Source organism: Cebidichthys violaceus, unplaced genomic scaffold (assembly GCF_023349555.1).
Source record: "Cebidichthys violaceus isolate CVI_PGR_0920_01 unplaced genomic scaffold, fCebVio1.0.p SCAF_210, whole genome shotgun sequence".
Taxonomy (NCBI): Eukaryota; Metazoa; Chordata; class Actinopteri; order Perciformes; family Stichaeidae; genus Cebidichthys; species Cebidichthys violaceus.
This window is the reverse complement of record NW_027176385.1, coordinates 23,731-91,878: the sequence shown is the minus strand read 5'-3', so window position 1 is coordinate 91,878 and position 68,148 is coordinate 23,731. Positions and strand designations below refer to the sequence as shown.

The following is a 68,148-nucleotide window of genomic DNA, read 5'->3' as shown; positions in this document are numbered from 1 at the left end:
GCGCCGGTTAAATTTAGTCTTACTGCGGGCAAGACACCATCACACACATCACCCAACACGCTTGCTTTTTCTTTCGAAACGTCAGGACGTGGCTTACATTCTTATCTTTGAAAGGATGCTCTGCTACTGTACAGCGCACACAGTTATTTGGAGTATCTGCTGCACCGTTCGGGTTTCTGTTGACTTGTCTGCAGCTGAGTGTGTGTGTGTGTGTGTGTGTGTGTGTGTGTGTGTGTGTGTGTGTGTGTGTGTGTGTGTGTGTGTACTGTGCGTCTGCAGTAAGCGGTGTTATGACTGCGCTGTCGGCCAGTTTACCAGCAATTGTTTTGGGGACACACTGTCGGGAACGCTATGCAGTATTATTCTGCTGTGCTAATTCCTCTCTCAGCCATGTCTGCCCTTGATGTCCCGAAATACACAAAGAATAAATGCACACACACACACACACACACACACACACACACACACACACACACACACACACACACACACACACGGATACATGGAACCCCAAAGGACATAAAGCACATTCTGTGATTTCTGGGGCTGTTCTCCCGTGTCCATGTTCATTTATAGCTGCTCTTCATTGTGGAGGCGTTTGATTGTCTCCCGACAGACATTCAGGGTGACTGAACATCCACTAAAAGCAGCTATTCTGCCAGATGAAGCTGCTTGCTGTACATAGCTGGCTGTGACTCTGAAAGGATCGAGTGACTGTTTCAGGTCATGGCATGGCCCCCGGTCACTGCTGTTCTCTAATCCCTTCCCTCCCCTGGCTCTCAACCCTTTGTCTTCTCCGGTGGCCATTCATAGCATCTCAGCTGTGCCGGACACCGCGCCGTCCAATATGAACTGTGTTTGTGCCTCTTTCTTTGCATTTCCCAAAGAAACAGTTACAATCTCTTGCTGGTAGCAGGAACGGGAGCATCGGTTTCACTAAAAATCAACATTAATCATTACAATGCATGCCTGTTTATATATTAAAGGGGTCACTGGTACTGACAGACCCACACTCACAGACTTCAGCTGACCCTCAACTCGCTGTTTAGCGTCTTTCAGCGTGTTGTTTTGAATTTACAGCCTGCAAATGCTCTGTTCCGGTTCAGAGTCACTGCTCGTAGTTTACAGATGCTGCAGGCAAAATCTCACTACCTGCCCAGCACCAAAGGTCAGGAGGGCAACGCTAGTGGCCAGCTGGTGAACAGAGGGGAGTAGTTAGCAGGTTAGGAGACAGATATAGACAGACATGAGTCAACTCCAAATCAATGCTAATGTTGCTCTGAGAAAACAAAGACCATATATTCAGTTAATGCAGGTTTAAAGACTGTTAAATATCAGTGTATTTGAAAGCAGTTAGCGGTTTAGTATTCACTTTCCTAAAACTAACACCTAGTGCTCTGTTTGATGTCGAATTCTGTTTCTTTGTCCTTCAAAGATGAAACGTTTGGTGGTGAAGTTGCGCAGCAAGGGAACAGTGTACAAGAAGCAACGTCAGGAAATTGCTGAGCTGAAAGCCGAATATGGAGTCCTGCAACGAACGGAGGAGATCCTCAGGCAGAGACACGAGACCGTCCAACAGAAGCTGGTAACTCTGAGACTAACTCCTGTGTTTAACGTTCACCTTAACGTAGCGCGAAGGAAGGAACGGGATCCACTCGTTACCTTTTTATGTTAAGTCTCGTACAAGCTGTAAGCAAAACTCCATTAAATTCACATATAACCACTGATGAGTAGGTAGGTAGATGAACAGGTGAGGTTCTTTTATTAAATCATTGGCAGTTGACATTCGAATGCCACATTGACCATCATTTCTTATCCAATGAGCAGCTTCAGTCAATTTCAATTAGTTGCACCAGAGCACTTGGGCCGTGGTCATTAAAGGCAGCGTGAGTAATCGTCTCCCTGCTCGCATGCTGCCATGTTCCAAACATGCCGCTTTCACTCCATCACCTCATTCACGCAGTTTGCGCTGACGGAGAAGAGGTTCCTGGAAAAGGCTTCACGCCTCCCCTCCCCTCGCGTCACCTGACTCGCTGACAGACGGTCTGACGCAGGCCGAGCTGCTATTCCTGACGGCTGCATCTGCCGCTCCTCCTTTTGTCTGCACCCCACCAAAGCAATTCAAGTGTTCCTTGTGATCTAGCTGCCGATGTGTCTGCCCCTCTCTCTTCACGTGTGAGCTCTAGTTCTTCATGCATTTAATGGCATCTTTTTTCATTTGTTTATCAGCCATAGAGGGAGTCAAATGATGGATGTGATGAGTGGGTTGCTCTGTTACTGCAACTGAGATATGCTGTCACAAAAATCTTTTTCCATTTTCAAAGAGTTTTCAACAAAGGTGTATCTTGTGGTTTGTTTAAAATCATTTTAAAGCAAGGAATGCACTCACATTGTGAAGTTGTTGGTGGCACACTTGCTGATGGTTGCTGTAGACATTTGTCGTGACTCGTGATGGATTCGTAACGAGTCCGTGTGACCGTTTGACTTCACTGCTCGGTTTGCTCGTACGCTTGTGTCTCTGTTGTGTTTTTCAAGCAAACTGTGGAGGCTGAGAAGGGCATCTCTGGCTACAGCACCACTCAGGAGGAGCTGGAGAGGGTGTCGGCCATCAAGAGCGAGCTGGACGAGAAGAAGGGCCGCACACTGGATGACATGTCTGAAATGGTAACTGCACAAAGGAGCAATCCATCCTAAGTATGTAAAAATGTTTTTCCTAAAAACCTCCCGGTGCGACGTCTCCTCTTGAGGACAAATCATGTTTGTGATTCCTAGAACTCTGTGAAAATGCTTTTAAAGCATTTGGAGCCTCATCTTGGTGTTTTTTTGGAGCTACAGAGACGTTACAAACCAGATTATTTCATAAACTGAACGTGCATGATTGTAACAACAGGATCACGGATCATTTCACAACAGCGAATGACATTTTTTGAATTTATACAATTTGCTGTTTTGTATTTAAGTCTGTTTTCTCCCAATTCTCCCTCGTAAAAGAGAGATAAAATCTCACTAGGATTATCCTGGATAAAGATAGGTTGAATAATCATAAAATAACATATTTTAATAGTCCCGCCCTATTGACAAAATAAGGACAATTAGTTATAAAATGTGTGTATATTTACACACATTTTAGTGGTCGATAAGCACAAATATTGTGCAGTTCCATTCATAAAGGCCACAGACGATAATCTGAGTCGCAGCACAAACAGGTAAACGCATGATCCCAGCATGGCTCACAGCGTCTACCTCATTCATTACCCTGTCGTTCTTTTGAGTCAAGGCCCAGAGGGAAGCAGTTGCAGCTGATTAGGCCAACCTCCAAGCCGTAGTGACTTTGTCGATCCGCTTGGCAGCTCGTACTTTTGCACACGTTCATAATGATGGAGTCAAACATCCCTGGCTCCAACCTGAAAGCAGTCCTTTTGCGATGGCGCTGCCGTGAAGCTGGAACCTATAACGTTTTAATGACCGTCACTGAATATTGTCATATAACCTTTATTGTGGCACTTTTTTTACAATCGGTGTTGATGAGATTTGCCGGGTTGCACCTGTCTGGTGATAACGCTGCCTGACTTAATCGTCTCAGCCGCTCATTAGTCACAGTCGCATTACCTGCTGTTCAGCATTAAACACCTCTCAGTCTGCTCAGTTTGTATTGTAATACTGATCTTGTTGTGCTCATTGTTTTAATGCGGTGTGTGCTATCGGCTTTGCTTTCACAGGTGAAGAAGTTGAACTCTATGATAGTGGAGAAGAAGTCGGCTCTAGCGCCCATTATAACAGAGCTGAGGTCACTGAGGCAGCGGTGTCAGGTGAGCGTCGCCCGCATCACAACACCTCTACGTCAAAGAATCCCCACAGCCTATCAGTTAGTCCACAGAGTCTGTGAGTCCGTATTCTGAAACAAAACGAGATGCAAGTCATTCATAATCCACCATAAATCATACAGTGAAAAATACAGATCACAAAGCAAGGCCTGTGAAAATAATCCGTTTACGGAGGGATCTTCACTGCGTCTACAGGCCAGTTAGGGTTAACTGTGTCTGTGTGTTATCGTGGACGGGGTCCATTAAGAATAATTTACATAGTCCATAAATACATTGCACAATGGGAAAGCCCCCCCACATCGCTGAGCTAAAGCGGTGGATTACTTTTTCCTACACGTGTTCCCAGAATCCCTCTTCCATCTTACGGGAGAATGAAGAGGAAAACATAAATAGACTTTTGTAAGAGCCTGCTGCAAGTTAACCTGCTCCAATGCCAGCTGTGATGGTTTGTTTACGTGAAACATATTGAGAGCGTGACGAGAGGGCTGACAATTGTGCATTCTATGCATTTGTCTCACTTCTTCAAACTGTATGTTAAAGCTTTTGTCTCTCACATTGTGTGTGTGTGTGTGTGTGTGTGTGTGTGTGTGTGAGCGTCTGGATTCCTCTCTCAACAGGAACTAACCCAGGAATACGAGGACAAGAAGGCGCAGTATGAAAGCTGTACTGTTGGTTTGGAGAGCAACAGGTCTAAATTGGAGCAGGTAGGGTTCTTATCCCACACTAGATGGGGTATAGCTAACAATATATGAATACATGTGTATCCAGTGTGTTCTTGTTTTTAATCCACAGGAGGTGAAAGCATTGATGGGGGAGACGGCACAGGAGGAGAATCAATATCATTATATCAACTCCATGTCAGAGGCAAGTATTGTTTTACAGATTGTTGCCTAAAGCCACATGGGTGGGTGTCTAACACGGCAGTAACTTGCTGCCCACACGGGTGCTGGGTAAAAAAAAAAAAAAAAGGTTCTCATCTCGGCCCTCCACAGATCACTGAGATGCAAATACAGCGGGCGGCTGAAGAGATGAAGGCCTACGTGTCCTCTGATCCACAAGAGAGGAAGAAGGCCATCAGGTGAGCCAGGCCAGCCAGCTGCTCGCAGGATGAATACACTCCTCACCTCCGACAGCTCTCATTACAACACCGTCGGTTCAGCTGCTGTCACTTTACTCCGTCACACTCCTCACCGCACCCTGTGATATCAAGATAAGCCGACGCACCGCACCTTCTTTTTGCAATGACGGGTGAAAGCAACGCGCTCGCCTTTTGAATGACGTCCGTCTGCTTCTTTCGCAGGGAAGTGTACATGAAGAACATTTCAGAGCAGGAGTTACTTGGCAAGGTGAGAAAAGAACTGTAGACGCTGTTATTCTGTCAAGAGCAGACGAGGAAACTCACTGTACGCTTACAGTGCTGCTGTGAAGTAGATGGAGTGTGTGTGTGTAAACAGTGAGCAGGCTCACATTGTACAGAAAAGTCTATTTTTACCAGTCTGTCTTTTTTTTTCTCTCTGTGGATTCCAGAAGCTACGTGAGAAGCAGAAGATGGTGAGGGAGAGCCACAGCGATAACATGGAGCAGATGAAGATGTGGCGTGACCTGGAGCAGCTGATGGAGTGCAAGAGGCAGTGCTTCATACGGGCTCAGAGCCAGGCTTCTATTGGTCAGGTGATCCAGGAGGGAGGAGAGGATCGGCTGGTGCTGTGAGGACCCGTCCAGGCGGGAGTCAACTGCAGGTCACCTACAGTACATCGACGACACGGTTCACCTTAACATCCTGTCGGACACGACGGCACAAGGTTTGTTGGGTTCTTCGCGCGGTTCATCTGGTCCGGTCGAGTGTCACGTTATCTCGCGTCGTTTGAGAGCGGACAGCTTCAGAACACGTGTAGCGGGAGGCGTCGCACGACTCCCGTTTTCACTTTCTTTGGCCCCTGAAGACTCCATTCCGCCGTATCTTTTGAGAACACCCTTTCAATCACAGTGTCCGGAGATAGCAGCGTACAAAGTGGTGCACTCGGGTCGTGTCCGCCGTCAACTATATTTGGCATCGACCACCGTGACCTTGGAGGCGGTGTCTTGCCAATTTTGGGATTCACGAGGGACGTCCGTCGCTTTGGACCGTGCAGATGAAATAATCCTATTATTCTGCTTTTTATATCATAACAGACACCATTGTTCTATAATAGATGTTTATTTCAAGATAACTTTCTATATTTAAGACATGTTAGTTTGGTTGTTTATGTATTTCTATTAAATGTATATTTATATCACTTTTGACTCATTCATTATAATAAAACAAATGCAAAATTCCTGATTATGATAAAGATGTATTCACATAGTTCAGTTTAAACAGAATTAGTAATAGAGTGATTACCTGATACTAATAGATCATTTACTTGATTAAGAGCATTATATTGTGTTGCCTTTATACCAGGTTGTATATACGACAAACCAGATGGAGTCTACGAGAAGGAAGCCATTAAATTGTCAACATGATAATCTTCATTACTGATTAACTCATAAATCAATTTTAACTCATGAGGGACGGGATGAATTGTAGTTCCTGTACAGAAGTTTGATTACTTTTTAAGTAAAGAAAATAAACTTCAAAGTCCACACAGACTACGGTTCGAGGGCCTCGTATTGTCCCCGACAAATATCTACATGTATCCACACACACACACACACACACGCACACACACATGCGCGCACACACACACACACACACACACACACACACACACACACACACACACACAGAGAAACTTCATCTGCTGTTGACAGCCTGTGTCAGGGGCTCTTGTGCCAAGCGGATCAAGTGTGCATTGTCAAAGGCAGCTTGATGTCCAACTGGGCAGTGCCACGCTATTATTTTTCCAGCACCTTGTGCTTCTCGGGGTCCTATGCTGCTATTAAGACGTGTTAACGGATGATTCACGCCGGTGAATATATGCGCCCTACATAACAACGGGGGTCTGAAAGTTGACAGAGTTCCCTCGCCCCTATTGGGCAACTCTGCTTCCTTTTTTGACCGTTGGTACGCCGGTGTGGTCGACTCGTCAGGCTGGCTTTATTGATCGTACCTGGTAAAGAAGACTTTCTTGAGTTGTCTGGAGGCACTGGTTTGTCTCAAAATGTCCCATCGTTTCTGTCCTCAGGTACTGTAAATCCTTTGTCTGCGACAGGCCTGAGACATTGATCTGTCGCCAGTTTTTCTGTTCTCTATTCTGAGCATGAACTCATTCCTGCTACAGGCGAACACGGGCCCCTAGTCAAGTGTAAATGAGGTCGTAATACAATAAGACACGGGGCCCCTGTAATGGGAAGCCTGTAGTCTGGGAGAATGTGTAGCGCAGACTGTGAATCCAACGGGTTACACTTAACTGTGTGTGTGTGTGTGTGTGTGTGTGTGTGTGTGTGTGTGTGTGTGTGTGTGTGTGTGTGTGTGTGTGTGTGTGTGTGTGTGTGTGTGTGTGTGTGTGTGTGTGTGTGCGGTACCATCATCTATGATATTGAGAGAAAAACGACACAAGTGAGTTAAAGGTAGAAACAGGAGCAGTACATGTTAATGAACATGGCACATTATGTCATTTAGTCGTTAATTCAACGCGCTATAATGCAGCTTACATGTAAACTTAACATATTATAGTGACATTCTATTTATTAGTTCGGTTCATAATTCTGTTCTCACCTCTTTAAGGGTGATTGTGACGGACTATTATAATAATAATAATAATAATAATAATAATAATAATAATAATGTTACGCTGTGAAACCGTGATACTTTCAAAGGTTCTCATACTTCTCATTCCATTGAAACCCTGAATAACCAACATGCCAAAAGTGAGTTTATGTGGAAACAACAACACGTGTTGCTTCTCGTGCAACTTGAACGCTACCCTACATGACACATTAAAATGATTTATTATTAACTAAAAGTAACGATTATGTAATAATAATGCGTGTCTTTACATTTAAAAAAACTATATATATAATACATTACATTAATAACGTCACTTAAGTCACAACACTAACTCTTATGCAAATGAAGCCGATCGCTTCCTGGTCTACATAACGAGGGAGACCGCAGGGTTTGAATGGGGCACCATGTGGGACACACGGACGTATGTGATCCAGCCCAGTTCGTCTTCCTGCGTTTCTTATTCTGTCTCCCTGGTTTTGAGCGCAGCTGACGCCGTTCGTCCAATGATATGAGTCCACATGCAGCGCAGCGAAGAGGGGCAGCAGTGAGGCGCTTTGATAAAAAGACAGACTGTCAGCACCGCGCGGAGCCACAAGAGAGCTGCGCCACGCTGAGACACGGTAACACCGGAGGACCTGGACCGGGTGAATGCAGTCCTCAACGCGACGCACACCGCCGCTGACGCTTGCGCACCATTTTCGGAGATAAAAGAGGACGCGGAGAGTGATCTTCACCCGCACAGAGGAAGCAGGACTTTGGCTCACCACAACATTTTTTTTTTTTTTCCGCGTGAAGAAAATCTTAACTGCGTAAAAGAGGGGGACGCGTTAGACCGCGGCGAATAGCTAACGATAGCTATCCCGAGAGTGACTGCACGCCTCGGCTGATTCATTAGGAAGTGTTGACAGATTTCAAAGAGGAAACGTGAAGGCTGTGGGGTTTCTTTTTTGCGTGAGTGTGCGTGCGTAAAGCTGTGTGGGAAGGAGCCGTCTGTCCGCCATGGAGAACGCTCACACGAAGAGTGTGGAAGAAGTTTATAGTTATTTCTGCGTCAACGAGAGCACAGGACTTTCCCTGGACGAGGTGAAGCGGCTGAAGGAGAAATGGGGCCTAAACGGTACGACACACTTCCACTGTAGTGAATGAGACTCATGTTTAAACTAAAGGTGAAAAAAGCAAAATGTCTTGTCATTGTTACATGGCCAGCGTGAGCACGGTATGCAGGATATGGGGTAAAAGTCAGCAGCACCACCATGCTGGTGTTACCACCGGCTCCACGAAGCGATCGGGCTGACGTCATCACCTGTGACCTCGAGGGTTTCCCGTCTCCGGCGAACGAGCAGATTAATCACGTGTTATCGGACACATTGTAACAGTGTGTGGGTCGGTTCCGTGTAACGCACTGTAATCACGACTGTCACTGTGACATTGTGGACCGTGGCTGTGGAGTGTGGAGACTTTGTTGACCACAGTGACCTCTTTTTTTGTTGCTGGCCTCAGGATCAGTGTAGTAACGTTATCCGCCAAGTTAATCTCTTCTGTTCCAGCCTTAAACAGCTGTTTTTATATTAATATCACCCCGGGAGGTCATGGAGGGTATACCCCCCCCCCCCCCCCATTTAAATCACTTTGACCTTTACATTGAGTGGACTTTTCCTATTGTTTGTCTTCCCATTGTGTAATAAAGGTGAAGGGAGTGGACTATACCACTGTTGGAGAATATAGAATATAGGAATCCTGCTTATTCGTTTTAATGAATTAACACATTGTTTAACAGTCACTACTTTATTATATGGGTTTGATACAAAATCTGCCATCTTGTAACAATAATAATAATAATAATAATAATAATAATAATAATAATACATTGTATTTGTATAGCGCTTTAAAAGGTACTCAAAGACACTTTACATGGTAAAAATAGAAATGATAGAAGTAACTACAGTAAGAACAGAATATATGACACAACAGTAAGGAACATGAAAAAGATCCATAACGGACTCACTAAACTCATCCAGATTTAAATGGATGAGTTTAAGGTGCCTGTAGAGGATGTGTGATGACTAAATCAACAACATGTTGAGTGAAACTGGAACCACTGTTTGAGCTCAGAGCCAGACGTCTGAGATTCAGCTCTTCTAGTCAGCTCACCTCTGGTCTCCTTGTGGAACAAGTTCCATCACCAAACAGGAACTGCATTTCTGCAAATGTCAATTCTTTTTATTTACAAAATAAGTATTCATTCACAACTCACTGTCTTTTTCTTTTCTTTCTGGTCTGTTTGCTGTGCGGCGCCTGGATTGACTGTCATCTCTACACACACACACACACACACACACACACACACACACACACACAGAGCTACCAGCGGAGGAAGGTAAGCACTGCTGTCACCGGTTCTGGTTCTGTCGTTTTGGAACACGATTCTGTGATGGATTGTTCTCTGAACTCTCTTCTCCACAGGGAAGTCTTTGTGGGAGCTCGTCCTTGAACAGTTTGAAGATCTACTTGTTCGTATTCTTCTGCTGGCCGCATGTATATCTTTTGTAAGTATTTCACCACATTTTCTAGCACGGTTCGATGAAATGCTCTTTTGTTGTTTTCTGATTCCCACTATTGCTCCCGTCTGTTACTCTACAACCTGTTGAGAGAGAATCTAAAAAGGAGGAGTCAACGCTTCCTACAGATATTGCTCCCTCGCCACCTCAAGTGTGTTTATGTGAAGTCAAAATTGTAGACGGGGTTTATTATTAAGCCCTGCGCGTTGACTGGCAGGGGTGGGGGGGTGATTTACGCCGTGCATGGTGCCGAAGTGTGAACGTCTTCGGCTTGTTTAACCCGGCTGGGGTTACACTCGCACATTAGGAAGCTAAACAGCTGAGAAGGCTGCAGCGACCCATCTGAGGAATGGTGACAACAGCAGCAGCGGCATTGAGTTGCCATCACCATGTGCCGAGTAAGACATTTGAGTCGTCAAGCATGACGGCTGTGTAATGACTTACCCCGGCCTCCCTCGGGCCTCTGACTCTGACTGCTGCACAGATACATGTTTAATAGTGGCCCTTATGAGATGGCATCATCAGCACGCGTCAAAGCGCCTTCTGAAGCTAAACCAAACGTACATTTACATGTAGCAGTAGTAGTAGTAGTACTTTTTATTGTTGTGAAGACGAGGATTCATGTACATCCAATATTTATTTTTGCGAAGTTAGTTTCACCAAATTTAAGTTGAAAAAACACAAAAAACAACCCTCAAATAAGCATGTTGTTATTTTGTTCTGTGAAGGATTAAAATGCACAATTCATTTCTGCAATATTACACTTTTCCCCTCCTTTGACTCTCCAGCACAGTAGATTAACGGCACGGCATGCCGAGTCCGGTCAGGTGATACAGAGGTGTCAGTGGCTGCTGTCTGACGGGGGAACAGAGCACCACTCAAGACCAAATTTGGGCCCTCGCCCCTCAGTGGGAGGGCTCTTATCAGACTCACACACCACCCTCAACATCAAATGAACCCTAGCCGTACTTTGATGAGTATCCAGTTTGAACGCTAATTCAAATCAGAACCGTTTGGTTTCTGTATAAGCTTTTCGTCAAACTTAATTCACGTTGGTGTTGAGGGCGCTACGCGTGGTTTTTACCCACGATCGTTAACGTATATTGTTTGCATATGTAATACGGTTGAAACAAGAAGTCGATTAGTTTGATCGACAAATAAAAACAAACTATTTTGATGTTTAATCTTCATCAAGCAGAGATATGAATCGGTCTCTTGCCGAGTCTGAGAAGTGAGGTCAGTGTAGAAGCTCCTTAATGCATTCTCTCTAATGTCCAGCAGGGGGCGACTCCTCTGGTTGTATAGAAGTCTAGTCTAAAATGACTCTACTTCTCTCTTGATTTATTCCCTCAGTAAACATTGTAAACATGAGTTTATGGTCTCAATCTCTAGTTTACAGTCTTCTTCACTACAGCATGACGTTCATTCAGAGTAAAGTGGGTGATGAAGCAGGGTAGGCTTTAGGGCGGGGCTACACAGTGATTGACAGCTCACTACCCCGGCGATGTCCGGTCTGTGTCGTCGTCTCACAACTTGTGTTCTTTCACGGCGTGTTTTCACTAATTGGTCATCTTGTTCGTTGTTTTGCAGATTTCTTTTCATAAACTCATGAGTACATCTGTGTTAAACACCAGTTTAACTTTGGGGCTTCTGTGTGATCTGAGTAGAGCTCTATTGAGCGGCGCGCTTCTGTATTAAAGTGCGATTAAGAGTTACACTTGTCATTTTGAGTTATGCCATTTAATGTCTTTGGCATCTGCCACAGCCAGATACTTAGGTCTCACGGAGGTCGACTGCTTCATTACATTATGTTACATTAACTACTTCAGACTCACGGAGTCTCAGGAACAACAAGCTAAATGAGACTCCAGGTCAGAACATCTGGCAGTAAGAGGCTCTGATGTATTGGGATCGATGTGTTGTTATAGTTGCTACAGCTGTCTTGCACTGCTAGCAGACTAAAGTTCAGAACATTTAGGTTCCTCTCAGTTCATGAAGCTTTATGTAAAGAATGTTTGGGATGGTCCTCAGCTAATAACAATCTCTGTCTTTGATGTCAAGCTTCTGGCCACTAACAAATAGCTAAACCCTATTATTATTATTATTATTATTATTATTATTATTATTATTATTGTTATTGTTATTATTGGAATGAAACACTGAAGTCCAGTCCAGTTCATTTAAAGGATCACTCTGTGACGTATTCATCCACAGAGAGGAGATTCTTCAGGATTTCTTCTGCTCTGTTCCCTTCCTCTAATCGTTGTTATAGAATTCCTGTTGTGTGAAATGACATTTTATTTCATGAATATTGACGTGTTTCTCAAACTGTGTTCAGGTCCTGGCCTGGTTCGAGGAGGGAGAGGAAACCATCACAGCCTTCGTGGAGCCTTTTGTCATTTTGCTCATTCTCATAGCCAACGCCATCGTCGGTGTGTGGCAGGTGAGACGCTTCAACGCTGTGTTTGTATCGCTCTGCAGCTCCTCTGTCTCTGGGGAATAGGTCTGGAGATTAGTGAATTGAATGTTCTACTTTCATTGTCCAAATCTAATGCATGTTGTTGAAGGGAATCACATTTCATTCTGCAGCGGAATGATGACTTTAATCTACAATAGTTGTTCATGTTTCCAGCTTTTGAAACCTAGCTTCATTGATTTCATGATGATCCAGCATTTAAACACATGCAGTTCATTTCAATGCCCGTTTGTAAATGAATGCACAAGTTAACGTTAGTATGGTGTTGAAAGCTTGTAAATGGAACCGTACAGGGTGCTGTGGAAAAAACACAATCCCATTGGAGGTTGTATCAACATGTAAAGAGAACTACTGATGTTAGGTACTCCACTGTAATCCAATGTAATCCAGTACCACAGCCTGCTAAAGTATCCTACCTTCATCCAGCTGATCCTTCATCCAATGTAACACTATCTGAACCGCAGCACCTGCACCTCTCTGATGCACTTTCAACAGAAAGACTTTTGTATTTGGATTGCATAAGATTTAATTCTTGGCATATGATTATAGAATGTTCACGACACTTAATTAAACTTCAGATCAATTTATTTAAACAATGTGAACAACCTAGATGTCTCCAACCAAAACCTGATGAAAATACACATCCAGCATATAAAACCCAGAGCCTCCTTAAAGGGAACTGTAGTCCAGCAGAGCCAACGACATGTACGTCTGAGCTAAGAGGAACACCGACTCTCCTTTCCTCCCCGACAGGAACGTAATGCCGAGGATGCCATAGAGGCGCTGAAGGAGTACGAGCCTGAGATGGGGAAAGTGTACCGGCAGGACAGGAAGACCGTGCAGAGGATCAAGGCCAGAGACATCGTGCCCGGGGACATCGTGGAGATCGCCGGTAGGCTGATTTTAAAAAGCGCGCGGCGTTGTTGCTGCGATCGTTGTCGTGTACGGTTGTATGCGTCGCTCAGACTAGAGCATCAGATATCCAGCCAGGAGGCAACGCCACATGAACCTTGAAAGTCAATTTAACGCCTCTGCAGCTTCCATCAATATACTGTTTCCCCGTGAAAGACTTCTCTTCTTCCACATGTTGCTTTTTTAAAGATTAAAGAAGAGATGTGTGTTTTGAATGTGATGCTGCTGTCCGGCTCTGCCTTCGGGTGAAGCCTACAGATCGAATCAGTCCACGTATGGACATGGATCACATTTAGCACAAGCTTGAGTTGAACCCCCCCCCTCCTCTCCCATCCCCATCCCCATGTGCCACTGCAGAGGTGACTCACCCTGCAAGAGTGATGTATTTTGAGATGCTCTTATTAACCCATTGTCTCAAAGGGCTGAGCATGTATGCTATCAAGGCCCACTTTTCTCACACACACACACGCACACACACACACACGCACACACACACACACTTTGCGCTCGCTCTCGTAACGCCGTCCTATGCATCCTCACAGCTCGTCCCGACTCATGCAGCATGCAGTGATTCATGCTGCTGAGTTCCAGTCAGCGTATTTCAGCAGCAGAAATCCTCAGGATGTAAAGCTTTGAGTGCTGTTTCCCCCCGCGGCACACACACACACACACACACACACACACACACACACACACACACACACACACACACACACACACACACACACACAGTATACATACTGTATATACAGTTCTGCAGAGGGATGATCAGACGGATGTGCTGTGGAATGCTGATGTCCTTAAAGCGCCAGTCTTATCTTGATACTCTGTTTAACCCGTAGCTTTTTCTGAGCATAGCGGCAGGTTGTATTTTTAGCCGTCATAGGCCGTTTAGATTTTGGAATGCTGTATTTATAGAGGCAGTGACAGTCGTGAAGATGACAGGTGTCTGGTCCCACCCTGTGCGCGCCCCACCCGTCCGGCTCTGGGGAGCATTGCTACAGCGAGTGACGCGGTACAGTGTTCGGCGGGACTCCTGGGTAACCTTGGAAAGGACAAATGGAGAAGGACTGCGCTGGGAGTTAAAATGTATAATTCATCCGGTGTCATACGGCGCGCGCTGCGTATAATTTGGTTTAGGTTGACGGTGCTAATTATGCCATTTTTGATTATGTGAAGCAGAGTGTAGAAAGCTTAATTATTTGGCTTCGGTTTAAAAGAGAACTCTGAGTCAGACGGCTCCCTCTTGCATAGAAGAGACCTGGTTATTTGAACACTCGATGAGGGAAGCTGGAGGCTTTGTTGTCAGCAGCTTGGGGCTTTCTCAAAAAAATGCAGCCCAGCAGGCGGCAAGACCGGATGTTTTATCCTGCAGTCAGAAGAAGCTCATCAGCTTAGCGTACTTCCCAAATCCTCCAGCTATCTTTTTACAAAGGTTCCTGTCAGGCTCCCTTTTCTTTTATATTTTCCTGCATAATATCTCGCTGAAGCGCCAAAGTGACCCCTGCCATGCGGAGGAGGAGCGCGATGACGCAGATGCCGGCTGCGTGTCTTCTGGGCTGAGGTAGAGGACACGGAGACGAGCCCTCTGCGAGAAGAACGGGACGCCGGCTGCAGCCAATCGGTGCGGGCGCTCTGTTGTCGGGGCGCTGCTGTGGGTTTTAAACGCTGCCTCATCGCTCGTCAGTCACACGCCGACTGAAACGAGTTTACCGCAGACGTTTGAGGAAGGCTTGACTGATTGTCATCAGCAATGTTAGGGTGTGTGTGTGTGTGTGTGTGTGTGTGTGTGTGTGTGTGTGTGTGTGTGTGTGTGTGTGTGTGTGTGTGTGTGTGTGTGTGTGTGTGTGTGTGTGATGCATTTCTTAGACTTTTCTCTTGGCTAGATTAATTGCCGGTTGTCCCTGTCCAGTCTGCTGTCCTGTTTAGTCCTCTGACATCAATGTTCGCCGTGGTACATACATGGAAAACTAGTGCCAACAGCTCAAATGTGATGCAGGATCGCCATGCCCCACTTCACTAGCGTTAGCTGATGGTAACGCGTGGAGCTCACTTGCTCCTTCCTGTGGATTTCAGCCCTCTTTATAACCCGGCACACACTGTCTGTTGCCAGTTTGCAGTTTGGTGTTGAGGGCTTGCGAATTTTGGCTGTTGGCCTTTTCCTCTGAGCAGCAGAACTCAGCTGGTTTGTTCTCTGCTGCCTGTGAAGTTGTGGTGCCTGGTAGAGACGGGGGCTCATGTGGGCAGCAGTATGGGGGGGGGGGCTTTCATCTCCTCCTATTGTGCTTGAGAGAGAGATGACCTTATAGGGAAGCGCTTCGCAGATAGCCGTCCCACCCCCACCGTGCTCGATGCACAGCGACCCTGCCCGTCAGCACCCCTCGCCCCGCGCACGGATTCCAGACACCATGGATAGTGATGTGACATTTAACGTGGTCTGGCAAGCGTCCATTGTCACAGAGGGACGCTTTTGGCAAACGTTCCCGACTTGTCAGCGAGACTGAAAAGAAAGCGGTCTCATCTTGCCGACCAGGAGGGCTGGCTTTCTGTATTCGTGGTGAAGTCCTGCAGAAGGGCTCAGAGGTTTTCGCCAGGCGCACAGCTTAGTGAAGTATTCATGTGAGGCTCTGTGTAAACTATGCCTGTGAACACATTGATCAAAACGCTCGGTGTTATCGGTACATGAATCTGAAAGTATCACCTTTTTTGCGCCAGTAATTCTCCGTTATTAAAGCTGGCTTCTAGTCTTTTTAACAGATTGTATTAACCGTAAGTCACACCGTACTGACTGCTGGGACTCCATGCTATGCTGTGTGGTTAAAGATGGGATAGTGAGAGGTCAGACTTTAACCCCCGGTGAGGCTTTAATGAGGGGCGACCGCTGAACGTGTTGACTTTAAGACATGAGGAGAATCCACCCTTTTGACCTGCTGTTAGCAGAGAAAACAGTCTATACTTAACCTGATCCTGGTTTCACATGAACATGTCAGCGTCTGACAGAGCTGCCAGGACAAGCTGTGTTGAGCTGCATTCAGTCTGCTCATAGATGCTCTGCTCTCTCAATACCTTGTGAAATGTATTAGTGGAGCGGTTGATCTTGACATGGATTTCATTTTGTCCCGGCTAACGGGAAGGGAGCACTAAAATGTTCCCAGCGCTGGGATAAGTTCCGTCACTATGGCAACAGAAACGGTTGCCCCGCTGCCGCTTAAGATTCATAACGAACGAGCAAAGTGAAGCAGAGAGAGTGAAGAGGAGACGCTGAGGTCAGAGGTGAGGATCAACTCCCGAGTCACCTGACGACGTTTGCGTCTCCTACCGGCCACTGCTAGCTCAGCATCACTTACTCTGCTGTTTGCTGATGAAATAGCTATTTTTCTGTAGTGTCCACCTTTACATGCTCACCATAATGCACTGCAGTACAGTGTAGCACCCATGTAAACCATGCAACAACCTTCCTGTGCTGAGTCATGGTCACACAGTCTCTCTAGTGCACCTGGCTGCCAAAGGTGAGAAAGGAACATCTCCGTTGAGCAGATAAAGAGTGAAACGTTATTATTACATACATTATTATGTTTTTTGATAACGCATCCATCTGGATGAAGTATTTGCATAATTGTGCACATGTAAATGTGGCTGGTGAGTTAATCGGTGAGAGCTGTGATGGAAAGTCGCCGGACGCTTTCACCTGTTGACGGTTCTGAAATGGCCCACTCAGCCAGACAGCAGGTCGGCCTTTTGTTCGGCTGCCATCGGCACATGCGGCCTCCCGGCTGACCCCGAGGACGGTTTGCCTGCAGAACCACGTGTCGTCCGCCAACACACGGCGCAGGCAGGTGCCAGTCACAGCGAAGCACTTCGGTTCAGCCGCTGCCCCGCCCCGCTGTCGAAAGGTCTGTTCTTCAAACGGCACCTGGAGGAGTCCCGCCGGGTGCGATGTGTCACCGGCAAAGTCTCAGCTTTTGTCACTCTGGAAGTTGTGGACTCTGGGACCCGTTGGCAAGCACAAAGGTGAAAATGCGGTCATGCCTGAGGAGCGACTTGGACTGCTACCAAGTAGGATGTTGAGACTAGATGACGGATGATATACACACACACTCCATCAGAGCAGGTCTGCAGTTTAACACGGTGCTTCACAGCGGCACCGCCTCAAACTCAGGCGCTGGTTTCTTTCAAGGATGATTGTCATCATGCTGCATATTTCATATTTCATGGGAACTACCGGCTGCAGTCGGTATATTTTCAAAACGATGACTTTGCACAGGAAGTGTTGCACAACCATGTGATTGTAAGGCTGTTCTGCTTCTATGGAAAAGTTTGTTGGTAATCTCTTTAATCTCTTCCAGGAAGATGGGCTGCATCAAGGTGATTGGTGTTTACCGTCAGGGAGTTAGCTGCAGTCTCAGTCCGTAGGGTGAACTCACCGCTAGCCGGCGGCGCAGCGTCTATCTACCAGCCCGGTAGCGTGACCTTTTTACTCAGAAGTGAGGCTTCCATTGCGTCCGTTGTTCCAGGTTCAGGTGGTTTAAAGATGCATTTCAGTGCTTCTCAGAAAAGCTGTCGATGTCCGCTGACGGGTCGGAGAGTTCCTGGCTCCGCTTTCGGGACATCTAATCAGTTGACCATCGTCCAGCTTCAGCTGCCATTATATGGGCACATTTAAACCTGATCAGCACATCGGGGAACATATTGAAATGCTTTTTCCATTTTTGGCCGCGTGCATTGTTGTCCCGTTGCTATGTTCCCCCTCCCTGCCCTAAAGGTCATGAGAGGTTTTGGATTACAATACGCGTCTCCCTCAGATGGTAATCTGGATTTTGGTGCATTTAGCGAAATCTCTTTACTGTGCAACGGTTTGGGTTTTCACTTTAGCTTTGTCTTATTCTATTTCTATTGTCTTGGCTCTACTTGACTGGCGTCCTCTGTGAGTGTGTGAGTGTGAGCGGGTTTACGTCTCGCTCGCCCGTAGAGATGTATTACGAGTGGGTCGAACATCTTGGCCGATCGGGTTTGCCTGCAACCCGCCGATGAATTGACCGAGTCTCTTCGTCTTGATTTGGTCCTCTTTTAATGTGCGCGTGCAGAATCATCTTCATGGGAACTGAAGCATGAACTGAACAGGACCGTAGATATTTGGCAGGCTGCTGTGGGCTCCTGGTTTCTCACTCTAATGAGACATGGAGTTTTTTGTAACAATCTGACATAATTAGCATTTTGAACTAAGTGGGGCCTATATGCAGACTACGCCCACAGAACTGTGCCATAGCCTGAGCCATTTCCCTAGTTTCCATTGCCTTTATGTACCATTAGGAAGCTGAACTGGGTCACCGCAATTCCAATGTTCCCAAATTGGCCTTTTCCTTTGAGACGGGCCTTTTATGGCTCGCAGGTCCTTCATTTCCTCCTCTTTCTTCGGCTCTCCGTCTCTTCCCCTGCAGCGATGGCAACACTGCTCCGCTGCTTGGTGGCACAGCAACCTGCCGGTAATGAGCATCAGTTTAGTTTACGCTAACGCTGAGCTACTGCCTGCAGGAAACCGACAACAGCTCATCTGTTGAATCTTCGTTCAGCGTACACACACACACACACACACACACACACACACACACACACACACACACACACACATATTAGACCAGGAGTGTATGGGTTTAGTGGAGTGCTATTCATGCAACAATGAGCCATCATATATGATGCCATTACAATTTGATATGAGCCTTAAGAAACTAAATCATGTTTCTGTCTGCGTATGCTCCTCATGCTTTAGTGTGTTTTTGTGCGTTCTCTCTGCTCCTGGATGTTTCTGGTTGTAGTTGGAGACAAGGTTCCTGCTGACATCCGCATCTGTTCAATCAAATCAACGACTCTGAGGGTGGACCAGTCCATTCTGACCGGTAAGACATGTTTGCTGATAACATTCTCCTGATAACATTAAATCTAAATCTGCTTCAAATGTTATTGATTTCATTACATATTGTATATCATCTTCTATCTTTAAAATTTTTGCCCTGTATGTGTTCTTATGTTAGTTTATTGCTAACTAATAATTGTAGCACCGCATCAAGCCTGTTATCCTGCATTTCACTGCACACATTTAAACCTTCATAAATAGAAAGTTACATTTTCATCCAAAGACTTAACTATTACCAGCCAGCCCCTCAAGTCATCTATCAGTTGAATTTGTTTTCACATGTGGCCACATCTTATTTCCTGCTTTTGATAATAGAGTTCAGTCAGCTGTTTCATTGGAGGCTACAGTAGGCTTTCATGTTGTACTTATGTTTTAGCTTTTATAATTATGTTTTAGCTCTCCGCTGACACGCAAAGGTCATCCGAGATAAATGGATCAATGCTCCACCTTCTTTTGAAGAGCGTGAATGAAACCATTGAGCCGGCTGCAGAATGAGTCCAGAGATGCATCATGACTCGTTTGCTTCTGAACTGAAACACTGATGAGCGCGTAAACGATCAGGGAGGCGACGTGAATGAGCTCTCTGTCTAGATGATTTGCAGAGACAAACTGATCCTTCTGTTGTGTTTGTAGGTGAATCCGTCTCCGTCATCAAACACACCGACCCTGTGCCGGACCCTCGCGCTGTCAATCAGGACAAGAAGAACATGCTCTTCTCTGTAAGCGCAACTCTTCGTTATCACGCTTCCTGTTGATCTGCTTCCACTTTGTGTTTGTTTGGTTTCTGTTAAGAGAAACTTGCGTCGAGATGTTGAGTTGATATCTGATGTAGTCGAGCCGACGCGTGGTCCTTGTTGTCATTTCAGGGTACTAACATTGCAGCTGGGAAGGCCGTGGGAGTGGTCGTGGCCTCTGGCATCAACACGGAGATCGGTAAGATCCGCGACGAGATGGCGGCCACCGAGCAGGAGAAGACGCCGCTGCAGCAGAAGCTGGACGAGTTCGGCGAGCAGCTGTCTAAGGTCATCTCCCTCATCTGCATCGCCGTGTGGATCATCAACATCGGCCACTTCAACGACCCCGTCCACGGGGGCTCCTGGATCCGCGGGGCCGTCTACTACTTCAAGATCGCCGTGGCGCTGGCCGTGGCCGCCATCCCCGAGGGTCTCCCTGCCGTCATCACCACCTGCCTGGCCCTGGGCACCCGCCGCATGGCCAAGAAGAACGCCATCGTCCGCAGCCTGCCGTCCGTGGAGACCCTGGGCTGCACCTCTGTCATCTGCTCCGACAAGACGGGAACCCTGACCACCAACCAGATGTCCGTCTGCAGAGTGCGTCTCACACACACACACACACACACACACACACACACACACACACTGCTGGGTAGTTTATTCAGTTCGGTGCTTCGTCGTCTTTGTTGGTTGCCTGGTGTTTGATTGAGGTGACGGCAGTTAGAGGAGCGGCATGAGTCACTTTCAACACGTTTGTCAGCTAGCATGCTAATAGGGAGCGTGACGTGTTCCTGTGATCAGGTATCCGGGATCTTGTACAAGAAGACGACACACCGTCAGCCGCTCCTCTGATCTACACTGAGCCGTTGGATGACTTGCAGCTCTCCTGTTGCATAACTGACCTTGCATCACCAAGCTGCCTGTAGTTCCTTTCTCTTTCTCTTTCTGTGAGTGTGTGAGTGTGTGTGTGTGAGTGTGTGAGTGGCACCCCAGCACTACTTGGCCCCACATTAAGACACGTTGTGATTTATTGAAGTGTGATCCTCTTTCGTTGCCTGGTCAGTGATTCCGCAGCGCTTTGGCACAGCCTGAATGAGACTTTGCCGTTAATTTACAGTTTTTTTTAATCAAACCGTTGTTTATGCCTCTGTATTGTTTGGGCCACATGTTGTACCAGCCATGATTAATAGCCTTGTGATTGTGCAATTACTGCAGCTTTCAGTGTTCTAGTGATCAGGGTTCGTACGGTCTTGGAAAACCTGGAAAAGTAATTAAAAATGGCAATTTTCAGGCCTGAAGAAGTTTTGTAAAATAAACATTCAGTATGCATTCAAATGGGACACATTACTTCATCATAACATTGGACCTTGACCCTCCTGCTTATGTGTCTGGATTGTGGGTCAGAATAGTGTTGTGTTCTGCAAATCTGGCATGCTGCATTTCACACACTGTGTATTGGAACGCTAACCATTTGTCAAATCATCAGCGACAAACGGCAGCAGACGTTTGAGGAAGGCTTGACTGATTGTCATCGGCAATGTTAGGGTGTGTGTGTGTGTGTGTGTGTGTGTGTGTGTGTGTGTGTGTGTGTGTGTGTGTGTGTGTGTGTGTGTGTGTGTGTGTGTGTGACAGCGTCTTGCACTGCGGCTTCTTCCTTCTGAGCTCAGCGTCTCGTCTTTACTCGCTCTCTGGCGATCTCTTCTGTTTACTTCATGGAGAGATAGAAAGCACCCTTTTCTCCCGTTAGGCAGCGGGCCGCCTCGCCCGGCCCTCACACCACACAAACACACTCTGTAACACCGCAGGCCGATCTAATGTCTAAAAAAGAGATCTCGCTCCTTGGGTCCGCCTGACAGTTCTGTGGTTTCTGCTGCCCCCTGCTGCGTCAGTGGAGGAACTGAAACCGCTGGCTAAATGAAATGGAGTCTGTTTGAAAAACTCACATTTTGCTTTCATCCCACCTGCTCTCTTGTCCTCCAGATGTTCATTATCAACAAAGCCGATGGTGACAGCTGTGCTCTGTCAGAGTTCACCATCACAGGTTCTACCTACGCACCAGAGGGAGAAGTGTGAGTACTTCACAGCTGACTCCTAACTAACACACCTGAGGGGAAAGCTGAAATATCTCATTGATTGACTTTAGTCATAGGTTAAAGATGGGTTTTTAAAAATATAGAACGTTGTTGTTATATGAACTGTAATGCACAGGTTAACACTTCTGACTTCACCCTCAGGTACCAGGATGGTAAACAAGTGAAATCCTCCCAGTATGACGCCCTGGTGGAACTGGCTACCATCTGTGCCCTGTGCAACGACTCCTCCCTGGACTTCAACGAGGTCTGAACACACAACCTACATCTACACATATAATAATAATAATAATAACAACAACAACAACATATACTTCTACATACATTCATACACCGCTCTATGTGCGAACTTAAAATCGATCCACCGGTGTTGAAGGTAAACGTGTTAACGTGGATGCTTGTGATGCGTCAGGTGAAGGGTGTGTACGAGAAGGTCGGGGAAGCCACGGAGACCGCGCTCACCTGTTTGGTGGAGAAGATGAACGTTTTCGACACCGAAGTCAACAACCTGTCCAAGATCGACCGAGCCAACGCCTGCAACTCTGTGAGTGACGCCGGCCCGCTCGCCTGCACACGCTGCAGGTTTCCACCGCTGCCGCTCCGCAGCTTTTTGCTCACTCTCTGTGTCCTGTTTAACCGAGCAGGTGATCAAGCAGCTGATGAAGAAGGACGTCACCCTGGAGTTCTCCAGAGACAGGAAGTCCATGTCCGTCTACTGCACCCCCAACAAGTCTCGCTCTTCCATGGGCAAGATGTTTATCAAGGTACACTGAAAGAAAGGAGGACCTTTGGATGGTTTCTCTTTTGATGTCTTCTACCGTGTTGTGAATATTGTATTCCTCTGCTCTACCAACAGGGGGCCCCGGAGGGCGTTATTGATAGGTGCACTCACGTCAGAGTTGGTAACAACAAAGTTCCCCTCACCAAAAGCATCAAGGAAAAGATCCTGTCTGTGATCCGTGATTACGGGACAGGACGGGACACCCTTAGGTGCCTGGCTCTGGCCACACGAGACACCCCGCCCAAGATGGAGGACATGATTCTGTCAGACTCCACCAAATTCGTGTCGTACGAGGTCAGTTGCTTTTATCTAGCTTCTTGTACGGTTGTTTGGATGTTTTCCTGAGAAGCAAACATTCACTCTCATCTCTCCGCGTCCAGTGCGACCTGACCTTCGTCGGCTGCGTCGGCATGCTGGACCCTCCCAGGCAGGAGGTGGCCGCCTCCATCAAGCTGTGCCGCCAGGCCGGCATCCGCGTCATCATGATCACGGGAGACAACAAGGGCACAGCCGTGGCCATCTGCCGCCGCATCGGCATCCTGAGCGAGGAGGATGATGTTGACCGCATGGCCTTCACCGGGCGAGAGTTTGACGAGCTGTCGCTCCACGATCAGCGCGAGGCCGTGACTCACGGCCGCTGCTTCGCCCGCGTCGAGCCGTCCCACAAGTCCAAGATCATCGAGTTCCTGCAAGGATTCGACGAGATCACCGCTATGGTATGAATCCTGCAATGTTTCCTGCTGATCATTAGTGTTTCACAAGTGTTTTGTTTCTTTAACTTGGTTGTGAAGTTGGTCTTAATTCCATCTCTGGAAAAGACGGAAACGTGGTCCGATCCGTCTTGGTTGTGATTTTTTTTTTATTTGCTTGTGTTGCTAATTACTCCTCCGAATTGTTCCTCCGCAGACGGGCGATGGAGTGAACGATGCCCCGGCCTTGAAGAAGGCAGAGATCGGCATCGCCATGGGCTCTGGCACTGCCGTGGCCAAGTCAGCCTCTGAGATGGTCCTCGCCGATGACAACTTTTCCTCCATCGTGGCCGCCGTTGAAGAAGGAAGAGCCATTTACAACAACATGAAGCAGTTCATCAGATACCTGATCTCATCCAACGTTGGGGAGGTGGTCTGGTGAGTCCCCCGTCAGCAGCTTGTATTTCCGTTCAGCGTGTCGGTAGAGTTTGCTGACTGGAGTCATTTCTCCTGACAGCATCTTCCTCACCGCGGCGCTGGGCTTCCCTGAGGCTCTGATCCCGGTCCAGCTGCTCTGGGTCAACCTGGTGACCGATGGGCTCCCGGCCACCGCCCTGGGCTTCAACCCCCCCGACCTGGACATCATGGAGAAGCCTCCTCGTAATGCCAAGGAGCCCCTCATCTCTGGCTGGCTCTTCTTCAGATACCTGGCCATCGGATGTAAGTTGATAATGGAAGGATAATGGGTTTTTGTTTGATTTCCCCTCATGCACTTTAGTCATTTGTGTTTGCTGTGTTTGCCCCCTCAGGCTATGTGGGTGCAGCCACAGTGGGAGCTGCTGCCTGGTGGTTTACCGTCTCTGAAGATGGACCTCAGATCACTCTGTACCAGCTGGTAAGTCGGCCTGTCTGAGTGCTCATCCTTCAGCTCCCCTCGTTTCCTCCCCCCTCACTCCTCCGCCTCTTCCTCCCCGCAGAGCCACTTCCTCCAGTGCGCCCCAGACAACCCGGACTTTGACGGCCTGGACTGCCACGTGTTTGAGTCGCCCTACCCGATGACCATGGCCCTGTCCGTGCTCGTCACCATCGAGATGTGCAACGCTCTGAACAGGTAAACTGTTTCTCTCCGTGACATTGAAGCTCTCATCTGAGGACCACTCCGAGAAGGAAGGAAGGACAACCCGTGTTAATGAATGAATCTGTGTCTTCTCTTCGGCCCAGTCTGTCGGAGAACCAGTCTCTCCTGCGGATGCCTCCCTGGGAAAACGTTTGGCTCTTGGGGGCCATCTGCCTCTCCATGTCCCTCCACTTCCTCATCCTCTATGTGGAACCTCTGCCTGTGAGTTTTACAAAGCCCGTTAATTCAGTGATGACTTGTTGGCGCTGTCATTTAAAAACACGATGGTCCAGTCAGCCGCTGCAGGACACGGGTTGAGTTTCAGCAGTTATGTGTCTGTATGGCTTTCACTACAGACATGCAATGCAAGCTGATCCGTTAGATAGCTGCCTTTTAGATGGGTCACAGAGAGAGAACAACAAATGCTGTGTTTTGCCGTGATGTAACATGAGGAATGTTGTGGCGCTCTCTCCCAGGTCATCTTCCAGATCACCCCTCTGGATTTGACCCAGTGGATGATGGTGCTGAAGATCTCCCTGCCCGTCATCCTGCTGGACGAGCTGCTAAAGTTCGTGGCCAGGAACTACTTGGACTTTGGTAATCAGCTGGAGAAGCCGGCCAGCAAAGGCCGCTCTCTGTCTGCATGTGCCGAGGGCATCTCCTGGCCCTTCGTGGCCGTCTCCCTGCCCCTGGTGCTGTGGATCTACAGCACCGACACTAACGTGTCCGCCATGCTGTGGCCCTGACTGACTCCACTCCACCACCCTCCCTGTGCACCAGTGTGAAGTGGACATTAACACACACATCTAACGCAGTTACATTAACCTGGAACAACTTACAGTCAACACTTGAGGGGGGGGGGGAGGGGGGGGGATGACTTTGACCAACTTTATGTCCATGTGTTTTATTTTACATCACGCTTTTCCTCTCTTTTGATCTCGTTTTGAACAGTTAGGGATGCCCACCGTGTCGGAGCTGTGTTCGAGCTGTACAGAGAATTTACACTATTTTATGATAATTAATATTTTGTAATTTTTGGGAGGGGCTGTGGGACGAGAATGCTGGGTGTGAATGGATGTAATTCTAAGGAAGTAAAATACAAATTTTGGGGGCAAAGACTTGAATATATTTGCCCCGGCATGAACCTCTGTGGTCACTTCTGAGCTCCATGCGTCGTCATTCATTCTTTTTTCTGCGTTAGGCAGAGCACAGCTACCTCAATGCTGTTAATATGATTATTATTATTATTACTACTACCCATTTGTCTTAACAACCATTTCATAGGTTATCAGTGGAAGTGTTGAGGTAAGCGTCGACTTGTCTTGCAGTAGAGCCGAAGCCCACACACACACACACACACACACACACACACACACACACACACACACACACACACACACACTCTAATGTAAAGTGTGTTTCTCTTGTCTCTGTTGCTGGAGGGAAGCGAGGACAGAGAGGTGTCACCAGATTGATTCAGAGCAATTTTGTGTTAAATTTGTTTACTTGAAGAAAACACACTTTTCTTGATTTTATAAGGGTTTTATTTTTTAGATTCTGTCTCAACTGTCGGTCTTAATTTTGCATCTTAATTACAGTTCTCTTTATAATGTATGTATAATGTGCACATACTGTACTTGAACATGTAAAAAGGCACCAAGAAGCTGTTAGTCTTATCAACTGAGCACAATATGGATGACCGGTCATTGGAAGAGTCTGTATATCTGTACATACACACAAAGTAGAATCTCTGTATAGATTTTTGTTGTTGTTGTTGTTGCTGTCGAAATGCTCCGTACATTTACACTAGTTTACTTAAGCCTGGTCTAAGCCTTTCTGCATGCCTGCTCCAATAACACCAGGCCACTGTGTGCGTTGAGGTTTTTGTAGCTTTCCATCTAACTGTTGTTTCTTCCAATGCCTTCCACCGTTTACCTGCAGAGTGAGTACACCTCTCCCTGCATGCCAGCCAGCGCTCGCTCATCTTTTGTGTGCTTGAAGTCGCAGCAGCGTCGTCGTCGCCGTCGTTGCTCGTGTGAAAGACGGCAACGACGGCTCCTCGTATGTTCTGATAGGACTATCGGTTTTATTCTTTTAAATGGTACAACAGGAGGAAAAGTTAAGGAGTTTGAGCTTGTTTGAAAAAAAATAAATAAAATGCCTTCAATGTCACCAAGTGCCAGGTCCACACTGAGTAGAAATAGGAGCCTTTTGGCAAAGACACTGACATTTAAGTGCCCCGACACCATTACAGGACATGGTGGTGTTGTCTCTTTATTTATACATGTCTTTTTATTTGCGTTTGTCTTTTGATCTAATCTTCTGCTTGCCCATAGCATGGCCTTAATATATTTGCTCTTTTTATTAAAATAAGTATCGTTGGATTTAAATGATTTGCTGCTCTGATGTGTTTTTACTTTGGCCTGTGTCCACTGATTTGATTCTTCCTCTTCTTCCTCCTCTTCTTCTTCTTCTTCTTTCTTTGCAGCAAAGGCCGGGTGAGCCCACCTCCACTCTAACTTCCTTGCAGAAACTTTGGTTTTATTTTTGTGTTGTGCATGTGTGTTCTGGGCAGCATATCTTTCAAGAGCTGCATGTCAGTAAAGTAATATGAAGACAGAGGCTCATGAAGTTCATACATCACTTTTAGACTAGCCATAAATAAATGTCTGATTAAAAACTAGCCAATCCCCCATCATCAGACCCCCCCCATCCTCCTGCATGAAGAGCCTTAGATGACACAGTTATCATGCCATCTTTTTAGACAAAGAGCTTAGTACCGTGTACAGTAACTTGTACAATATTGCATTGTGCATGTCCAACGACTCGGCCATCTGTTTTACCAGACTTGTGTAATAGACGATGTATAGTGTTGGTAAATAGAATAGACATTCGTCAGATAGTACAAATGTTAAATAAGCTCAAAAAAACAGTTCATCTTTCCTAAGGAAATACTTTTATGGAATATTTAAAAACCAAACAGCCTTTTTTTTGCTTTGCACCGAGATGTGCGTCGCGTGTGGAGCAGACGTTGCCGTGTCCGGGGCGGCTGTGCAGCGGCGCTCACGTCCCACCGTGAGGACGGCGGGTTGTCCCTCCACTGGCATTTCTTATTTCATTTCTGCCAAACTGCTGTACTTTATTTTCCGAGATGATTGTACACATGAACTTTGGTTTTAGGTAAATAAAACTGTCATACATGAAGAGTTTACACGCCGTTGGTCCTGGTGTCAGGATTCATTTCAGCGATAGTGTGTGTGTGTGTGTGTGTGTGTGTGTGTGTGTGTGTGTGTGTGTGTGTGTGTGTGTGATGAGAAATACTCCATTCAGGCCAAGTGAGTTTCATTATTTTATTATACACTTTAAAAATATGTACAAAATACTATAGACATTTATCTTGAAGTAGTTAAGAAACACTTGAGTCAGTTGTACTTTTTTTTTTTTTTTTTTGACACAAAGGCAGACTCAGACGACACACGGAAACAATAAAGCCTGTACATTACATGACATTCTGGTGACAAAATTCAAACGTAGATTATAGATTTTAAAGAGCAGCAGGAAATATGATACATGGTCACTTTGTTTGCCCGTCAGAGACGATCTGCAGCAAACAAGTGTCCGTGAGGCTCAAACGAAACACTTAAAAAAATGGTTGCCAGTCTCTCCTGTGAAGGATGACTCCAGCCAAACTGTCCCTTCACACCAAATGACTCTGACAGTTACTTCTGTCTAAACTTCCCAGTACTAGCCGGAAACAGTCCTCCAGTATACTGAACTCAAATGCAGGTCTTTTTTTTTTTTTTATTAATACACTGAGGGGGGGGGCGGAGTGTGACTGTGTGCCCTCCGGTGGCCGAGGTCACTGCATCCCAAACCACTGCTCCTGATCAGCCCACTGGGCCGCTTCGCTGTCGCTGCCCTCCAGATCCCCGTCCTCTCCGCTGCCCTCCATGTCGTCTCCGTCCAGCTCCACCGTGGCGTCGGTGGGACTCTCCTCCTTCTCCATCTTCTGCATGCCTTCTAAAGACTTCTGGTCATTGGGATCCAGGCTATGGAAAGAAAAAAAAGATGTAAAAAAACGCACTTATGTTGCGCTTGGATTGGCAATTTATTCTCCGGGATTAGAAGTAGCACTCTGTGGTCACCTTAGCGCTATGCTGTACTGATCCATGGCTTCCTGGTAATCGTTGACGGCCACTAAGAAATCTCCCAGCATTCTGTGCAGGACACAATCGCTCTGATTGGCCAGGGCGTTCCTGAGGAGAGCGATCCCTTCTTCATATTTCTGTTCCCGACCTTCACAAGAACAAACAGGACATCGTCATTTTCACTACGTCATCGAATAGATTTAAATTTCTGGGAACTACATCACTACTTAAGAGGACGTGTTCGTAGTAAAAACGGTTTTATGTACTGAGCAGTTCGGCCTTCTTGACCACAGCCTTGGTGTAGTCGGGTCTCTGGGCCAGAGCTTTGTCCAGCAGGGTTTTGGCTTTCTCCTGAGTCACCGGGTCTTCCAGGCACACCGTGGCGAGGATGGTCAGAGTCTGTGCGTTGGCCCCGAGAGTCTTATAGATGTTATTGGCCATCCCCATAGCCTCTCGAATCCCATTGGACGCCAGGTAACAGTCGATCAGACCTGTGAACGGACGGTTAAAAAGGTCAATGCGAGGGGAACAGAAACGCAACATGATCCGAGAAGAACACAGAGACGGTACAAACGTGCCTTCATAGCAGTCGAGTCTGCAGGGAGCCAAGCGCATGGCCTCCCTGAAGTGGATGATGGCTTCCTGAACGCGGCCCATGTTTCTCAGCGCCGCCCCCTTCAGGAGGAGCGCCTGCACGCTGTTGCTGTTCAGCTGGATGGCCTTGGCTCCCAGGTACAGGGCTCTGGAGTAACGCTTGCTATAAAAGCTGTGACAACTGAACAACAGAAGGCGATTCAAAAGGAATGCAAAAACTACGACAATGATACTTCATGAAGAAGAATGAAAAACAGAGAGTAACCGTTACTACTTAAGAGACTCACCCGGAGATCACCCAGGGTTCTGCGTGCTGGTCTGAGATATTAAATAACCTTCCTCCCAGGACTTCAACATCCTCCAAGTGTCCTTCGCGGGCCATCAGGTAGCCGTAGACATCCATTCCTGCAAACATCACAACGGACATTTTAACAAGACAGCAAACGGTCTCATGTCTTGTTTAGGGTTAGTGTTAAGCTGTGTGTGAAGATAAAGTAGGCTTTACTGAAATAAACTTTTGAGCAGTTTGGGACAGTTTTCTAGGTTAATCAATCAATAAAAGCTGCAGCACACCTTTGATGAGGTATGGGTCCAGCATCTGGGCTTGTTCAAATTTGAGGATGGCGTTCTTGGTGTCGCCTGCCCTGAAGTAGACATCTGCCAGGCTCACCAGGAGGTCCACGTTGTCCCGCAACAGAGACTTCTTCTCCAGAGAGCTGAGATGAGACGCATCAAATACAACAAGTCTGTCTCAATAACAAAAAGGAACAGTAAGATTCACTCACTCTCTACAAAACTGTAGTGCTCTGCTCACCAAATAGTGTTGATGGCTCTTTGATTGTCCCCCGCATGTATGAAGGCATACGCTTTGATCCAAACAGAGAGCCAGTCCAGGTTGGGGATACTCTGGATCACATCCATAGTCATGGACGCCACTTCAGCTCCTTTGACTGATAAAGAGAGAAGACCTGTGAGGGAAAAATGAGTGAAAAAGATTATTCAAAGAGCAGCAGGAGCATGTGATTCACTAAGTCAAAGCAGAGAGAGAGAGAGAGAGAGAGAGAGAGAGAGAGAGAGAGAGAGAGAGAGAGAGAGAGAGAGAGAGAGAGAGAGAGAGAGAGAGAGAGAGAGAGAGAGAGTGTGTGTGTGTGTGTGTGTGTGTGTGTGTGTGTGTGTGTGTGTGTGTAAAGAGCTACAAGTGTAAAGAGTGCAGATAGACTTGAGCAGGAGAGTCTCAGCAGGTGAACATTTGGCTGAAGGCGTCTCTGTGATCATGCCCACCAATGATTGCATCCAGGGCGACGGGACACTGTCTGAGGACCTCTTTGTAGCTCGTCACTGCAGAACGCTCCTGACCGGCTTTCCTGTACAGGTTAGCCAGCATCATGTTGATCTGAGACGAGAAACGACAGCGACCTCCATCATAATCAATTGTCACGCTTCACATTGTGAAGGCCCGTGTAATTAAAAAAGGAACATAGCGCATGTAGGAAACAGCTTACTACAATAACCACGAGACCAGCAGCCTACCTTTGGAGTCCTCTGTCTGGACGGGATCCCATCGAGCACGGCTATGGCATCTTTGTCCAGCTTCAGAATGGTGTAGCACTCAGCGATCTTGTACTTTACCTCAATTTCTGAGGGCAAACTCTGAAAGACAACATTATGTATGATTGTCATTTCCATTCACGCCACCTGACCAAGTCAGTGGTATAGATGTTTGTCCCTCAAAGTGCACAATATTGCATGACACTATAATTGTGCAGCCGAGTTGTGATACAGCATCAGACAAAAATGTAAGTGTTGTGGAACACACCTGTGCCTGTAAGTTAGATGCAGCTCCACCAGCTGAGGTACGAACTTTAGATGTTTTGCTGAGCACCTTCTTCTGCTGCAGGGCCATGCTGTACTTGCAGGCAGCATTGCGGTACTCCTTATCGTGGAAGATGGCATCGGCGTGGTAAACCAACAACTGGTACTTCTGGGCCGGCGAGAAAAGCTCTCTGGAATCAAAGAGATATAAGTAATTATGATCAGAATAGACACAAGTCAATCCTACACAAACAACACAATGTGTTAGAGGAAATGCTAACAGCACAAAAACATACATGATCTCATTAAATGCTCAGCAATACAGAGAAGAAATACGAGTAAATATTAGAAAATCAAGTTGATAAAAACATATAAAACCAAACTGATGACGACTATTCTCAAATTTGAAAAACAAAAAACACTGTGACGCTCCTATAACTTTGAAAGCACATAGCCACTGTGTTTAATTAATCACACTATGTTTAAATAGGCATGTTATTAACAATATATATTGAAAACTCGCTGATCGGCTGAACTCACAACACTTCAAGCTAACGGCTAATAGCTGCAGGCACAATTAACTGCAGGAGACTCTTCATATGACTATTTCTTGGAACATAATATAAACTGTAGTGTTATTGACGTGGTTACGTGGTGTGCGTATCTTGCGGGTATCAGTTTGCGTTGATATAGAAGCCCGAGCTGCTTTACGGCTACAATCAACGATTGTTTGCTGTTGTTGGCCAGTTAGCTTTCGGGCTGACAAAACACAATACGATGATGTAGAAAGGGGGGACACTTCAGGAATTAGACGCACCCCGCTCGGACATTACTTACGGATTGTTATTACTCATCGTCAGCAACAAACTGCTCAATATCCGGACATTAGAGTGAAGGCCGGCGGCGGCCATGTCCCGTACATGATCTATTACATTCATTTTACGAGTGCGTTGAGGGCTGGCTTTAGATTTCCGTCTCAAGTTAAAAGTTTGGGCTTGTAAACAGCTAATGCTAGCTAGCTTGTGACGTATTAAATATGGCGCCGATCAACCTTCCTTCCGCATAATGCTGCCTTCAGGGACTCTTCACAAACTCGTGCTTTCAACAACTGCACTGCTAAATATGATATAATGCGTCTTTAGCGAGCAAAAGCAGTTTTATTTGTATTCATTTAATTTTTAGAAACAATAGGAAAAATGCATAGAGTGGAAATCAACGTTTTACAGATTCTTATAGATTATTTTTAAAATCTCCACATTAAGTCGGGTTGGTGATACATACATATCTCCGATGACAATGAACGCAGCTTAGGTATTTGCTGCAGCAATATATTTTTATTCAGTAAATTAATGCAAAGCTACTTCATTTCATTCAACAAATGTTCTTAACTGTTTACAGTAGTTACTTGTGATACAAAAACAAAGTACTTAAGTATTTTGTGTATGTCACTTATGCATTCGACAGCCATGCATAATAGTCAAGTGTAAGTATTTTGATCTAAAATAAATTATATTAATAATGTGCAAAGGTATAATACCATTTGGAGTGGTACATTTACAATAGCAAAATGCTTATTGTTAGTAGTATGTATTTATTTATATTATAGATAGATACATGTGTATACTTTATTTATCCCCGGGGGGAATGTGTTTGTAGCAGCAGCCAACGAAGTTACACAGTAAAATAAAAATATTAAGTACGGAAAATGCACAATATATACAATACAATAAAGTAACAGGGCAGAACCTATTCAATTTAAAGAAAATAAAGTAATAAACAAATTCACAGTATATACAATAAAGTAAAATGGTATTAAGTTAACTATCTAGGAAAGCTAAACTAACAGTAGTGCAAAAGATCGCCAACAGCAGTGTAGCGGTGTTTTAGTCATTTGAAGGAAGTTTTGGCCAGAGGTGATTTATTATAGTGTTATAGCAGAGAGCAGGAATGTTCTCCTGTATCTGTCCAGGTGACAGCGGAGAAGGTGCTCCTCTGTCCCTGCAGTAGGTGGTGCAGAGGGTGGTCCTGGTTATCCAATATGGATGATAGTTTCTTCAATGTCCTCCTCTCCACCACCTGTTCCAGAGTGTCTTGTTTGCAGCCGATGATGGAGCCGGCCTTCTTAACCAGTTTAAGTCTGTTGGTGTCTCCGGCTCCAATGCTGCTCCCCCAGCAGACTACGGAGAAGTACAGTGCACTGTCCTCAACAGACTGGTAGAACATCTCCAACATCTTGATGCACACGGTGAAGGATCCAAGTTTCCTCCAGAAGAAGAGTCGACTCATCCCCTTCTTGTACACAGCATTGATGTTGGTCTTCCTGTTCAGTCTGACACCCAGGTACTTGTCCTCCTCCACCATGTCACCATGGTGAACAGGAAGGGAGACGGAACAGTTCCCTGTGGAGCTCCAGTATCACACATCCTATAAGGCCAGACATTTTTACAAACCAAATAACAATAACCACAATGAAAGTAAACAACAACAAATGAATCAGTATCATCATCATACACACCGATCGGTCTGGATTTCTCAAAAGACAACAAAGTATTGATTCCAGGTGACCCTCTTGCTGAGACTTACAGGACAGTATGTTTATGATGCAGATAGGTTGCCTTGAACACACACATTCACACACAGTCAATGTGGACGCGCATGCGCACAGCCAAAGCCAGCAGCTGAACCTTGTGTCAAAACACAGAGGGAAATCAGCAGTAGGCAGCGCAAGATCTCGCCTCGATTTCAGCTTTAGCTCTATTTTGTTGGGAAAGTATTTGTCGACACAAAGTGATTTTCATTTACGTCTGCGTACCATGACCGAACAATCAGCATTACTTCTTCGAAAACAACTCGCAGGTAATCTGAATACGAAACACTGTACGCGCATACAGCCGTTATAGAAGCTACCTAACGTTAGATAGCAGCTAGCGTTAGCTACGCACAGCTATGTTTACGCCATAGGAGTACGCTTAGGAAAGCTAACCCAAAGCAACACAATGGGCTCCTTTTATCACCGCAGTTCAGCGTGTGGCTAAAGCTACCTCGATTAGCTGATCTCTGGTGGGGGGGGGGATAAAGATCCATATGTACATGTTTACGTGGCTCAATAACACCAACACTTAACGGCAACCTTGCTAGCGGGCTAGCAAGTTGGGCATTAGTTAGCGGACGGAACAAAGGAATAATCAATCCAGGGACTAATCTGCTCTGATGACTTTCGTACTGCTAATGCTAGCTGTGTGTGTTCTAAGCCTTGTAGAGACGAATGTGCTGCTATTTTGATTTCAATTACAAAGTGGCCACCGAGCTCTATAATTAATATCTAGCGTTTCTGATGTCAAATCTGGCTCCTTTAGTTGAGGACACGCATCTCAGTGTTACAGTCCTCAGTAACGAGTTCTCCTGTTGGGTTCACTGGAAAATATCAATATTAATACTGGCTGTTAATGCCAGATACAAGGACTTCATCACCGAGGTACTAATACCTCTTATGTACAGGTGCAGCTGAGCTGACAGTCCAGCTCAGTGTGTGTGTGTGTGTGTGTGTGTGTGTACACAGATACAAATGTCAATATTAATTTTGCCCAACTGCAAAAATCAAATAAGGTCATAAAACTGTAATGCAGCATTCAATATTATAAAAATATATATTTAAGCTTCACAATGTTATGAGGGTCAACATCCCAGACAATGGAGACTAGATGTTGTCATAAAATTGATATTATTTCCCCAGTTGTACGCGGCCATAGTGACCTACTTTTATGTAGTTGGAGCTGTGGTAACGCTCTGTACGGTCAGGGTGTACAGTCTATGGACAGGACTGTGGTCCTGAATAACAGCGTCCCTCCATCCAGCACCGCATCCCCTGATTTATCCTCCCGTCCACGACTGGTTTACTTTGCTTTCTCTGCAGCTGTGAATCACTGACTTTACGGCGGTTGACTCAATTCACTTCTTCATGTTGATGATTCACTTCGACGGGGATAATTATTTTTGGAAGCCACGATTTTGATTCAGTGAACATTAGTCAGAACTGACTTACTGAATTTATTGGTGTGAGACTGCAACTTATTCTCTCCTCTCTTAGATGGAGAGACACAGAGTTTCTATTACTTCACAGAATATTCTGATATGATGCCAAACCCTGAAAATGAAATATCTCATATACACATTAAATCAAAGTCATAACAGAGGAATGATTTAGCAGATGAATCGCTGTCAGTGATGGCATTTCTGGGTCAGAACATTTAAACTCAAGAGGTCAAATCAGCACAATTCATGCTAACCCTTTTGAAGGTAATGGTGTTAATTAAAGGGGCTAATAGAGCACTCACTACTCATTCTGTCTGATCAGCAGCTGCTAGCCCGCTTCATATCGTCACCATGAACTCAAGCTCTCCTGCAGCTGCTTCACAGCGGTTAACATGCAGCTTAGCTCAGATGTATTTGTTCCTTCATCATCGGTGGCTCGTCATTGTCAACGCTCGTTCATTATGGCTGTTCTGCATCGTCATTGTCCTCTAAAGGTGTTTACTGTGAACCATTTCTTGCAGCAACTGTGGGTCCCCCCCCCCCCCGGTGTTGAGGGTTATTACAAAATCAATTCATGTCCCAGTTCTGTGGTAAAAACTGAAGTAATCTTACTTTGTGGTTTTTATTGCCATGTGAGTTAAATATTTGTGTTGCGCTTCATGTTAAGGTTTTTTTTGTTGAGGCTGAGTTTTGTTCTGATGTTCACCAGATTCTTGATTACTGTTACAAGCCGTTTTAACTCTCTTATAAACAGGTTGTGATGTCATTCTTTTGTCTGCTAATTTGTCAAATTGTACCAATTGTCTTATTAAATGATTATCTATTTGTTCATGTATTAAAAAAGACCGTCTGCCTCTTTTTTTTTTTCCAGAGCTCAACAAGAACCCCGTAGAGGGCTTTTCAGCTGGTCTGATAGATGATGATGACATATACAAATGGGAAGTTGTGATCATTGGTCCACAAGACACCCTTTTGTAAGTGAGAACATATTTGGACAATCGTGTCTTTGGTTGAGAAATCTGTAAGTTACTATTTTAAATCCGTGTGTTCTCGTCCGTTCACGCTCCGTTCTTTGTGTTTCAGTGAGGGAGGGTTTTTCAAAGCGTACCTAACGTTTCCCTACGATTATCCACTACGGCCTCCGAAGATGAAGTTCATCACGGAAATCTGGCACCCAAACGGTGAACATGCTCAGCAGACTTTCCTGATTGTTTTCATTGGATCGTTTTAACGGTTGTAGTGAAGAAATGTGATTCGTTTGAATGAAGGCTGTCTATTAATATTAAATCCACGCTGCCGTTCCTCACAGTGGCAAAGAACGGAGACGTTTGCATCTCGATCCTGCACGAGCCGGGAGAAGATAAGTTCGGTTACGAGAAGCCCGAGGAGCGCTGGCTTCCGATCCACACGGTAGAGACGATCATGATTAGTGTTATCTCCATGCTGGCGGACCCCAACAGCGACTCACCGGCGAATGTGGACGCGGCGGTGAGTTACACTCCTCGCGCCGAAATAAACCTCCCTTTCTTATCGTTACCACGGCAGCACAAGTAGATTGAGGACGTGTGTCACTGACAACAAAATCTACTGTTGCTCCCGCAGAAAGAGTGGAGGGAGGACCCGAACGGTGAATTCAAGAGGAAGGTGGCTCGCTGTGTAAGAAAAAGTCAAGAGATGGCTTTCGATTAGGAGTCGGTTGTGAATTCCAGGGTGAGTAAATTGAGTTGTTTCAGCGATGTCAGAGTCACTCGTGAAACCTTGTTCTAGAAGTAACTAATTATGATCTTCTTCTTCTTCTTCTTCTTCTTTTCTTTTCAGTTAAAGGAAATGCCTTCAGAGGGAAAATTTCAACAAAAGGCTTTTGCACCCCTTGTTTTGCCAGTCAAAGGAATCGGTTGAGCTTCAACCACGTTTCTGTGAACGGTTGTCGTTTTCCACAAGATGAGCCAATTTGAGAACCCTACCAGCGAAATTAACCCCGTTTCCTTCCTGGAATTGTATATTTAATTTTATTTATTTTGGAGGAAAAAAATTAATGATGTAAGATATGTCACTACTGTAAATTAACTTGCTTTTTTTTATCTGCTGCTGAACAGTTTCTACTTTATACCAGGTTTCTTATGCAATTTAGTGAGTTAAGATTGTGTAAAACAAAACACCTGTTACCATTCGGTCATCACTCGTCCTCCCTGCTGAATACTCACCACCAGATTAACGTCGGCCCAAACAACTCTCTGTCCATCCATGTGGTTATTCCCAACACTGACATTGAATCACTGCTGCCTTGTTGTGGGCTTCACTTCCTCACCGTCTGCTTGTTGTTTTCGAGGGACAGCTGGAGAACTTTCAGAGTGTTTTTCCGGACGGTCTTTGTTTTCTGAGAAAAGGCCTCCTGCTAGCATTTTCTTCTGGCGCTAGCGCACGTCTAAGAGACGTAAAACCACGACTCTCAAATCTGCATGATCCCCCTCAAACAGCTCCGTCATGTGTTGTTGCTAGATGTAAATGGAATGGCTTACTCTGTGATTTAAGAGTCGCGGTTTTACGATATGTTGACTTGCACAAGCATAGCTAATGGTAACAGAAGGTTTGTGCCAACTTCTCAGGACAAAACTAGACGACTAAATTAGGCTCTCGATTAGCAAAAACCTCTAACATCCCTGAGCCTTTCCTTCTTAACAAGTGTTCCTCACGGTCAACGACGACATCTATTGATTATCACGCAGTCCGTCGTCTTTTCGCAACGTTATTATAAATCAAGGACAACCAAATACAGTCCGGTTAACTGGCATCTGAGCGTACCTCACTTTAAAAGGTTCATACATTTGACGAGGATTATGGTCGTTTGAGTTGTGCGTCTGATTTTAGGGGCTCCGTGGTGGACTCGGGCGAGGCCGTCTCACTTTTGCTGTGGCACGTTTGGCTTTGGATCGGCGCGTGGGTAAAGGATGGTGTGTAAGTCACAGGACTCCGGGTAGATTGTTGAGTAAAGCTCTTTAATTCTATCAGCGTCTTGAGTTCTGATCGTTTCATACCTAGATAATATTTATCACCTTTTACTTAACCACTGAATTTGAGTTGGGATTCTTGATAGAGACTTGAAGTGAACTCACCACTTAGCACAGAGTATAAATACGTGTTCTGATGGGAAAAAGATGAACACAAATCCTGCATCTAGGTTTTATTTTTTGAAGAATATACACGTCGCGTGTTTAGGTGGAGTCTGGAAACCGCCGGCTTAATTTGTTCACTTTCATCGATGGTGTTGCCGACCGTTGAGCCGTTATGGCATCTATTCTGAATTATGTTATACATGATTATGGTCTGTGACTGACATTGGAAAAAAAAAAAAAGGCTCACCATCTTTTGGCGCATGCAATCAGGTTTGAAGGAGTCGGGTACGTTTCGATATGATACCGTTTGTTAGTACATTCTGGGTGAATGTGATGTGTACAGTTAGTAGACTTCTGTAGACTTTATGATCACATAACTGCTGTTGACATTACCTTTTTAAGTCAGAATTTTCTAACCTACCATGACCTCCTCTGACCGGTGTTCACTGTATTTGCACAGATTCGGTGCGTTTGAAATGTCATTAAGCAATACGCTCTGAAAATGGTGTGTCCAGGTAATCCACCCCAACGCCATTATTAGTTGTTTTATGTTTGTTTTTCATTTTGTGTCAATGCAATGTATATTGGACATGATGCTCAATAAAGTGTGTAAACAGATTGGCCTGTAATGTTGTTTGCGTTTTACATTTTAGATGAGAACACACTGGGTTCAAGTAGATTAGACCTCTGCTCTGTAATTGGAACCCGGGGAGTAGTGTCACATTTCAGGGCTTCATTTCACTCTCGGAGGATCTTTTGGCTGCAACGTACACCAAGCCGATAAAAAGATGCTAGAGACCTGCTCTGGCTTATCTACGGGACGCATCGGGATTCTAAGTAACGATGAGGAAACGCGTTACATTTGTTGAGCAGCTGAAAAAAGACAACCTGTTAAACAATGGAAGTGGTCACATCTCAATGAGGTAAGGGCACAACGTGAGTTCTAGGTTTTAACGGATGAATTCGGAGGATGCATTTATTGCTTCTTTTTAAATTGTGAGGTTCTGTTTTTAGGTCTGCAGAGTCTAACCAGAGATGCACACAGGGTGAGTCATGTAGTCCCTTTAAATGCTTACTTGTTCCTGAATAAACCTATTGTTTTCATTCTATGAATGCAAATTATATCTAAAATATATAGTAGATGTTTGCTGTCAAGTTGGTGACTCATCTGAACCGCTCCGTCTCAGTCATGATCTGCTTTTGTCGAAGAAGGATTCAGATCTTTTAACTTGTGTAAAAGAAGGCAACACATCTAAAAGTCCTGCATTCTTCTTCAATACCTGTACAAAGGAACTATGAGCAAATGAAAAAGTTAAAGTAATTGTTTTGCAGATTTGCCTCTTCTATATTATTGTGTATGGTAGTTTATAACAAGAAGCCTAGCAAGTTTTTAGGTAGAATATTCTGAAAAATAACTAGTAACTATATCTGAAATACCTCTGAAATAGTGCAGTAGCAGTATAAGAAGTAAAAGAACCTCAAAATGTTACCGTGTATATGCGCTATGTTGCTCAATGGTAATTGTTTTGTAAATTCACATCACAGAAACAAAGGGCTCATGTGAACGCACAACCAAGAAACTTGCTTTCAAAATATAAAGTGTGCCGCTTAAGTAACACCACCGTTCTGTGATACGCCGTTGTTTTGCTGCATGTTGCCTTCCGGCAGGCTTTGAAAGTCGACCCAGTCAGCAAGTGAGAGAGATGTACAGAGGAACACACGGGAACGCTCCTGCAGGCGGCCAGCACATGAAGACAATACTCATTCCCAAATCCATGATGTCTGCACCCTTCTTACAGGTAACCACGTGACACTCTTTTCTTCTGGGTATTTGTTTCTGACACGGTCACAGTCACTTTCAGATGGTTCGAATGAAGGTGATTAATGTTACTCAGGTGTAACAGATTGCTGTCGTTCCGCCACATATATAATCGGCTCAGGTCTTGTTTCCGTCTCAGCATCCAGCCCTCACAGCTGGACAGAGACGCTACCTTTGCAGTATAGCAAACGTGTACAGTACAGCGCACATGAGGCAGCAGATGAAGCAGCGCTATCTCAATGTGCTGCACACGTGTGTGCAACCAGGTGGGTGTCTAAATGTCTAAAGGTGCAGCCTTTGACCGCAAGCGTTCATCTCATGTTGTGTTTTGCATTTTTCCAGGTCAGAATTCCTCCTGCAGGAGGAGGTTTGGGATTCACCAGCACAGAGAGGACAGGACGCTCTCAAAGGATGCAGAGAAGGACGCGGCGAGGGCGAGGCCTCAAGGGCAGAGGAAGAGCAGAAGCAGCAGCACGGCTAATTCTGATGTCTTGCTTCCAAAATTAGTCAACAGATGACCGAAATGGTTTCACTATTTTGAGTGCATGAATGACCTTATAGTGAGTCTTAGCATAAATACCTGGTGTGTTATTTCACACATGTTCAAATATGACATTAAGTGTCCCTAACCAAGAACCATGTGCAGTCTTATTTACATAGATATCAACATATTATAGACCCCACTGCATATAGAGCTATAGTGTCATATTTACATTCATCATAAAGTGTACTTGTATTATCAAAAACACATTAATAAATATTGTGTGGGATATTCTGTTGCCCCTGAGTTTTGACTTTATATATGTTTTTTTCTAAGGATCTGTCTTTTATTTATAAAATACAAAAAAAATCATCACTTCTTACAGAACTTAAGACTTGTATGGAAGCCCATTTCCACCACTGTGAGGAAAAAATAAAGATCCAGTTATATTTAGTAGTATAGTTAGATTTGAGTTATGGGATGATGTTTTTGTTGCCCCATGTCTATACAGCCTTATAGCCACTTCTTACACTACTGTGAAAGTGACACTGAAAGCCGCTTTCAGCGGTTGCAAGCTGTTGTGCTAGTAAGTCAAAATTTCGAGATAACTGGATCTTTATGTTTTTCCTCACAGTTCCAAAGCCTTGTGTATTTTCATTTTGGAAGTATTTCCCATTATTTAGTGGGGCCTGTTGGAAGCTGAGATCAAGATGATTATGGATTTGTATTATTTTGCACCTGACAATATAACATGATTATTTTTATGACTATTTTAACAGTTTTTTAGTTTTACTGTGACTACTAAACAGGCCTTTTAGCTACCTCTGTTAAAATAAAGCAATACACAAACCTTATAGAAACTGTAAGTATCTCAAGGGCATTTTATTTTAAGTGTATAAAATTAAATCTTAATTGTTGTTGTGGAGGAACCTCTTGAAGCCAATTTAGCCCATATATGGTCACTACTGCCTTTTAGCTTAACTAATTAGCATACTTCATGTTAGCATTGACCGCGCGCGCTGTTAGGCGTTGTCTCGCGATGAGCTCGTGACCGAGTTGAACTAGTTAGCGGTTAACGTGACATCGGACATCAGCGAATATGAACTGTGTTCTCGAAGGAAGTGGTGTTAAAGGTAATAGTAAACAAGACTATCGATATACTTAATTAGTGTTAAAGAATTAAAAAAATATATAAGTCGTAGCAGCTCACGTGAGGCCTGTAAAACATTAAGTTATGATGAAAGACGTGTGCTAGCTAGAATGTAGCTTAACTTAGCTTCTAGCTAACTTAACCGCTATTTCCGGGAGTGAGGCAGCTGACCCACTTTTATATTGAAAGAAAAAGCTAAGTTTGTTTGTAATATGTAACGTTGTGTTGTTAGCCTTAAACTATGGTGACGTTTTGTTGTGTTGCAGCGTTTGGAAAGGCTGTTCATGCCCTGTCACGGATTGGAGATGAGCTGTGGTTGGATCCCATGGTCAGAGGGGTGAGCAGCACACAGTGTCCTGTTCACTTTATGGTAGCATCACTCCCATATGTTCACTTTATGGTAGTATATCACTCCCATATGTTCACTTCATGGTAGTATATCACTCCCATATGTTCACTTTATGGTAGTATATCACTCCCTTATTCATGACCTACAGGAGAGTAGCAAGGAATACTGACTCTAGTGTTGTTGCTCTCTATGGAAACCCATTTCCAACAGCAAAAAAAAAGATTATAAAATAGAAATAATGATGAAGTTATTTTATTTCATTTTTTTTATTTACCCCCAAAAAATACAAGAAAAAAAGGAGAAATTATGAGATAGAACGTCAAAATTATAAGATAAATTAACACATAGAAGCAGCTCTTTGGCATAGGTTACCCTACATCTGATGTATAAATGGGTTGTGAGTACATTGAAGACTACTTTAAACTTTACTTTAAACAGATGAAATACTTCAACTGCTTGCTGTTTTAGTGGGATTGTACTGAGCAAATGCACCCTTAAACGGGTTTTCAGCAAGAAGCAGCTCTAGCGTAGAAAGAATAAAACCGACTTTCTTTGTCATAATTTCTCTTTTTTCCTTGTCTTTTTTTGGTAAATTAAAAAAATATATAATTTAAAAAAATAAATAAATTTGCAATCAAAAAAATATTTTGTATTTAAATTTTTTGCTGGTGGAAATGGGCTTCCATACTTTCCCATTTACACTCTTAATTTTTCAATTAAATTCATGTTTTTTTACAGGAGGCCTCTACTTTGGTCTCCAAGCCTCTTTTCTCACTGCAAGCAATGGCAGCATATTTACCTAATACATATTCTCTCTCTCTCTCTCTCTCTCTCTCTCTCTCTCTCTCTCTCTCTCTCTCTCAAAGCTGGCACTGAGATCAGTGAATTTTGCTCATTCTGCGTATGCCTGCTTCCTCTTCTCGCCGCTGTTCTTCCAGCACTACAGCCTGGGATCAGTATCGGAGCAGAGCCGTGAAACGATCAACTGCAAACTGATAATGAAGGTAAATCAGTCGTGTTGATTGCGGAGAGCTCACAGTGACGTCACAGCTCTCACTGCACAGGACACATTTTAAGCATATAGGAGACAGTAGTGGAAGTCTAAGATGACATATTAATGTTCTCCCTTTTTAATTAAAAAAATGTTAAAATGGCAATGACTATTTTGTTTTTCAGTCAGTTCTACCTCTTTTCCGGTGTTTGACTTCCATTGAGCGTAATGTGGAGCGATGTCAGATATCAATCAGCACTCCCGATGACCGAGTGGTGATCCAGTTTTTCTGCAGGCATGGTAGTAAACATTGCATTTTGTATCACAAGCTAGCTGCAGGCGAAGGACAGATTCAGGATTTGTTCTAAATGACCTCAATCAACGCTGTGCTGCAGACACTGCATTACATATTTCCAGCACTTGGTGGCAGTGTGCTCCAAAGATCTTGTTTCTGCTTTTTTGTGATAGGCATCACTAAGACCCACAACCTATGTTTCCAGGAAAGTGAAGCTCTGCAGGCAGTGTTTGCCTCACACCTCTGTCCCAATGTGCTCAAAGCTCCTGCCAGGTTAGCAGCTCAGTCTCCTGGTATAAAGCCAGAACCTCAGCTTTGTATTACATACAACAAACACAACTTCAGGAGTGTTTTTATCATTTTAATGCAAACTAAATCTTAGCCATCTTAACGCATAGAAATCCATTTTTTAGGCTCTTCTTTTCATGACGAGTGGATTTACTGTAATAATGAAGTAGGTGTACGGTAGCTGCAAGTCTATTTTAATTGGAAAGAGAGTTAACAATGTTTTTACTCTCAGCTGGCTCTGGGCAAACACACACATAAACAAACAAACACACACACACACACACACACACACACACACACACACACACACACACACACACACACACACACACACACACACACACACACACACACACACACACACACACAAACACACACACACAGCGTCCGCTCAGTTTAGTCAACCAGATTGGCAAGGACATGATCATTAATACCCAAAGTATCATCCATCAGCAGCACAGTGTTGACATAAGGCTCTCTGCTCAATGCTGAGCTTGATGTGTTTTGCTCTACGTCTGCAGGCTTCTTGGTGATGTGGTGATGCATTTCCCAGTGTCCCAGGAGGAAATCACTCTGTCCGTGACTCCTCTGAGAGTCAGTCTGAGAAATTACTCCGAGGGGGGAGACGGTGAGCTTAACGTTCTGCTGTGATTTGGCTCGGGCCCATCATAATACTGTGTGTGTGGGAGATGCCACACGCGTTAAAGTCTGCAAACGTAATTCTTCAACAAACACTAAAAATTGTTCTGCAGATGCTATTTGACTTGGATGTCCGTCCGTCACAGATCACATGAAGAATATGTACACCGAGATGTCCTTACACCCAGACGAGTTTGACTACTTTCAGATCGGAGCGGAGTCTGATATAACCTTCTGTTTGAAGGAGTTGAGGGTAACAAAATGTATTTTTGGAGGCTCCTTTTATCCTGTCACATGAGAACATTACATGTATCTTTGTGTGTGCAAAGTGTAAGTGTGTGTAACTGGCTCCGGGAGTATTTCATGTCTTAAAGGTCATGTTTCTGGTCATAAAAAGCCACTGTGCCTGGCTCTCTGCATCGTTACCATGTGAACTTTCCCCTCAGTGTTGTATCTCATCTTTATAGCAAAAGTAGTGTGACCTAAGTGACGCATATTGTACAGCTACATAGAGAAAATAATTAGAGTAACTTTTAAGCCAAGGAGGAATGTGTTTTTATTTTGAGGGCTGGCTCAACTTGTGTCGATCTTAACCGGTTTATGTTTTGAGTAACAGTAATAACATTGGATCGGAGAGAACTGTAATGTAATTTTCCAGAATAGTGTCCTCAGTAATCCGAAGTGATTTGTTACAGCGTCTGAATGAACACACCCCAATTTAATTTGCTTTCTTCTGTAGTGGCTTGAAAACAAAGTAAATGGACTCAACAGTCCTGTTAACAGATAAACAGGCCTTGTGTTGGTCCAGTTAATGAGACTTGACCTGCATTAACACCCACAGCTCTTGTCCCCAACGTCTTGGAATGTTTCTGGGACGCCCCGCTGCGAAGCGCCTCATTAGCCAGCGTAGTCTCCTTGTTCCTGTTGCTTTTGGAAAATCGGGTTTGGATGGATTAAAGGCCAGGCTCTTAAGTTTTAGGCGGCCTCGGTTTACTCAAGCATTTTCAGTTTTTATTTAGCCTGATCATTGTACACATGCCGTAACGCTATTCTCCAAATGATTAGCTGTTAAAATGCCACAGTCGTGACATGAATGCACACAAGCATATCTCCCGTTTGTGACAGTGAATTGCTGCCGTTCTGTTTTCTTTTTTAGGGATTACTGTCCTTTGCAGAGTCACATTGCCTTCCGGTGTCTGTCCACTTCAGTGCTGCAGGAAAGTAAGTGTGTTGGCCATCGTGATTCGTATCTCAAGTTGCAAAGACCGACGTCAGTCTGTGTGCTGCTGTACCACAGACACTCTACACTGAGCCTGTCATTAACACCAGATACTCTCACAATGCACTGAACTATTTAGTCAGTGGCTTGTGAGCCACTTGTACCACGTGACCAGTTATGGTGAGTTCTTCTAGTGAAACAGTGAAATATACTGCTGATTACGTAGTTGGATTTCTGTCACTGTTGGATCTCCGTCAGCGTGTCGTGGATGTTGTTGGCAGGCCTGTGTGCTTCTCTGTGGAGGACATGGTGCTGGAGGCCACTGTGGTGCTGGCTACTCTGATGGACTCTGAAAGCAGGGGCCCCTCTCAGCCTACGGAGACGCCGGCTCCTACTACACCCAGGTAACAAAGACACTTTGCCCTCATTGGCTGCTTTTAGCTTCCTAAGAGGGCATCGCATTACAGCAGACGGCCTTGTGTCTGTACCGGAGATAAGCAGGGCAAGTGCAGGACATGTGGGGTTAGAAGCCTGTCAGTGGGACAGTCTGTAATCCTCTCAGCTCCACTATGCTAGCCTAGCGTCGCTGCTCTGCTAACGCTCTCTGTTGTTCTGTGCTTTGGGTGGATCCTGTTTGACTGCTGAACATCTGGGTCATGTGTTGCGTGGTTTGCTTGTGTGCACTGCTGGGAGTCTGCAGAGACATCGCTAACCTAATGAGTAGCTCTGCAGTGCTCAGGAATTCAACGACAACCTGTACTCAAGCTTTATTTCTTTGTTTTGCCATGAATCACTCGGGCTACATTTTTTAAAATCATATTTGTGGCGTGCTCGTAACAAAACGTGCTCGCCTGCTGCCTCGGGCCTTTGTGAAGTACGACTAAGGTTGTCTGGAGACTTGCTCCTCTTTATACATCTGGTCTGGCTGCTTCTCTGAGGTTGATGACATGTGCTGTGGTCACATGCAAAGGGTTTTGTTCCCGAGCATAAAGCCACTTTCAGTATCAGCAGATAGAGAGCTACACACCCTGTTCACAAATGTCTTGGTAAAGACGAAGACACGCAACGTTCTCCGACATTCAAACCTCTTAAGTTGATAATAAAGACATCTCTATGATCCTCGTTATTCTGACTGTTTTCGTGTCAAAGAATAACCAAATATCTTGGTTATTGAATATGTGTTGCTGAGACATCACTGTGTTGTCTGCACAGGAACGTAATTGTTACTTCGCTGCCATAAAACATGGCTCTGTACACCGCAATAACAACAGCGTCACAACTATTTTTGCAGGCATTGGAAGTGATTATTAGGTTGGAATGCTCGTCACAGAGACCAGTGCGTTGTGTGTTTTCCTCAGGTGTGCCGCTGCTGCTGGTCTACCTGTGGGTTCACGTGAGGCAGACGGCAGGAAGCCTCAGGATGTTCCTGCTGTGATGGAGCTGATGGCATCCAGTCAGGGCAGCCCAATAACCAACCCACCTGCTCCGATGCTGCTTCTGCCTCAGACCGACGACTCCAACGAGCTGGCAGCCGATGAAGCTCGCGTCAGCGCCACCACGACGCCGGCTTCCTCCACGGTAACGACCGCTTCCTGTTGGTTATTCATTCTGACTTAGGACTGGACTCTGAGGCTGGCAGGCTTTACACGTTTCACAGGATGGGTGCCAAAGTGTTTCAAGTGTTTTACTTAAACCTCTGTTGGAAGTATGCCCAGAGTGCCATGTTGCCTCACTATATGAGGTGTGACTGAAGGAGACCAGAAAGGCGACACTGGATGTGAGAGATGAGGTCTATGTCACGATGATGAATCTAACCTTCTTTCTTCCTGGTTGGCTCTTGGTTTTGCTCCTCTGTGTTAAATGTTTTGGTCTGGGAATCTTCCTGTTACCCTGAGTATTGTTAGTCTATATCCATGTTTAGGGGTAAAATACCTACCTAAACACTGCAATAGCCCGTTTACAGTGATCATATACCAAACAAATAAAGGCTGATACTGTATGCGGATGGATAAGACACTTTACTTGTTGTTCATCTCCTTCAGATCTGCTCCCTCCTGTTCAGAGCCTTGTCGTCTGAGCAGGACGATGACAACGGACTGCCTGTTCTAGCGTGTTACAGTGATGAAGAGGAGACTATGGAGGAAGAGGACACGAGAAGCCCTTCACCCTGAGAACAGCCGTTTCTCACCTCACGTTTTTGTCTTACCCGTTAAAAGGTAGGCCCCAACATCCAGAATGAAATGATCGAAATTATTTGTATTTTATGTACTTTGAATGTGAGCAATTTTTTAGCTCAAAAGTTGCTGTTAAGTTCACAATCCAAGAAAATGTTTTTATAATATTTATTCAAATAATACATTCATTTATTTTGGCATTTTCAGTGTGTGAAATATGTTTGCTCAGCATGTAAGAGGGGGGAAAAAGACTATTTGGTCTTCAGCTTGAAGATGCCACACCTGTCTGTTGATGGTACCTGGTAGTATGCTCGACATCTGAGGAATGTGGGAGTTCTCTCTCACACACACAGACACACACCCAAATAGTACAAGGTGTCCTTTAGAATAATATTTTCAGTCTGTTCAGTGATAAGATGAGAAAATAGAACCCTGGAGGCCCTGCAGCGTCGAAGGAAACGCCTCTGCAGCGTGTTTAGATAAGAGTCCTGTTCTAAAACAAACTGCAAGTTCATGCTCACATCAAAGCCATCAAACACAACAGGATAATAAATACTATACTCTTTATTTAAATATTGTACAGAATTGTCCACAGAGCTTAGATCTTCATTGAACTGTACACCCAAAATATATACAGACACACGCTCTGGTCGTAACAAAGGGTTTGGAGGAGGATGATGAGGCGACGTGGGACAAAGTGTCAGGTACGAGTCAGGAAGTACCAGCTGACCGGGAGAATTGCTTCGTAATATTAAGGCTGCTTAGATTGTCCTCGGTGCTAGAAAACTAACATTCTGACCGCTCACCAATGGCACCTGGCACTGCAGTCAGTCTTCCGGCTGGAACTCGTCAGATTAAGTAAAGAAACAGTCCGTTAGTGCAGATTGTAAACGGGGATCTGAAGATCCACAGGGAGGATTTTTCTAAGCATGCAAAGGCTTCATCACTAACCCTAAAGTCCTGACTGAGTGCAGAGGAGCAGATTCAGGAGGGAAAAAAGGGTCTAAGTGTTAAGACAGCAGGGCATGATGGGGAAGCCGCTTGGACTCTCATGGCTACGCTCAACACCTGGCACACAGTCTGGGCTTTAAGGACCTTTATCCAGTATCAACGACACCCGATACAAGGCACATCATTAGAACATTACACAGAGTTGGTGGTAGATGCAGAGTGCAAATCTGTCGTGACGTAATGGAAACACGAACCCTGCAGTGAGCTGACTTTTGAATGTGCCATCGGAGCTCTACAGCAGGAGGAGAGAAGAACAGGAAACTGATTGTGAACAACAGTTTCTCGAGCTACTCTGATGCGGCGATCGGTCCAAAGTAATTCAACAATCCCACTGAACAAAGAAGTTACAAAAATACATTTGGTCACCTGACCAACTTATTGATCGTTCTCAGATATGCTTGTTCAGCTTTGTGCGTTTAAGGCCGCGACGCCGATCAGCCCGGTGGAAACGGGAGAAATCTTTAGCCTTCACGTCCGTCATGTCAGTGGACTCACTGACGAGCATTCACACACATTCACACCATGTGAGATTAAAGGGAGGGCATCAGTTTGACACAATAGAGCTGAACTATGAAATCCTTTGAACAGCCATGAAGTAAAGACTTGAGCTGGATTAGAACAGACAGATCTTCATGAAACCTTATTGGATCACCCTTCCAACGAACTAACCACAGACGTATAGAAATGTCGCATACACTCGTTTTTTTTTGTGCAAATATTTATCTAAACACCCCAGAACAGCACACCGGTCATTTCCTACTACCAAACACAATGCTCCCTGTACCCACACACAAGGTTCCAGGCCCTTTGACGGAGGTCTTCCTTCTACCAATGTATCACTAGGAACATCTTCTTGCACAGAGCAGTCCAGTTATTGAGCCCTAATGCTGCCGTCTCCTGTGCAGTTCCCATCTCGACACTCACTGCTCGTGGACTGGATCTTCCTCTTCCAGCTGCCCAGCATGGGGCTGCTTTAACAGTCTTAACACCTTCCGTCTCAACCCCCCCCCCATCAGAGAAAGATGACTTATCCTTGTCCGACAGGATCCTCATCTCCACCGTGCCCGATGACTGCTTATCCCCGTCAATGGGATTATCCGGTGAGCACTGGAACGCTGCAAAGATGCCAACACTGCAGTCCGGCCAAGAGGACGCGTCAGCCCTCCAGTCCCCTTCATTCAGCCACTCTAATGCACACAATCACAGAGGAGTGGGCATGTAGGCGGTTTTTTGGGGAGAAGGGGGGGAGAAGGGAGGGGGGTATGAGGCAGAGTAGAGCATCCGACATCAATCCTTCATCCTGGCCAGCAGGAATCAAAGCAGTCCATCACCTGCAGAGTCACACCCCCACACCACCTCTAGTCGGTGTATTCTGCCACTATAGACAGCAGCACCGTGATGTCATCGGGCTTCCCTCCTGGACAAACAAACAAACGAACAGTATATCCTGTTAGGATGGAGCTGAGCGATAATATTGTTTGCAACGGTTCATCCTAGAAAATCATTCCAGTTGGCCCCGAGTCGAGCGAGACGCGTACCTCTAACGTTCAGTCCGTTGTCGCAGGCAAACTGTGCAAAAGGCGACATGTAGTTTGGGTCGTACGCCAGAACGTGGGCCTGCTCTGCGATGCTCCGGGCCGTCTGCTGGATGCTCTCGTAGTTTGAGTTCTACAAAGCAGGAAAAAAAAAAACACAAAGCGGGCATGAAGGACGCAATCCAGATACACTGTACGTCTGGTTCCATCGAGCCGGACCGGGCCTCAGTTGGACTCACCTTGAGTTTCTTCAGCTCCTGCAGGATCATGTAGTCGGGCATGTTGTCGAAGAGCCCGTCGGTGGCGGTGAGGATGATGTCACCCAGCTGGACGTCGAAGGAAGAGCTGTCGGCTGCGTCGGGGCTGCCGGAACCAACACAGTTCAGTCAGGCAGAGAACACGGACCGCAGTGATCTTCTCGGTCATTTGAGTGATACGGGATTTTAAAATGTGTTTTGTCTCACAGTGAAAACTAAAAATACAAAACTTAACGCAAGGTTGTGACCGCATTAATTCATCCGTTTTAAGCTTCTGCCTCGTCCCTTTTACACCCCCCCCCCCCCCCCCCCCCCCTCCAGGGAAATCTGACCTGATACATTTATCTAAAGCTCTGCTCGAGGAATACTCACTGATTACTCCACCGATGAAGCTATGAAAGCTAAGACTCCCAACGGCTACTGATATAGGAACAGGCCGGGCCCAGTCTGCCTGGACTGCCAGTGTCAAGTTCCCTTCTTGGTAGGTGCCCCCCCCCCCCCTTCCTTAGCCAGTCATGAATGTGATTCATTACAAAGTCTTTGGGCTGCATCATGCCACACTGAGCCAAACCCTCAGGGACAGTCCGTCCTGTCCTGTGACTTCGAGGACGCCGAAATTGCAGCTCACATGTAGATAGACTCATCTTTTCAAGAAGTGCTACTCTGAGCCTTCCTCTCTGCACTTACTGTATTCATACTAGTTTGTTGCACTTATTGTATTAGTATTGGTTTGTTGCACTTATTGTATTCCTTTGTTTCTGTACTTCTCTCTGCTTCATGCTCTTTGATGCTTGTGTGAGCAAAGAGATGAACGTATGACTTCTGGTGACTAGTAGTTCTCGAATACCTATGTTGAATACACTTATTGTAAGTCACTTTGGATAAAAGCGTCTGCTAAATGACTGTAATGTAATGTCAAGCCATAGAGAGAGAGAGAGTACTGCTGAAGCATTATGGGACACCCACGGTTCCTCTGGTGTGTGCGTTGGGTGAGCAGCCGTCATCGGAATGAATTGGCTGCCGGGTCTGGATTCATCATCCATTGTTCGACACATCCGTGAGCCAGAGCCACTTCTCGCATGCCAAGGACAAACCAACTGGATAATTATTCAGCGATGGCTCCCTAACATCTTATCATTAATTCTAATTATGAAGATAATCCTCAGGCGAAATGAGAGGGTCAAGCGTCCCGCATTAAAGTACATATCCGGCTGCGTGTTAATCACACGTCTGTTCCAGAAGTACACCGGCTCCTCTGGCACGTCAACGGGCTCCAAATCTTTTATCTTTTAATGAACTTTTTTTTTTTTTTTTTTTTTTTAAATGTTGCTGTCAAAGGAATATTGTTAGAGATCTTCAGTTTTGACCCTTGCACTCTTTTCAATTAGTTTCCATGTTAGTGATCTAGCGTTGGAAAGCTTAATCTGCTGCTGCTGCACTCAGTGTTAATCCATCCGAGTGAGTCCTTCAACTAAATGACTAAAAACGCACAACTTTTAACAGGAAGTGTCATTTCAAGAAGCGCATTAAACGCACAACGACTGGAAGTGACGATGAGACTGTATTAAGGTTGTTAAAAAGAAGTCTAATTGACATGCATTTCAGGTTCATTTAACTTCCGTCCTTTCAGAAATGCTTTTAAGAGGCTCAATGTAATCCCAGTTCTGGACAGAATGAGTGAAAAGGTGGCTGAGCTGCTGTAGGATTGGCTGTGGACTCTTGGGTTTGTGCGTCAGCCCGCACAGACTTTGACCTGGGTAAGAGGGGAGAGCTGGGCAGACACCCAGCGCTCACTCCGCACTCTACCGACGTCCCGTCCCGTCCCGTCCCGTCCTGTCCCGTCCCCCGAGCGTCTCACCTGTCGCTGAGGACGGCCCCCTCGGCCCCCGGCGGGGCGATGGACAGCTGGAAGGGCGTGTTGAAGTAGTGCTGCTGCTCGTCGGAGCGGTGGACCACCTCCCCGCCGCGGACCACCAGGAAGCCGGAGTCGCCCAAGTTGGCCGTGTGCAGCTGGTGGCTCTGCCGGTCCAGAACCACAATGCAGGCCGTGCTGCTGCCTGCAGACGCACACAGACGCATTTATTTTTTTACTTAAATGCAAAGGCAAAATGCAAATACGGTCTGCACCTTCAGCTGGGTCGAGGTAAATGTAACTCCACCACAGAACATTCACAACAAAACCAAATAGTTTTGCATGGATGTACTGAAGTTGCTGAAATAAATCATGTTCTTAATGCCCGAATGAAAACTAAGCTGCACCCACCCTAAGAACGAACTCTTCCTCCTGACTTTCCTCAGCTACGCAACTTAGAGGATTCCTCTCCCTTTATGGAAAGACACCCGTCTGAAGTGTGTTGTTCAGACTGATTAATGAGGTCAGCCCGACCACACAAACTGGATGTAACACAATCAGCGTAGAGCTTTTAAGAATTCTTTGGACTTCCACCAACTGGGAGATGGCGAAGGGGAAACATGAGCTGGTTCAGCGGGAAGACAGCGTACAGCCACACCCAGCTGGTGATTCATCCGGCACACCGAAAATATGCAACAAGGATCAACCTTAAAAAAAACCCTCGCACACTGTGACTCACTCCCTACTACTACTACTACTACCACCACACACACACACACACACACACACACACACACACACACACACACACACACACACACACACACACACACACGGAAGAACATTCCCTCCACCGTGAAGCAACAGCACAATACGGTGTTGTTTTCCCTGCTGCACATGTGATGAAGGGTGGAAAAGTACTGAGACGAGAGATCTGTTCCCAAAACATCTCTTCAGTGACGGTTCACATTGGTGCTTTGTTGTCTGGAAGCGGTGCAGAGGAGAACGAGGATTGTGGAAGTGAGCGGCGCGAGGCGGGTCGGGTCGGGACATTCCCGCGACTTCTTGATGGAATCTGGCTGCTCTGACTCATGATTTCCATCCAGCCACTGCTAAAACTTAACAGGCGGAAACAAACCCTAAACGGCGTACCCTCTATCCAAACCACATGGAAAACGTCCCGTTTCACGCTCATGCACAGGATGCCTCTTACTCCCTCTACCCAGCGGCTCCGCTGCACTCACCCAGCAGCGGCACTTTGTTCTGCAGCAGCTCGTAGTAGCTGGTCGTGAGGACTCCCACCGGGTTGGTGGGGACAAAGCGTCCTTCCTTCACCAGCCTCTCACACGTCTTCATCAGCGTCCCTGAAAACTGCGACGGGTCTACTCCGTAGTCCCTCCAGCCACCCACTCCATCTGCTACACCTAGGAAAACAAATTCATAATATTCACCTTAATATTAACAGCTCCATCACTGATATATGTTTTCTGTATCAGTGCATAATGCTGCTTTTTAAACCCTCAAAAGGGAACTATTTTTCAAAGTGAGAACATGTTAAAAAAAACCATGGTGATCACTCTTGACGTTGCTCAGACTCGTTTCACGAGTGAGGATAAGCTAGAACAATGCTGTGCAGTTGCACAACAAAAGAAACACAATGGGTACTTTCACCAAGATGCAAAAGAAAGAACAAGTGTGGACACAGTGTTCAAGGACTCAAGGAAATGCCACAGAATGTACAAAACGGCCCCCGTCAGTCAGTCACTGTTTCAGTTATTGCTGCTTATGTAACGCGAGTCTATCTGTCCGTCTACAGCAGTTAAATAATTAAACTTAGATGTTGTGTATACACACTGTTTTAGACTCACTGATGGTAGATTTTAAACCTGATCCCTGTATAAAAACCTTCTGACGTTCTATAGAAACGGGATCTCTTCTGTAGGTTCATAGGAGCACTTGTTCCCCGAGGAGCATTCGGGAAGGTCACAGATTTTCCTAGACAGGAAACTTTAGTCCTGCTCCTCTGAGGACTGACCATACAAGGACGGCCCTCTGTGCCAGAACCGAGAGGAACAGGCCCGCTGAAAGCAAACACACAACTTTACAACCAATCAATTCAGAGTTCACTCTGTGTGTGTCTTCTTTTGACAGACCACAGTCCCACAGCACTGTTAAATAACAGCTTTGTTTGTTTATGATCCAAGGTCTTTGTGCTGAAGAGACTTTTTTTAAATCAACCCTGAGCAGGTTTTAAAGAATTCATTCTCCACACAATATGAACCTAGTGGAGGTTCAAGCAGAGTAAATACAGATGCAGCAGTGTGTCGCAGGTAATCAATACAGAACACGCACGCACGCACACACACACACACACACACACACACACACAGATAACGGATAAGCCCTTTGTGAAAACACCCATTGTGTCCCTCCAGTGCGCACTTTAAGCCGTATATTATTGTTATTGGTCGCACGTGCGATCCAGCCTCCGTAGCCTTCCGAAAAAGCGGATAACCTCTGACCTCCCATTCACGTCACGGGCTATGCGATGGTGGATGTTTCGACAGCTCACCCAGAACATCGGCGGATCTGTGCCGGGCGATGAAGCACGCGTCGTCCCCGTAACACATCCCCTTCTTCAGGATGCCTTTGCAGAAGTCCTTGCCGAAGCCGCAGCTCGCCGTCACCAGGCTGTAGTCGCGGCCGTCCGTCTGAGAGAGTCCGCCGATGACAGCTCTGGCAACCAGTCTACCGTAGGACAGCACGGACAACATCACCTACACGCGCTCCAGCTCCCCGCTGGAGACAACACGGCCAAGCTAGCCCCCCCCCCCCCTTTGCTAGCTTAGCGGCGGTGTGAGCGCACACAATGTTGACTTGCTACGCCCGGGGGGGGGAGCTTTTGTTCCCCTGCGCGATGATAACTGGAACACGTTGTTTTGTTTCTTTACAGAAAACAGACGCCTCTCTGGCTCCAAAAGACCCGCAAGTGTTGGTTCTCCGCGGCCATGGTGTCAGTGTTGTGCCTCTGCAGACGCTACATAACAGAGTGAGGTCCAGCCGTCCTGTGTCCTCACACACTCCGCTCCGCTCGCGAGGTCTTGTGACTGGCTCTGACGTCAGACACCGTTACGCAATATCTGCGTTTCCTAATAAGGAAATGTCACTTTCAGACACTTTCCATCTCATTTATACGTAATGCAACGATGTTTTATGGCTAGATTGAAATAAGTAAATGATCATAAATAAAATAAATACACCTACAATGGCTATTTGAAGAATAAGAATAATGCAGCATGATAATAAATAGAAAAATACCGAAATGGAGAAAAATAATCAGCAAAAAAAGCCAATTTATTACTTAAAAAAATGCAACATTTCACACATTTTGGACAGCGTGTCCAGTTCCCTCACCAAATTTGATTTTGCACTATATTCTGTCTCCCCCTTGTGGGTGTTGCCTCATGGGAGCCCGGTTGTTTATAAGGTGTCCTGAAGTTAACATGCATTGAAATGTACAGTTGTATTGTTTTGATTAATAAGCAAAAGAAAGTTTGAGGAACAAATGACATCCAGATACCAATTCCCCCTTAAAATACACTCAAAGTTTATTAGAAAGGTTTAGACGTTACAAGAGTGCTTCCTTATTCATTTATTTTAGCACAAGACTTGTTTAAAAATGTGATGATGCAGTGTGAGTCGATAGCTCATGATACCGACCGTAAATAAACTGTAAATATAGTTTTACAGACGTAAACAGGTGTTTGTGACTCTTCCCCCGTTGGTTTTTATAGCCATTAATACCCATTACTGAAATGAAAAAGATCACAAATGAATAAGACGATAAAGAAACTGGAAAAATTGTGCACAGCTTCAAAACAAGGCATTCCTGTGCATAAGTAGCCGTATTGTTAGATTTTTCCTGATTGAACAGTCATATGTGGCAAAGACTAGCTGCAAAATGGAGTGCAAAACACCTGAGGTTTTCATGGTGACATATCAATTTACCCCTGTGGACAAAACAACGAAACACTTTGCTTTCATCAGGTAGGAGTGAACATCTTTTCAGTATTGGCAGCATGAAGGATAACAGACCCTTCATATGCAGAAGACGAAAGCAGAACAGAGGAGCGAGACTCCGGACAATTGTCGTCCCCCCCCACACACACACACACACTCATTTCTTGGCTTGCTTGGTGACCATGTTGCGGGGGGGAGTCACGGGACGGCTGCCGTTGGGCTTCTTCTTCTCAGCTGGCTTCAAAATCTACAAAAACAATATAGATTGCTGTCAATACACACGCTTCATGAAGAAGATTCCTTCTGCAGGTGACGTTCACCCAGAACTACTTCAGATCAGAAGAAACATTTTGGGACTTGAACCTCACCTGAAAAGAGCACATGAGGGTCTCGTCCACACTCATCATGGCACCAGCGTTGTCAAACTCTCCACAATAGTTGGGCGCTGAGAACAAAGTGACAAGCTGCCTCTTTGCGAAGAATTCATAGCCATCCTCAACAACCTGCAAGTGGGATAATAATAATAATAACAACAATAATAATAATAATAATAATAATAGACACTTAAAGAAAGGGTGTTAGATATAGTCTTGTGCACTGGTTCCTGATGGGTCGAAGAATCTTCAGTTGGACTGTTTGACAACCACTAGACAGACGTCAGAGGTCAGAGGTCAGGGGTCACAAGAAGACATTGGAAATCATTGTCCAGTGCTCACAGTATTGTGCCCGTTATGTGTACAGAACACGCTGTACTGCAGTCCTTGTGTATCAAGTGTATGTCGATATACAACGACGTCACATTCCTGTTGATGACGACGGAGGCCGGTGTGATTACCTGATGGGCCCGACAGATCAGATCCAGGTCGTGCTTGTGCAGGAACTTGGCCACCACCTCTGAGCCGAAGGTAAATGACACGCCCCTGTCGTTCTCCCCCCAGCCCAGAACGTCCTTGTCTGGATCCGACCACAGCAAATCACACAGCAGACCCTGGTCGGGCACGTCAGTGGGGCGCATGATGCGTCTGATCTGCTCCATGGACTGAAGGTCAGGTGACAGTCCTAGACAGAGCGGGGAAAGAGCAAATAAACACACGGATACAGAGGTCAACACCTAGTCCACGTGAGGAACGTCCACGTCAGTCGACAAACAGCAGCGCTTCAGGACAGATGAGCGTGGCTGACATACTTTGGACATTCTGCAAAACTAAAACCAAAGTGAGAAGTGGAATTAAGGGAACGATACGAGACCAACAACATTGGTTTTATTTCAAATTCAGAAATAACACCCACCTCCGTGGCAACAAAAGATCTTCTCATCAACAATGGCGGCGATAGGGAGGCAGTTAAAACAATCTGTGAAGGTCTTCCAGAGTTTGATGTTGTACCTTCTTTTACCTAAAACGTTCAGGAAGAAACGATTTCAATATCATAGCAACACTTCTGTTGCTGCAACAGTTGCGAAACGCCACCAAAAGACATCAACCACATAGAACATGTGTCAAGACAAAAAAAAGAAGTATAATGGTTAGTGGCCACGGAGGTACGACACTCACACTCGTCATAGAAACCATATATTCTGTTGATTGAAGCACACTCGTGGTTTCCCCTCAGCAGGAAGAAGTTCTCTGGGTATTTGATTTTGTAGGCCAGCAGAAGGCAGATGGTCTCCAGAGACTGCTTCCCTCTGTCCACATAGTCGCCCAGAAACAGATAGTTGCTTTCCGGAGGGAAGCCCCCGTACTCAAACAGCCTCAGCAGGTCATAGTATTGCCCGTGGATATCACCTGCAGGACAAAAGGTGCACTGTGGTGACATTTGAAAATTATGCTAATCATAAGATCTGATAGATACACATTCAAATCTTACTCACCACAAATCTTGAGAGGGGCCTCCAGCTCCAGAAGAATGGGTTGACTGAGAAAAATCTCCCTGGACTTCAGGCACAATCCACGGATCTCGATCTCCTGCAGCTGCACGTTCTTGCCAGGCTTTGCCCCTCTGACTGCAACAAGAACACAAAAACACAAAAACACACAAAGGTCAGCAAAAACAATGGATGGTAACGGTTTCACACAACAGCTGGTAACGCCTGATACGGTATCTCTATGCTGAGGTTGTGCGGGACAAAAGGTGACCATATGTTTAGTGGTTGTGTTTGTGTGTGTGTGTGTGTGTGAGAGAGATACAGTGGGACCAAGTAACGTGCACGTTACATGTCGCTTCGTGCCCTTCTAACGGTACAGTAACATTCTTAACGCAGACACAAATTAGGTAATAATTAAAGTTTAGTCTCAAATAGTGACTACTTGACGTTAGCTAATGCGGCTAGTTATCGTTCAAGATGTTGAAAAACATCCGCTAAAGCTAGCCGCGTTTCTTGCTAACGTTACTATCAGCGTTCGTCACATCATGCGGATAACTGAAGTAGGCTAGCTAACGGTTTATAGCTCGTATTTTCAGCATGTCCTTACCTTCTAAAAGACGTTGGATGATACTGTCTATGTTGAGCTTGTCAACATCAGCCATTGTAGCGTCGGTGTTGATAAAAACCGATTCAGTCAAATGTAATTCTTGGCGTTTACACGCTCGAAAGGTAGCCCGCTAGCTATCCTAGCATTAGCTACCTAACGTTAGCTTCGCTTATTTTCCGGCTAAAAATGTTGGTGTGACCCTGTTTCTGTTGAGCTGCTCGTTGACACCGTTGACAATCTATTGCGCTACTTCGACATGGCAGTTTAAAAAATAAATAATAATAAGATCTACATCCAGTGTTCGGCTTTTTGGTAAGAAACAGGGACTAAAAAAAATAAACGTCAACCGCACTAGCTGCGATGGTGCCCTGTCTCTGTTTTTCTCTGCCGCACCTTGTACAGCTAGCCAGCTGCTGCTGCTGCTAGTGGCTGTGCTGCTGCTGCCCCCTACTGGACGGGATGAGAACGAGTCCTTAACCCACATACAGCTGTAAAATACAGTTTATTAAGATATGTTATGAGTATCAGGGTCAATTTCGAAGACAGAAATTTACAGTGCAGAATCCATCACCTCAATTCCATTGTCATTGTATAGGTTTATGTTCAGATAAATATATACTTTTGGATTCATATTTATATTGTACATAGTCGTTAAATGTTTATGCTTACATCTGTTCTACTTTTTTTTTTTTGTCCTTGTTTTTTATTTTTAATATTTTCTCCTGTTTATTTGTGTATTCTGTGTATGGAGAGCAAACGAAAAACCGGAGTCAGATTCCTTGTATGCGTAAGGCATACATGGCCAACAAAGACGGTTCTGGTTCTGATTCTGAAATGACCTCTCATATATGAACAAGATATGACAGCCAAGGGTTATCAATAGGTGCAGGGATTCTCTCAAATGTATTCGTAAAGCATTTAAAATCTAAGTCTAGTTAAGGTAACAACAACAACATATTTGTACAAAGTTCATTGCTGTTCAATTGAGCACGATTTTTAATTACACAATATGTTAAATTAGAGTTAAAATCATGTGATCCTAAAATGCTTGATGCACAGATGGAAGCCGCTCACCTGAGATAAGGCGGGTACTTTAGTGTTGTACACCATTAGAAGATAGACAGCAGCTTATTACATGGTAATTATATAGTAGCTCAATCATTGGTAGCTCCTAAATAATAATATCGTTGCATCGGTAATAACACAGCGCTGGAAGTATTTACCAGGTAATTATGCAGCAATTTGGGGAACAAAGGGATAATGGGCAGTGATGGATGCCGTGATTATTATCCATTATTCAGCAGCGTGTATATGCTAATTTTGTTGAACAAATTAAAATGCACATTTATATTCTGGTTACTAAAAATCAGATGAGAACAAGCCATTCTAAGCGCTCAGGTGCTTTGGTAGTGATGACATATTGACAGGAAACAGATTCATACGAGTCGACGCTGCTCAAACAGCCATACAGATAGATGTGAAAACACTGCTGCGAGATAACTAAACAGCTGATCCAACATCACTGCTGGAGCAGCTTCTCTGCTGCAACCATGGGAAGTGAAGCGGCTCACAAATCTATCTCCTCTAGCCAAATGGAAAAGAATAAATGATGTTTCTCACACTGGGATTAGCTAACATGTTTAACCTCCTGACCCCACACACACACACACACACACACACACACACACACACACACACACACACACACACACACACACACTCCCTTGACCTTTTCTTTCAGCAATAACACATCATAGCATGTGACGTCAACACACATTGAACACTTGCTGTCTGTGGTCTCATACACTTTTAATTTGACCTAGTACATACAGGAGATCACATCGTAGTAATAGCTATATAACTATACACACTAACATATAACGCTTGACGCATTCATGCAAAATGATGTGATTCATGTAAATGAACGTTTATTTCGTTTTTCTGCTGTGTTATTTTTCAGCACAAACATGACTCGTGTTCCCTTTAGGGGGAGGCTCCTCAGGCTTTCATCAAAATACACATTGAGGTGTTTATTTTGTGGTGGGTTTCTCCTAAATTCAGCACAAGTCATAAGATGGTGCCTTATTTGCATATTTGGTGGTATTAGTTACATGTTTTGACCCTATTCACTTGAGGTCCTCTACTCTTGGTCTTTCTCTTCTCCGTGCGTGATGACGTAGACCAGGTTCTTGTAGTCCAGGTTCCCTGCTACATCTGGTGGGAATGCTGCAAACATCTGTTCCATCTATGGGCGACAAAAAAACCCCCAAGATTAACATTTGGAGTGAAGAACTTCTTCAATGAAAACCCAACAATGTCAGAGACTCCAACGTGTTGAGAGGTGCAGCTCTCACCTCTTCGGGGGAGAACCTGTCGGCCTGAGTCGTCAACATGTCCGTCACACTGTGGAGAGAAGCAGCAGCGATGAGCGGACTGCACGTTCACACCTCGCTCAGCAACAGAGCGCTGTGTTACTCACAAATCTTTCTTTAACGTTCCTTTCCCCTCAGGATCGAAGACTTTGAAAGCGTTCAGGATGGTCTCCTCCGGGTCAGCACCTGCAGATGAACAGCGGCAGCTCTGAGTCGATGAAAAGCTAAAACAAAGGTAACATCTTTTTGTTGTTGTTGCCATGCATACATTTCTATTGTCCCCCCCTCCCCCCTTCACCTTTTAGTTTCTCTCCAAACATGGTGAGGAAGACGGTGAAATTAATCGGTCCCGATGCCTCCTTCAGCATCTCATCAATCTCTTCTTGCTTGACATTTAAACGACCTGAAGAGGGACGGAGGATGAGGGTGGAATCGGGTTTAGAGCGTCAACTGACAATTATTGTCATTATCGATCAATCTGACTATTATTTTCTCGATTGATTGATGAATCCTCTGGTCAATAAAGTGAAAAAAGCCTGTCATAATATTACAGCAACCTCAGATCACTTCACCACGTTTCGTCTGAGCAACGGTCCAAAAACAAAGACATTCAGTTTAATAAGACAAAGACAACTGGGTACACTTCTGTACAATGTGACAACTTGGAATAACACAAAAGAGACACAACAGACACACAGGTGGTCCTACCTAGCGCCGCGTAGGTGTCCCTCAGGTCATTCTTGTCAATGAAGCCGTCTCTGTTCTGATCCATGATGGTGAAAGCCTGCAGGAGCGTCATGGTTACAGTGTCATGGTGTCAGAGTGGTGCTGCTCAGATTCAACGTGAAATGAAACATTTGGGCGGAGCACTGACTTCTTTGAACTCCTGGATCTGGGCCTGTTCAAACATGGCGAACACGTTGGAGCCGCCTCCATCTGACCTCTTCTTCGCTTTCTTGGGTGCCTGCAGGTTTTGTTTTGTTTGGACAATGAGGCTCAAGTTAGATTCAACACTAATGGAGCGATCGTCACCAGGCTTTCTGCGTTCAGCTGCACTCATTATCGGTTTGGACTGTGACACGAGCGCTTATGATAACGAGCCCAAACCAAGTGTGGGGGGGGCATTAATCTCTCAACCAGGTTACAGGTTGGTACACTGGCATTTCATCACAGGACGGATTACAACCACTGACAGTTTGCTATGGAAATATTTACTCATGCCTCCAAAAATTTTTGCGAGAATGCAGATTTAAGCCTGGGGAGGGTGTGGTCCGCTGCCCCGACCACACAGTCGGGGGGGGGGGGGATTATTCTATAGGGCCTGGGTGATGACAGGATGGTACACTGAGCCCTGTTTGATCAGAAATCCCTGTGAGGCAAGGATTATGTCGAGCTATTTACACGACTGCCAAGAAAAAAAGAAGCCCACAGTGTGAGGGAATGCAGCGCGATGACATCACAGCGCTCGGATTCACGGGCCTCTCGACAGCTGCTGTCTAACCCTGGTTGTGGATTAACTCTCGAGCACTTCTGTGTCTCTCTCTCTCTCTCTCTCTCTCTCTCTCTCTCTCTCTCTCTCTCGTGGACGGGACCTCTGGCGCTCAGCTTACTCCTTTCTTTTTTGTTTTTAAGAGGATTCTTGCTGCAGCACCAACAGGAACGTGCGTTGAGCGACGTGATGCGTTTCACTACTCTTGACCCGTTTGCGTCCTTTTGCTCTTCTCTTCTCCTTTTCCTCCCTCCTTTCTCATCACCTCTCCTCCTTTGTGACCTCTACTGTTCTCTCCTCTCCTCCGTTTTGCTTTCCTCTCCTCTTCTCTTGTCTCCTCTCCTCCCCCTCTCTGCATCTATATACTTAAAACAAAAATAGATAACAATAATCAATGAATCATCAATAGGACAGCTCTCTGGTTGTCCTATTGATGATTCATTGATTCTTTCTATCTATTTTTCTTAAGTATATAGATCTCTTGTGTTGATCTGTATTCAGTGCTCATATTGACACGGGGTCTATTGATTCCTCATCATTGGTGTGAAGAAGAAGATGTATAATTCATCAGAACATCCCATGACGATATGATATAAACGCATAATATAAAATAATACAGAACACATGCAGCATGAATCAGAACGTCTCCTCACAGTCTGGTGGTACTTTAAACAAGATTGAATGCAATGACACCGAGTTCTGTGTCCACTCACCATGTTCCAGCGGTCGCTGATGAGGAGCAGTATCCTTTATGATCGGGCGGCACACAAGACAATGGCTAGATATACTGACCCCTGTCCCCTACACAATGGGCCACGCTGGGCTATAAATACTCCACGCCTTCTTTAGTCACAGGCCCAGGTAAAGAAGACTAGTCCCTCGCCGCCGCCGCCGCCGACCCATTGTCAGAGTTCATGAGATTTAGGGATAACAGCCAAACACACGCCCCATTACCGAGACCCCAGAATAACAATAGGACATAGCTCTGGCTCAGGACGGACAGTTGTTTGTGACTCACAGTTGCACTTGATGGGATCCGTCACCCAGCTGTCCCGTCAGTGCTCCACGGGGACCGAAACCACGTCGCGATGGGAGCGGCTTCTCGGTAGCACAATAAAAAGAACTGCTAGGTGAGCCGTGCTGAGCCCCAGTAAGACTAACCCATAAACAGCACGCCACGCTGTGGAAAACATTAGCAGGGCGCCTGCTTTATACAATGTGTTGCATGAAGAACAATGTAGGACAGTTCTCCATTCATGTGTCACACTGCTCTGTGTCCTTGAACAGTGTGTGGACAGGTTTCATGTTGTACGGTGGGTAGAACGTGTTCTTTTGTGTGATGATAAGAGTGCAAGTTAAGTGGATTTTAAGTGGAAAGACAAAACTCAAAGAAGGTAAATATGAATGTATTGTTGTTTACTTATTTATAGTCCAGCATCAATCATCACACACTCTCACTGTGAACACTCATTGTTGCTTCAGCCGGATGTTTTAGCTCCACTGTATGCAGTGTTTGACACCAGAAGGCTGTTTCTGCATTCTGCTGAAGGAGGAACTTCTCTGAGCTCACCTTGAATCTCAGTTGAACTTGTTCAGCAGCAGGATTTAGAGACATCACTGCTACCAATGTTGGTCCAGAATGCAACTTAAACAAGAGTGTGATGTGGAGACATGAGACACACACACAACCTCTTCACTGCCGAGTCCATTCACTTTGGAAATGAACAATATTTGCATATTTACAGATCTGGGATGTTTCAGTCAGAACGATTGGAATAGATTATTATTCAAATCGGAGTATTTAATATGTCTTAAAACCTGCTGGAGGAGATCTTTAAGTGTCACAAGGATACGTTTGATGACCTCTCCCAACATGAAACGTGTGTTTTGAATTCTTAATGTTTTATCTATAATCTATAATATAATGGTAGGTGTTTGAGGACTGCAGACCTAAGGTTCAGATCGTCTGAAAAGTACTGGGAAGAGAGTTTCATCGGAGGTTTGTAGTGTTTGACATGAGGGTTGAATTAAAGGGTTGGTTCACCCAAAATACAGAACTTTATATAATCTTTAATTTTAGATGAACTGACCCTTTGAGCATTTACAGGACTGCAGACTAAAACTACACAGGCTCATTTGGATGTAGAAGTAGTTAAATATAGCTTTTATGGAGATCATTAGAATTTTGTTTTATTCAAGAAGCAATGTTTTTAAATCATTTCTTGAAATTGTGGCTGAAATACATCTTTTTCAAAGCAGATATTTTGACATCATTGCATGAAAAGCACGGGTGTACATCGTAACTTTAAGGCTGCATAGCAGTATGTTCCTGTTATTATGCATGATGGGTCTCAGGCATGACCTACTGGAACACTCGTGATTTTCCTGCTTTGACGAGTCACGACGTCTGCTGCAACAAACGCTTTAAATCAGCAGAAATAAAGACGAACGCTTCAAATGCTCAGTGACAGTCTCTGGGGATAAAGTTGAACCCCACGACTAACATTTAGGACCCTTTGAGACGATGTCTTCAGACTGCAGACTCCTGTATTTCTCCAACCATTCACTTCCCTCTCTCGTCCAGTGGGTAGTGCTAGCAGCCCGCAGCATTCAGCATCTACACCACACCAGTGATCCTCACTCAGCTGCACTGAATCAACTCACCGCTGCCCCGTCTGATTTTAAACAAATGCTTCTCGTATGTAATGTCGTTTTAGCTCCAATTAAATCACTTTTTATTAAATTGCATCATGCACCAAATGAGGTATTTCATTATGTTGATTATGATTTCTATTCATAAAAATTGCAAGACATTATCACATTTTCTAATGAATATTTAAATAAACCTTCATCTGGTCCACTAATCACCCACCCAGTAAAAAAAAAAAGGTCCTTTTAATACAGTCAAAGTGCAGATGCATGCAGCCTCCATCAATACAGGCAAGACCAATCGAGCATCGATCGGTTGACGTAGGTGGATGGACGGTGGTGTGGTGAACTGTGAGCAGCTCTGCAGCCCTTCAGGAGAGCTGCAGACTCCAGACTCTCCGTGTTTTTTAGGTTAAAGCTCAATAAAAGACGAGTGGAATGCATATAATTACAGTTTCAACGCTCCTGCTAAGAATTATAAAGGCAGACTGTTGCACTCGCGAAGCGGCTCAGTCAAAGCAGAGACCTCTCACATGTTTTTGGCAGACCATCGCTCTCTTTCGCTTTGACCCCCCCCTGCCCCCTTGTTTGGTTAAATAAAGGTTGCTATGGTAGCCAAGGTAATAATTGCTGAAGAAGTAACAAAACATTAACGCATACACACACACACACACACACACACACACACACACACACACACACGGCACAGTAAAGGTGGAGTAATCCCACCGTAGTGGCTGATGGTAGCGTGTTATGGTGGTTTAGGTGCTCAAAGAAACTTCCGGCACTCGTCCACTGACCTCATCAAAACAATGGTTTTCTGGCTCCTGGATGATTTCCCTTCTGTGGGCACAGTCCTCATTTTAAGTAACCGCGCATTACTTTTTAGATTAGGCTTAAGAGGCCCGCGGTGCTTTGTTGATGACATGCGGTGAATGTGAGGTCAAGATTATGTTCATAACTGATTGAGGTTATGAGTTTTCAGCGTCTTTTTTTTCCATGTGAGCACAGTGTTCCTATCTGGTTACAAACACGTTTGCTTGATCTGCTGGCAGATGGGAGTGTTGGGTGTGAACAGTGAACAGGGTGTGCTGGTGGCCGCAGTGAGAACAGTGTAGGTGTAGATATCCGTCTCCTGACCCGGAGCTTCAGCCTGTGTCGCCCGGCTGACCCTCTGCTGAAGTGAGTCTCGGAGACAAATGGTTCACTACAACACGCGTCGTCTGCTGAGCAGATCCTCTGCTCAAATATCAATTTGCATAAACGCCTATGTTTCACAATTAATTCAGGAAATCACAAAATGTCTTAAATGTACTAAAATTCTCTTTCACATTTCATGAGTTGTAATAATTAGAAGCCGTCTTCTACGGCTCGACAGTGAAATTCTGGTTTTCTTATCCACCACTATCCTTATTATTCATGAATCTTGCATTTTAGCCTCACCCTAGAGCCACAAATAAAGTGCAATAAGCAAAACTTTTAATAATCTTCCCTCTCTTTCCCCCCGTAGGTGTTTGTCTATGGCAGAGGAATATGTCATTGTCCCCCGCGGTGCTAAAAATATGACCCATGAGGATATTATTTTCTACCTGAGACTGATTTTCATATCGGCTGGAAGCTGCTGGGAGCTGCTGGGAGCTGCGAGGCCGGCGCACGGTGACCAGGAGGTGGAACGTGGACTAAAGCCATTGGTTTTGATGGATGCCTTCACTCAGCGATGAAGGTATAATTAATGGAGGAAATCACACAGTGCTCATCTGCACACAACCCGGCTTCTAACACTGTGGTGTCAGCAGGGGGAGCACCTGGCACCAGTGCTGGAGCAGTACAGCAGGCTGACCGGAGGAACGACGTCCTCTATGTAGACAAAGAGCAGCCTCATGCTTTATGAAGTTAGACCAAGTGAAACACCTGACAGCTCACAAATGTGTTCACAACGCCGCCGTCGTTACAATTATTCAGAGGATTGGCGATTTCATAAAGACAATTTGGTTTTATTCCAATCTAAAAGCACATGTTTATTCTCTTATACCGCATGCACGCATTCTTATTATTTTTTTATTGATATGAATGCAGAATGGAACAAAAATGATCAATGTAGGCACACAGACTTTGACAATCTGTGCAAAATGACCAACAAAAACAGTAAAAAAACTAAAACATAATCACAACGTATAAAATGTTAAATATGAGAGAATGTGGGCGTAAACTATTTTAATATAATATGATTTAATGTAATAATGTCTAACTATAGGACAAATGGGTTTTAAAGAAAAAAATAACAACCCAACACACATACCTCAAGAATAAAGACATACTTGATATACTCCCTAAAATATCGATTTAAAAGTACACACAGTATATATGTGAAGTTAATATAATAGTTCATATTTTGTCTGATTCGCAGGATGAGAACGTGGACTAACGTTAAGTGACTGATTCTAATAATAGCCGGACTACATATGTCGATAATGCAGCTTAATTTCCAACACTGCCTCTAATTGTAGTCTACTGTCCCGTATGCTCCGGTAATAAACACTGTAAAAAAGAAAAAAGAAAAAGTGGGCTTGGCTAAATTCCCTGAACT

General features: G+C 45.1%; 8 protein-coding genes across 10 annotated transcripts in view; 4 read left to right on the top strand and 4 right to left on the bottom strand.

Annotated features, from left to right (window-relative positions):
* Window positions 1-6,374, top strand: part of ift81 (intraflagellar transport 81 homolog) — a 12,614-nt gene extending 6,240 nt beyond the window's left edge. Inside the window, exons 11-18 of the mRNA XM_068717473.1 lie at window positions 1,436-1,585; window positions 2,536-2,664; window positions 3,720-3,809; window positions 4,442-4,528; window positions 4,617-4,688; window positions 4,817-4,902; window positions 5,125-5,170; window positions 5,352-6,374. Coding sequence (XP_068573574.1) covers window positions 1,436-1,585; window positions 2,536-2,664; window positions 3,720-3,809; window positions 4,442-4,528; window positions 4,617-4,688; window positions 4,817-4,902; window positions 5,125-5,170; window positions 5,352-5,534 — 843 coding nt within the window. The 3' untranslated portion in view covers window positions 5,535-6,374. The remainder of the gene's footprint in view (window positions 1-1,435; window positions 1,586-2,535; window positions 2,665-3,719; window positions 3,810-4,441; window positions 4,529-4,616; window positions 4,689-4,816; window positions 4,903-5,124; window positions 5,171-5,351) is intronic.
* A 1,661-nt stretch (window positions 6,375-8,035) lies between these two features.
* On the top strand, window positions 8,036-28,012 carry atp2a2a (ATPase sarcoplasmic/endoplasmic reticulum Ca2+ transporting 2a). Of its 2 annotated transcripts, none has more exons than XM_068717470.1 (21): window positions 8,036-8,650; window positions 9,893-9,910; window positions 9,997-10,079; window positions 12,430-12,534; window positions 13,321-13,459; window positions 19,293-19,373; window positions 20,024-20,109; window positions 20,257-20,721; window positions 22,105-22,193; window positions 22,359-22,461; window positions 22,627-22,758; window positions 22,859-22,978; window positions 23,071-23,289; window positions 23,376-23,711; window positions 23,902-24,122; window positions 24,202-24,404; window positions 24,494-24,579; window positions 24,662-24,795; window positions 24,906-25,023; window positions 25,278-26,743; window positions 27,290-28,012. In XM_068717470.1, exons 1-20 carry the CDS (start codon window positions 8,533-8,535, stop codon window positions 25,545-25,547), a joined length of 3,126 nt encoding a protein of 1,041 aa, XP_068573571.1. In that variant the 5' UTR covers window positions 8,036-8,532; the 3' UTR covers window positions 25,548-26,743; window positions 27,290-28,012. The 2 variants fall into 2 exon arrangements, with proteins under 2 accessions (XP_068573571.1, XP_068573572.1); XM_068717471.1 differs by having other exon boundaries at window positions 8,042-8,650; window positions 25,278-25,398.
* Window positions 28,013-28,137: 125 nt separating this feature from the next.
* anapc7 (anaphase promoting complex subunit 7) lies at window positions 28,138-32,371 on the bottom strand. Its single transcript, XM_068717474.1, has 11 exons — window positions 32,193-32,371; window positions 31,360-31,546; window positions 31,074-31,193; window positions 30,825-30,936; window positions 30,358-30,511; window positions 30,117-30,259; window positions 29,831-29,948; window positions 29,528-29,724; window positions 29,216-29,440; window positions 28,947-29,097; window positions 28,138-28,850 (listed from the first exon to the last, which is right to left on the bottom strand). Exons 1-11 carry the CDS (start codon window positions 32,291-32,293, stop codon window positions 28,661-28,663), a joined length of 1,698 nt encoding a protein of 565 aa, XP_068573575.1. The 5' UTR covers window positions 32,294-32,371; the 3' UTR covers window positions 28,138-28,660.
* A 1,667-nt stretch (window positions 32,372-34,038) lies between these two features.
* Window positions 34,039-39,118, top strand: LOC137877518 (ubiquitin-conjugating enzyme E2 G1-like). Its single transcript, XM_068717472.1, has 6 exons — window positions 34,039-34,211; window positions 36,259-36,361; window positions 36,471-36,568; window positions 36,697-36,875; window positions 36,990-37,097; window positions 37,206-39,118. Exons 1-5 carry the CDS (start codon window positions 34,169-34,171, stop codon window positions 37,074-37,076), a joined length of 510 nt encoding a protein of 169 aa, XP_068573573.1. The 5' UTR covers window positions 34,039-34,168; the 3' UTR covers window positions 37,077-37,097; window positions 37,206-39,118.
* Window positions 39,119-41,855: 2,737 nt separating this feature from the next.
* Window positions 41,856-47,966, top strand: rad9b (RAD9 checkpoint clamp component B). Of its 2 annotated transcripts, none has more exons than XM_068717466.1 (11): window positions 41,856-41,933; window positions 42,217-42,287; window positions 43,238-43,303; window positions 43,476-43,590; window positions 43,759-43,858; window positions 44,395-44,501; window positions 44,659-44,765; window positions 45,669-45,733; window positions 46,013-46,135; window positions 47,090-47,309; window positions 47,774-47,966. In XM_068717466.1, the coding sequence occupies exons 1-11, from the start codon at window positions 41,900-41,902 to the stop codon at window positions 47,900-47,902; spliced, it is 1,137 nt and encodes a 378-aa protein (XP_068573567.1). In that variant the 5' UTR covers window positions 41,856-41,899; the 3' UTR covers window positions 47,903-47,966. The 2 variants fall into 2 exon arrangements, with proteins under 2 accessions (XP_068573567.1, XP_068573566.1); XM_068717465.1 differs by having other exon boundaries at window positions 43,166-43,303.
* Window positions 47,967-48,451: 485 nt separating this feature from the next.
* On the bottom strand, window positions 48,452-55,648 carry LOC137877516 (protein phosphatase PTC7 homolog). The gene is made up of 6 exons (XM_068717468.1): window positions 55,133-55,648; window positions 53,805-53,984; window positions 52,567-52,765; window positions 50,691-50,814; window positions 50,455-50,584; window positions 48,452-50,333 (listed from the first exon to the last, which is right to left on the bottom strand). Exons 1-6 carry the CDS (start codon window positions 55,332-55,334, stop codon window positions 50,275-50,277), a joined length of 894 nt encoding a protein of 297 aa, XP_068573569.1. The 5' UTR covers window positions 55,335-55,648; the 3' UTR covers window positions 48,452-50,274.
* A 495-nt stretch (window positions 55,649-56,143) lies between these two features.
* Window positions 56,144-59,456, bottom strand: ppp1cc (protein phosphatase 1, catalytic subunit, gamma isozyme). The gene is made up of 7 exons (XM_068717467.1): window positions 59,052-59,456; window positions 58,451-58,582; window positions 58,134-58,364; window positions 57,871-57,975; window positions 57,416-57,639; window positions 56,949-57,083; window positions 56,144-56,827 (listed from the first exon to the last, which is right to left on the bottom strand). Exons 1-7 carry the CDS (start codon window positions 59,104-59,106, stop codon window positions 56,738-56,740), a joined length of 972 nt encoding a protein of 323 aa, XP_068573568.1. The 5' UTR covers window positions 59,107-59,456; the 3' UTR covers window positions 56,144-56,737.
* A 1,383-nt stretch (window positions 59,457-60,839) lies between these two features.
* Window positions 60,840-63,751, bottom strand: myl2b (myosin, light chain 2b, regulatory, cardiac, slow). The gene is made up of 7 exons (XM_068717464.1): window positions 63,626-63,751; window positions 62,298-62,387; window positions 62,132-62,207; window positions 61,722-61,826; window positions 61,531-61,609; window positions 61,406-61,454; window positions 60,840-61,296 (listed from the first exon to the last, which is right to left on the bottom strand). Exons 1-7 carry the CDS (start codon window positions 63,626-63,628, stop codon window positions 61,192-61,194), a joined length of 507 nt encoding a protein of 168 aa, XP_068573565.1. The 5' UTR covers window positions 63,629-63,751; the 3' UTR covers window positions 60,840-61,191.
* Between the last annotated feature and the right edge of the window lie 4,397 nt (window positions 63,752-68,148).

Bases quoted from the DNA above. Each gene is read 5' to 3' on its own strand.
- atp2a2a (XM_068717470.1), top strand. From the start codon at position 8,533: ATGGAGAACGCTCACACGAAGAGTGTGGAAGAAGTTTATAGTTATTTC. The intron at 10,080-12,429 runs GTAAGTATTTCA...AACTGTGTTCAG, and splicing joins TGGCCGCATGTATATCTTTT to GTCCTGGCCTGGTTCGAGGA. The intron at 23,290-23,375 runs GTCAGTTGCTTT...CTCCGCGTCCAG, and splicing joins CCAAATTCGTGTCGTACGAG to TGCGACCTGACCTTCGTCGG.
- rad9b (XM_068717465.1), top strand. From the start codon at position 41,900: ATGAACTGTGTTCTCGAAGGAAGTGGTGTTAAAG. The intron at 42,288-43,165 runs GTGAGCAGCACA...TCTCTCTCAAAG, and splicing joins TGGATCCCATGGTCAGAGGG to CTGGCACTGAGATCAGTGAA. The intron at 44,766-45,668 runs GTAACAAAATGT...TTTCTTTTTTAG, and splicing joins TCTGTTTGAAGGAGTTGAGG to GGATTACTGTCCTTTGCAGA.
- myl2b (XM_068717464.1), bottom strand. The intron at 62,208-62,297 runs GTCAGTGCTCCG...ACGCTCCTGCAG, and splicing joins AGATCCAGGAGTTCAAAGAA to GCTTTCACCATCATGGATCA. The intron at 61,297-61,405 runs GTGAGAGCTGCA...TGTCGCCCATAG, and splicing joins ACAGGTTCTCCCCCGAAGAG to ATGGAACAGATGTTTGCAGC.
- ppp1cc (XM_068717467.1), bottom strand. From the start codon at position 59,106: ATGGCTGATGTTGACAAGCTCAACATAGACAGTATCATCCAACGTCTT. The intron at 57,976-58,133 runs GTGAGTGTCGTA...TGAACGTTTTAG, and splicing joins ATATGGTTTCTATGACGAGT to GTAAAAGAAGGTACAACATC. The intron at 57,640-57,870 runs GTGGGTGTTATT...CGCTCTGTCTAG, and splicing joins GATCTTTTGTTGCCACGGAG to GACTGTCACCTGACCTTCAG.
- anapc7 (XM_068717474.1), bottom strand. From the start codon at position 32,293: ATGAATGTAATAGATCATGTACGGGACATGGCCGCCGCCGGCCTTCAC. The intron at 30,512-30,824 runs GTGGGCATGATC...TTTCCCTCACAG, and splicing joins CGCCCTGGATGCAATCATTG to GTCTTCTCTCTTTATCAGTC. The intron at 30,260-30,357 runs GTGAGCAGAGCA...GTCTCATCTCAG, and splicing joins AGAGCCATCAACACTATTTG to CTCTCTGGAGAAGAAGTCTC.
- LOC137877516 (XM_068717468.1), bottom strand. From the start codon at position 55,334: ATGTTGTCCGTGCTGTCCTACGGTAGACTGGTTGCCAGAGCTGTCATC. The intron at 50,815-52,566 runs GTGAGACGCTCG...TGGTTCCGGCAG, and splicing joins GGGGCCGTCCTCAGCGACAG to CCCCGACGCAGCCGACAGCT. The intron at 50,585-50,690 runs GTGAGTCCAACT...CCTGCTTTGTAG, and splicing joins AGGAGCTGAAGAAACTCAAG to AACTCAAACTACGAGAGCAT.
- LOC137877518 (XM_068717472.1), top strand. From the start codon at position 34,169: ATGACCGAACAATCAGCATTACTTCTTCGAAAACAACTCGCAG. The intron at 34,212-36,258 runs GTAATCTGAATA...TTTTTTTTCCAG, and splicing joins TCTTCGAAAACAACTCGCAG to AGCTCAACAAGAACCCCGTA. The intron at 36,569-36,696 runs GTGAACATGCTC...CGTTCCTCACAG, and splicing joins GGAAATCTGGCACCCAAACG to TGGCAAAGAACGGAGACGTT.